Source organism: Acartia tonsa, chromosome 7 (genome assembly GCF_053477335.1).
Source record: "Acartia tonsa isolate MP-2025a chromosome 7, ASM5347733v1, whole genome shotgun sequence".
NCBI classification, from domain to species: Eukaryota; Metazoa; Arthropoda; class Copepoda; order Calanoida; family Acartiidae; genus Acartia; species Acartia tonsa.
Window position 1 is genome coordinate 37165767 of NC_137266.1, and position 67274 is coordinate 37233040.

A 67274-nucleotide genomic window follows, 5' to 3' on the forward strand; every position below is an offset into this window, starting at 1 on the left:
TGCTCTTATTTAAGAACACAGCAACAGTATACATTGTGATATGCCACAATTTCACCCATCAATGATTTTATTTAAAAATCTAGTAATTAAGCAAAAACCATTGCCTACCCTCAAAGAAAATTTCAATCAAACAAGATTAAGTTTTCTTTCTTGCATATTGTACTCAGACTTCTTTAAAACTTTAAACTTCAGAACTCTTTAAACTTCAGAACTATAATATAACCCAAATACCAATGCATCTTGTCAACAAATGATTAACAGGTATATTACAGTTCTAACCAAATTAGATTTGAACTGCTACAACAACAACACAACTAATAATGATGCCATAAAATATTTAAGTTATAAACCATATGAACTAATTATAGCTCATACTATAAGAAGGGAACACTATTGCTCTTTTTTCCTTACGCAATATTATATGCTGTACGCAATTTTTGATGAAACAGGGATATTTAAAAGTTTAAATAATAAAACTCCCCTATATCTATTTTAAAAGATGCCAAAACCTGTTTTAATTGCTAATTAAAGATAAGATTACAACTAAAAATCACATAAAAAAAAAAAAAATATAAAGGTAAACTTACAGAAAATTCATGGAATTAACTAAATACTTTCCACGTGAGACCAATCCTAATATCACACATACCCTCTCACAGTATTAATAAATTGCAAGTTTTCAAAATAAACATGGTTGAAAGGAGATCTGATATAAATACAGACAAGTTAAATACCCTTTCAAAATCAAAGAGTTTCAAACCAATTGGCTAATATTTTGACACTTTCATAGAGAATACAAAAGAGTAATTATAAAGTCTTACAATAAAGTCATGGACTAAAAGATAATTAACTAAACGAGACGCTTCCGCTTATAAGTTTGGCCAAAGCAAAATCTGCGACTAATAATATGTGCACAGTCATCCCTTTATGCACAAATAAGCAACATAATGACTATCATTATAACAAAATGCAAATTTAATTAATACAAAGCCTATAATTCTGCACACGTACAGAATTCATATCTATAAAACATTAAACATAAATTATAATATCAAACTTCGAGAGATATAAATCAAATCCAATAACAATCACTTGCATTTCCGTTTACCCTGTAAACTCGGGAACAATATAATAGTATGTTATTCTAATCTGATAACAGAGATATCATAATTTATGTAGAATTTTCCCACTCAAGGTTATATATCCAGTGGTAAAATTTACGTCTTCTCTCTTGACAGGGGGAGACCAACCATATACAATACATGTCGACTAAATAAGTCGATCCCTTCAAAAATATTTATACACAAAAATATATAAAAAGAAAATTGTATATGTATAAGTTTTGAATCTGTATAATCTAAACAGAGTCAAACGAGTAATACAAACTGTACAAATATACGCATGTCACTGCGTAACCCAATATATACAAAATTGAGTTAAAAGTTAAAATATCTAATACTTCTATGTAAATCACACAAGCATAAAAATATTATTAGACAACCTATATATAAATGCCTTGAATTGAGATGAACTTGATTAGTTATTAAACTTATAACCAATCTACATACAAAAAAAATATGTCAAAAACTTTAATTATAGTTAGAAACCGGAAACGCCCACTCAGGATCTAGCAGTAGCGAAAGTGGGATAATAAATAGATTTTGGAAAAATAAGTTAGTTTATCATAGAACTCCAAGCAGTGAAGACCTTAACTATTAGTGTAAGTGTACCAGTCAGAAAAGTAACTTTTGATTGTGGATATAAGCATCTATTAAATAAACTTAACTGTTTAACAATGTATTCTAAGATAATATTAATAATACTAAGTACGTACTACTATAGTACAACAGCAGACACAATGACAGACTTGATACCCACTCACTATCAAAGTGGAGAATATATAGGCTACACGGCTGTAGCAATTCGATCCATTCAAGTTGATATATCTGTAGACAATACAGCGCCTGAAATAGCAATCTATGATGGCCTGAAGACTCAATTAGACATTAGCTACGATGGACGCACATTCACTTCAGCACAAACTAAACTTATAGGCAAGTTATATACCAAAAAGATTAAGGACTTGCTTAATGAAGTAATAAAACTTATCCGCAAAATCAAGGAAGCTATTGAAACAGTAACTCCTTTAATAAGTTCTAACCGCATTGAAGTGACTAATAACGTAAATAAACTTTCTTATAAGCTAGATCATGATAAGTTTGACTTTACACAGTTATTGCTTGCGGAGATAGTACCACAAATTGTAAGTGGTATAATCCTTCATGCCAAAGCAGCTAACTTTGTGCAAACAGCAGAATACTCTTATGTTGATAGCTTGAGCAACTTAGCCATCACGAACTTAGAAGATCTTAAAGCAGACTTGAACTTCAGACTTACTCTAATTCAAGATCTTGCAAAGACAGACATCACAGACTCTATTAAAACTTTTGTAAGGCAAGAACTTAACTTGGACTATACTCATAATCTTGGATTGGAAGTCCAAAGTCGTTTAAGTGGTGGTACCACATCATTCACCACTATCCTATCCATGGAATTAAGTTCTGAGCCAATAAAAATCTACAGATACGCACCAATTCCTTTTGATGAGTGCTATATCGATTCCATTTATTACTTGGATAAAACCAAAAGAGTTTACAGACAATCTTATTATAACGCTTATCTACCGGTTGAAGCTGACCAGTGCCTTAAGGGACTACTTAGCGTTAATGAAACATTGATAACCAAGCACTGCCCTTTGGCAAAACAGACTTATCCCTACGCTCATGTGCAAGATGGAATTGTCTTTACTAGCTTGAGCGAAAATACTAATCGCAGTTTAGAGAATGCATCAATAACTATTACATCCACTCCTTTTATTATAACAGGAGGATCATATAATCTCACATTGGGAGATACGATCGCACAGTTCGCATTAGGATATGACCGACAGACCACGGCACGAACTTTACCATTTGCGTCAGAAGCACTGTGCCCACCAAAACCTAAAGAACCATTGACCATTAGAACTATCTTCGCTCATATAGAAGAAATAGCTATATACGTGTCAATAACAATTATCATGGTCATAATATTAGACAGGATCACTACATTCCTAGTCAGACTCTTGAAAAGAATATTAAGAGTATTTCAGAGGAGCTTGCGTATACGCGGTAGAACGCTTGTCCCTCAACGACCAGATGCACATCATCATAACCTAACGGTAATCTACGGCAGGAGAGGTCACCCCGCCGCGACTACCGCTAGTTATCGACCTAGAAACTCAAACAGAATAGTTAGATAAATATACAAGTTAACATGATTCCTATGACTTAACTTCTAATGCATCCAGATGGAAAGACTTACGAACATTCCCAATGATATAAAAGACTTTGCCAAACGGAAAATATAATACTCTCGTACTTACCTATACAATATTGTACTTATATTCTTACACGTTCTTATAAAAATCTCCACGTTATTATTATATGAGTTATCTAAAAGGGTAATGATAGAAACGGTAAGAAAATGAACCACATATATAGTAACTATGATACTAAAAGAACATAGTAGGTAATGTTATTACTCATTTAATCGTTATAAAATAAGCGAACTTTAAAACTAGGTTAAACGCTTCATAAAGGTAACAATTTAATTATTATCACTACTAACGTGACAAACAAACAAGTAACGCTTATAGAGTAGCTACGTAATTTTACATAACATATGTTAAACCAGTAATTAACAAAATGTGTATGTTACTTAAGAATCTCTATATTTATTTTAACAAAAGTAGATAATCTTTAGAAAAAGGTATAAAAATTTGATAAATATTTCTCTTTGGTGAAAATTATAAAGTTAAGACAATTTCGAAAACAGAATATAAACTTTCATTTACCAAAATTTTTGGAAAACAAAATTGTGATAATAAGAAAGATTTCTGACAAGTTTTAACAAATTTAGTTAATATTTTTTTTTTGGACTTAAGCTGTATACTGGCACATAAGAAAAATTCCGAGATCATTAAAAATAATTGAGCAATAAATGCAAAAACTTATATATATATAGGCACACAGCCTATCAACGACTCTACTTGAATCAGTAAAATTCTATTTGGTGGAAATAAAAATTTAGATTTAACTTTAATGACAGGCCTAAGAAAATTTTACCCCGAAACTTAAGTTTTACGGCTATTGTAGTAAGAATTAAAGGGATGTAAAGTTCTATAGTTTTGAAGAGGAATGATATATATTCTAAACCTTAATAAGTTAAATAATCTTCCTTAATAAAATTATCCGATCAATGAAACTACTCTAATTGCTCAAATATTAAAATTTACAAACAGTCTTTACATATCTCTCTTATAAGTACTTGAATAAGCATATTTGAATAGCTTTGTCTAACGTCAGTCCTTCAGTCTACTTAGATATTGGTTACAAAAAAATATACGCTATTTACAGGTCCTCTATATATATCACAGCACAATTAAAATTCACGATTAATGCACAGGGATGGATATAAATGAAATTTAGAGAAAAGGTACTGAGGCGCAAGCTCGATTAAATATCTATATACATAACCCTTAAAAGCTAACAAGAATGAATAAATTGTGATATAAGGCTGAAAATTAAAATTGTTAATATAATATTGAGAAAAGAAATTTAGTTCAACTATGACGAAAGTAATTGAGATTACACGAAGTTTTAAATTAGGGGAAAAGAAAATACAACCTTATACCATTATTTCCTTACATACTAAGTTCCTTACAAGCTAACATGTAATGATATAACAAAATAACAATGGTGTAAATTATTTAGTCTTGTACAGTATGAAAGTCATAACGTCTAATATTTTACTGAATAGTAATCACTATTTTGACTAGTTACATAGATTAAGAATTTTGTCACACGTGTCTGAGCAGTCTTTGTCTAATAAAATTTACAATGTCTATGACCAAGCTAACATTCGCCACTTCAACGCGTACGCTTAGGGCCGGCAGAACCCCGTCGCCGAGGGACACCTTCAGCATCGGACTCCTCCCTGCTGTTATCCGACGAACGCGCAACTGAGGTCAGGCTAGCAGTCTCTGAGGCAGTCTCTGGTGGAAGAGATGGGGTGGGAGTCTCGACTGTAAGACGCAGCCGCTCTAAACCTCCAACCATTCTCTCTGGCAATGGGAACCGAATCTCACTACCCATGGAACCGAACTGGCTGGATGGTATATCGATTTCGAACACGTTCACCAGAGGAAGGGTATTTTCCGCTTCCTAAAATAGGGAAGTAAATATTAGTTAAAATAGAAAATCTTAACAAGTAATCAGGGAGAAATATAATAATGCTCACCCATATAGATAATTGAGCAGCCTTGATACTTTTAGAAAATTTTTATTAACTCCGCTAAAGTCATGGTGCTAACCAATGGAACGGGAATAGCACCATGATTAAAATAACTTATTGTATATACGCATAGCTAAAGTCACCAAATTCTTTACCTCAAGTCACGTAGTTTTGGCGACTATTAGTATTAAACGAATGTAGCAAACTTACCGCTGAAAGGTCCGCTGCAGATGGGGAATCAATTCGACTCAAGCATAGGGATGAACTATAGCTGGATCCTTCTGCAGACCCTCCAGAACTGGGTGGGCTAAACCTTAGCATGTTTGTATAGTGTTCCTCCAGATTGACTGAGTTGGTCGCCTAAAATATAATAAATCTTATTAGTTTAATCCCAACGCCAACAACGAGTCTAGGAAAATCAGGAAATGAGAATGCCTAAAATCCTGTAAAGCTATATGATTAGGTAGCAATTCAACCCACTTTATACTAGAATTAAAATCTTAGATCGGTTCAAAAATGCTTATGCAACCATACATTTTAAGATTAATATTCTACCAATAAAAGAATTTTAGTTGCAAATACCGCTAGATACGTGTACAAATGTACAGCCTCTTTCTGAAAATTAATAGAAAACTAAAGCATGGATACTTACATGTAAACGCTCTGTTTGATCAACGATCAACGGACGGAAGCCAGGACTTCCCGTCGAGGTTTCCAAGCCCGCAGGCACATTTCTTCCAGTAACCCGATCCTCAGTGGCAGACAAACAGTGTACGGCAAACAGGCCAATTCTGGACCTTACTTCTGCTGGAGTCGATGGACTAGCAGAGGGAGCCTAAAACAAAAGGAAAACATTAAAGTCTTGATCTAACATTTAAACCCCCAATGAGAAACGTACGGCACGAGCAAACTCTTAACCTTCCCAGAGGGAAATAATATTAGGTTGCTACTTAAGATTTTAGTAAATGTTAACTGGTATCTCAACTTAATTGCGGTAACCGAGCGGATTTCTCTGGCGACATAAAACGACGACAAACGGTGAGCGATATATATGGAAGAGCCGAAAGTCAACGTTGAGGAAGTGAGAATAGGACAGAACAACCCTGCAACAACATGATGCTTTATTAGACAAAACGGGTGGCTAGAAAAAAAATTATACAAAACAAAAAAAAGAAATATACAACAGAAGAAAACTCACCTGTGTATCCGACAGAATATCATCAATCTCAGAGGACGCGGCTTCATACATGGTGTCCGACGGCTCCGCAGTTGGCGACATAGCCCCAGATCTAGTCCTGTTGGTCCTGTTACTGCAGTGAAGAAGCTCAATGGTCCTGACGCCTATGTTTCGGAGGCGCGTACATACATCTCTTATCCAGCGAGCCAGCGACCTGTCTGAGGTGTTGTCAATACGTGTTAGAGTCTCAAGCCATACAGCACCGAAGAAGACCACTATGAGAGCACATGAAAACAAGCCTAAACCCAACAACATGTTAATTAAGCCATCCATGTTGAATGTGTCCAGACTCGTCTTCTGGTCTCTCCCCAACTCGGCAGACCCAGAATCACTTCCGGCAACATCGTCACCAATGTCACCGCAGGAGTTCTGCATCACCGAATTGGGGAGAGACCAGATGATTTGTATCGTTCTACTAAGCATCAGTGAGAGATGCTCGTTGCCAAACATCTCCCCTTGATCCCTTTCGGACTCTACAGTACTTGTACTCCCATAGTCATCGACATCAGCAAGGCTTGGCATCCCAGACTGGTCGCTGTACACTGAACTCGAGTCGTCTAAGGAGTTTTCAAGAAACGAGGAATTGGCAAGAGTGGCCGCAGCCGCCCTCATTGATTCCTCGAATCTTTCCTTAATATTCTGATGCGCGTCCAGGCTGTCAGGCACATACATTATGAGCGAATGTAAATTTAAAATAGAGGACTAGTGATTCTGAAAAGCAATATAGTAAAGTTGATTTTATGAAAAAGACTGTACACACGAATGTTTTTTTTTTGTATTTTAAGCAACTATGGTTGAACCTCCTAACCATTAAATTTTGATTTATCATCTAAAAGTAAAATTCTTTAAGTTAAAGAATATGTAATTAATCTTACATGATTCAACGCTTAAAAATAGCTATCGTTAAGCTATTCAAACATTAAAACTTTGTTTTATTAGATTCAATTAAGTTAAAGAATATGTAATTAATTTTACATGATTCAACGCTTAAAAATAGCTATCGCTGAGCTATCAAAAACATATTCATTATGATGTATCAAGCAATTAAAAACTTATGTACTAGCTAAATCTGAATATCTTCAATGATGTTTTAAAAAAAACACTTTAGATAAAGCTAGCTAAATATAATTTTTGCAAGCGACCATTTTAAAATAAATATGGTTGAGTTACTCGTAACGTAAATAACCTATCAATTAGCGTCATTATAATTGAATTAAGTAAAAAGAAAATCTTATTCTAAAACCTATAGTAGAATTGTTTTAGAAGATTTGAATCAGGACTCAATAAGTTTTGATTATAAAAAGGGGAACGCTGTAATCAAAAGTTAAAACGAATAGAATGATGGAACATATCTGTGTCAATATAGGTTTTGTTTACGATGAACGAATTTAACTTTTGCAGACGGAAAACGTAAACAAAACAAGGTACGTCAATTTACCTGATGACTCAGATATGTCCTATCAAAACTACAAATATTATATAAAACAAAATTGTCATATATCGAAGATGTACCCATATTGCTTCTAACCCACTTTCGTTTAAAAATACAGTGATAAAGGCCTTATCGACGAAGAAAATAAGAATCTTGAGTCTTAAATAGCGGCTAACGAATGCAATAATGGGCATATCAACGATCTATAACATAAAAACATTCATATAAAACAAACGGGTTACTATATTTTATCACTTTTATATAAATTCTCTTGGAATTTAGCGGTAAAATTAAACACTCGAACGCAAGCTCCGCTCGCAAAGACAATTATTATATAAATGAGCATAATTACTGGGCCGCCAGCTTTTTATAACCTCGCTCAAATCCAACCCCTATCACTTTTGACCGCCCAAACATAAACAAAGGGTTGACAACTTATTGTTACGTAAAATTTAATTACGGACGTCGAACGATATATTTTGTAGATATTAAGTCTATAAGGTACACTTGACAACGACGTAATGTAAGATATTAGTCTTTAAAATGATTAAAATTTATTCATGTTAAAAATAACATAAATACAGTTAATGCCAACAATGGTATAAACCATATGTACATATACAAAATATACAAACAAAGGGTTACCAACTATTGTTAGTAACATCTTATATTTTTACATACATACGAGTAATGTAACCAAAGAAAATAATACGATATGTAAATACTAATTGTACTTATACATTTTTATATAAAATATTGTTTATATTCAGGAAACAGTTATATTTAACAGAAATAGAGATAACTAACCAATCCATTATAGGTCTATCTGTAACGAAAGAATTTCTAGAATATCCCAGGGATAAAAGGATTAATAAAAGATTATTAAAACTTCTTTTGTTTAGATTACCATAGCCAGGATACCCCAAGGAACCGGTTGGAGCACGCGCACTAACTCTTTTTAGGATCTACCATGGACCAGCCTGGAGATAACCTAGATGATCATGGAGTATTGGAGCCCTACCACCACCCTACCTTGGACGGATTGCGGTTGTGTTCCTGTCAACACCTTGACACTATAGACGAGAACAACAACATCATCACCACACCAGAGTACGATGGATTCTCAGAGAACCTGTCCATCACCATCAGGAATTTCTTGTTAAATACAGCCCTGACTACCAGAGAAGATAGTAGAGTGGAGACCGATAGTGACACTAGCTCCAGCAGCACACTGTCCCTCTCTACCAATGACCTCAACCAACTCTACTATGACCTGGAAAATCACTCAATCACCTTGGACGAGAATGGAAACGAGGTAGCACAAGTGGACGCCCTTGGCTACATATCTACCTCACCCCCAACCTCAACCTACACTTCGAACGAGAGCACTTCACCACCTAGTTCATCATCAGAAGAAGCTGAACTATCCAGAACAACCAACGCAAAAACATTTATTGATGTGACAATGTTAGATAAAACTAAAACCCTCAAGAAAAGAATGTATTCTATTTGGGAGGTTTATCATCTTGTATACCCAGCTATGAAAATACGCAAAGCATACTTTCTTAATGGAAAGCGTATTTAACTTAGCTTGGAATACATTATAGTTTATTATATATGCCTATATACTGGGACTACTAAACTTTTTCTTTTTCTCTTTTTTCTTTTTTAACAACTTACCCCCATTGGAGATGCGATCCTCAATTTTCAAATTCTTTGAACGTACATATGAGACTTTTACAGAAATGCTTCGCATCCACAACTATCTATCTATGCTTGATATAAAATCAACACTTTATAGATCATATTATGAACCTTTGATTGACACGTGCCCTGCAATTAACTAGTAGCACTCAGGGGCAAGACACAATTACTTTAGCTAGGCCCAAGGCATTATTTGTATCAATTTATGCATTCATAGGCCTGTCTCTACCTATATGACACCATATACAGGTAACGACAGCCTATTCATGGTAATCTGTATGTGATTTGCTAATAGTATATGTTTATTAAAGATATTATGTTTATAGTTAATGTAATCATATAAACAACCAGTACATATATGTATGCCTACAACCATGCCTGATTTACGTCACATATTAACACACAGATATTTAATTGCACAGACAAACACTAAAATCCTGGTCCAGAGCTAATGTTATAGCATGTACCTCTTGAATTTATTCAGTTATTTACTAACTCTCCTACCATCAACTTCTCTTTCTGGCTTAAAAGGTAATGACTTAGTTGTTTGGCATGCATTGTAGTTTAAATTTAGGCCCCTTAGTACTTAGCATGAATTGAGCTCAGGCCTTATGTTAGAACTCTAACACTTAGCACAATTCACTGCTTGGGACTTAGGGCATATTTCTGTCCTACTCTACTTATAATTTTAACACTTATCCTGTAAATATTTCAATACTTAACTTATGCACTTGTGATATAAATACACTTTATAAAAACGTTTTCCTTCCTTAATCCTTAATATACTTATATGATTCTGATCGAATATCAAAACCAACCATTTATTCTTAGGTTAAAGCAACATAATACTTCGCGTGGGTCTTTTGTTGAGCTTCCACCAGCTCAACCAAATTCGTATTATACTTGTGGGAATAGAGGGTTAAGCATTCTAAGCAAGCGAACCGACGATGAGAATGTCTATGTGTATTGCATTAAAATTAGGTTTTAGTAGTACTCATAGAAGAGCGGTCTCCATACCTAATTATGGACAAACGCCCCATTCGCACACACAATGTAATATTGAAGAATGTAATGAATGTACTTAAAATATATTGATTTGCCTGGATTTATTAAAAACCTTACATTATTAATTACAGAAATGGTTTTAAAATTTAAGAAAAACTAGCCTTAAAATTTGTTGTAACCCTTCTTTCCTTCTCTTTTTCCCCTGTCCATTTAATTTTACCTACATTTATTTTGACATTATTATTTCTTATTTTTCTTATTATTTTAATGCCAACCTAAAAAAGGCAATGCAAACATCTCGGATACGCATATTCCTACTTTTAGGGAAGCCTAATCAGTGCCACACATAACATCTAGTGTTAGTCATGCAATTTAAATTTATAAATATTATGAAAAATTGTAAAGTACACCTGGTACTAAGCAGTAGCTTGGTGTACTATTGTATGTACTGCTTCGTAAGACGGGGCGTAATCTGTCACTGAATAAATGTTTTTTATGTTTTATATATTTAAGTGGACATTGCACCCTCTTCAGTCTAAATGACATAAATCATATTAATTTAATTTATATATTAAAAGATAAGTAAAAATAAATTTGTAGAACTATAATGGCAGAAAATGTTGCTAAAGAAAGAAATAATATGATTAACCTTGTAGTTTAACTGGGTGTTAAAAGTAAACTGAACAGGATTTTTTAACAAGAGACAAAATTGAATTTTGTAGTAAAGAATCATTGACATATCTAAGAAAAATGAATCCGGATTGTAAAGTGTAAAATTTCCTTAAGAAGTTTAGGTTGTCCAGGGATGTTAAACTGATGATTCTCATTGTCCAGGCTGTAGCTTCCTTCTCCACCCTTCCGTGTTAGACTTAGGTAGTGCCATTGTCCGTCGTCTACTCGGTTACCTAGGATAGAAAGGTACTAGATAAAGGATATATTGATAGATAATCCCAGATAACTAGATACATTAAGAAAAAGGGCTATAAATCCTAAAAAAATATTTTTCTATGGATCATGCTTTAGATATTTGGATAAATATATAGATAGATAGATAGATTCCTGACATTCTAAGTATAACATGTCCTGTCCCCAGAAATGTAACTATATATGTTAGAAATATACATTGATAGATAGATTGAAAGATAGTCAGATACCTGGCATTCTTAATTTTACATGCCCAGTTCCCAGATTATAATGTAACAATAGATGATTGTTAAATACATAAATAGATAGATTGATAGATAGATTTATAGATAGATAGATAGAAAAATGGATAGATAGATACCTGACATTCTTAGTTTAACATGCCCAGTGCCCAGATTATAATGTAACCACAGATGGCTGTCATAAAGTTCTATTCCAAAGAAATGTCCTCCCTAAAAAAAATAATGCAAGATTTAACAAGAGTATCTTTATCAGTAAATAGCGCAGTAATGACAGTAAATTAGGAAAGACTTTTTCAAAAAGGTCTTGTAAATAAATTATTGATAATTATATAAATAACTTTTAGACAAACAGATGGATCTATAGGTATACAGAGAGATAGATAGTTAAATGTATGACTGTCCAGCAGAATAGAGGATAACTTTATCAGGCTTTAGAGTTCTTATTCTTATGCATAACTGACAGACAGATGCATTATAAAGATGGACAGATATACATATCAATATACAGATAGATCCAGCAGAATAGAGGATAAGTACATCAGACTCCAGTGTTCTTATCCTCAATGATAACTGACTGACAGACAGATATTTAGACAGATAGATAGATAGGTATATCAATAGACAGATAGATGTATACGTACCTGTCCAGCAGAGTAGAGGATAAGTCCATCAGGCTCCAGTGTTCTTATCCTCAGTGATAACTGACTCACGCGTTCATCTCCAAAGCCGGGAACAGACTGAACATAATTCATTTATACTATTCATACTTATTATTACGTCAAGAATTGTTTTAGATGGTTGAATCTATAATAGTTTTAAGTTATCTTCTAAAGGGATATCCCTTATACATATGAAATAAGAACTGAAAGCTAACTTTAAAAAGGGAATTAGGAGAACCCCACATGGATATTGCCCGTAGGGGATAGAATATGTTTCTTCAATAATTTGGAATAAAGGTAGGTGGGTTTCAGTGATCCATTTATAGGCATAAGTTAAAGCATCCGAAATAGACACTACAAAACTTGTAGATTATATTATATTGTTATAATAGTTTCATATTTGGGAATGGAAATTTGGATTTTAAAACTTTATACTAAGTTATCAAATTACTGTTTGCTACTAATTTCCTTAATATAGCCACAAAACAAGAAATAATAAACCTAAACCAAAGCTTACCAAGAATGCTTGGGGTCTTGTAAAAGTAACAGCTCCGCTGGTTGTATCCTCATATACTTGTCCCTAAAAATTTATTTCTCGAATCCGGTGGATAGAAACCGGTTCTCATCCATACGAAAAAACTATGTCTAGCACCGAATTATATCAAGCTCTCTACGAAAATAAAAATGTACGATCATAAGATTAAAACCAGTTTTTTAGCCGGTTCCTTCGGCACCTCGGGGCTAAAAAACTAGTTTTAATCTTATAACTGTATATTCTATATCCGCGGAAAGCCGTTTATAATATTAGGTAATATAGAGTACTGGAATACCCCCCCCCCCCTTATTCTAAACTTATTAGTTTATGAATAGCAGTTTCGCTGTAAATGTTTGATTGTATAAAATCCTCTGATAAAACAGAATAACGTCCAAAACAAGGATGACAACATCCATAAGTAGCGAAGCACAAAATTTCGTGGATGGGACTGACGGTCATTGTTGTTTTCTAAAAACGACGGGAAATTTAATTTTGATATCTTTAACTGAAAAAAATTTGAAAATCGATTAATAAACACCAAAGATATGGGGGAAAATGTGAAAAATATAAAAATAGCCAAAAACCTGCAAAAAGGCAGTCTGACCGTCATTGTTGATTTCTTTAATTGAGCGGAAATTTAATTTTTATATCTTTAACTGAAAAAATTTTGAAAATCGGTCTATAAACACCAAAGATATGGGGGAAAATGTAAAAAAATATAAAAATAGCCAAAAACCTGCAAAAAGGCAGTCTGACCGTCATTGCTGTTTTCTTCAAACGAAGGGAAATTTAATTTTGATATCTTTAACTGAAAAAAGTTTACAAATCGGACCATAAACACCAAAGATATGGGGGAAAATGTAAAAAATATAAAAATAGCCAAAAACCTGCAAAAAGGCAGTCTGACCGTCATTGTTGTTTTCTTTAAACGACGGAAAATTTAATTTTTAAATATATCTAACTGAAAAAATTTTGAAAATCGCATCAAAGATATGAGGAAAAATGTGGAAAATAAAGAAATAGCCTAAAACCTGCTAAAAAGCCGTCCGACCGCCATTGATGTTTTATAGTTAATTGTGCTCCTTAATGATGGGAATGTTGTCAATAAATTTCAGCTTTCTATCTTTTATAGGAGCTGAGTAAATCCCATTTCCCCCATAGCGTTACGGACTGACGGACTGACGGACGGACGGACAAAATGAATTATAGAGTAGCTTCGCTACTAAAAATCATTAAGTATCTTAAGTATCTTTAGTGCTGTGCTAACCTAACACACCCTGCCTTAACAAAATAAAGGATAAACAAAAATTACCATGAAAACGGACAATGCAGCGTTCAAATAGGACATTGAGACAAGTAGAATCCACTGAGAATGAAATCCTAGCTGTTCCTTCTTGCCAGATATTTCAATTTTAAGATTTAAGTTGAAAATCATAAAATTCGCCAAATATACAAGGCAAATCTACTTTTAATACAGGAAGATAAGATACTTTTTTTTTATAAATCATACCTGTGAGGACTCTTTTTAAATCAAATAAAATCTTAACCATGTAAAATTCATGAAGCAGTTGTGATTTGACTTGAATCTGGTTAACTTGTCTTTGTGTTTTACTTGTTTTCTTAACCATCTCAAACATTAGGGCATAGAATTCTTAGAATAGAGATGTCTAGAGACACCCTCTATAAATTAGCCAATAGAATGACACTGGAAGAATAATCTGACTTTTTTTAGTGGTAAAAAAAGGAAAAGATTTTAGCTCAAAAGGGCAAATTGTTTTCATTTATAATGAGTCAGCTATAAATAGATGCATTCCTTAGGATAATGCTTTGCTTGGGTAAATCATATCCTGTAAAAATGTATTCCCGCATATAATGTGAAATACATAAAACAATTTCCTTATACTAACGTAACAGGATGTTTGTCTGTGTGTTTGTACTGAAGAATCTCGCTAACTGCTGAACTGATCAGGTTCTCCTTAACAGGGTAGCTTCTCATAAGTCCCAGTAAGGTTTATAACTATTTACGGGGAGGGTACCACCACCCTCCCATGAGAAATCATGAAAAATCTAAATTTTTAAAAAGTATTTGAGAGACTTGAATGAAACATTGGTAGGTATCATAGAGACTTAAAGAGAGACTTGAATGCAACATTGGTAGGTACGGTAGAGACTGGAACAAAAAAACTATTTAAAGTGGCACTAGAGGCCTCTAGGGGCGTCGCCGCTAGTATAATAATAAGTCAACTATGAATATTGTATTATTGTTGTATTTCTTAGGAAAGAGTTAGCATTGTATAAATCAGATTATGGGTTCAGTTTGACTATCTAGATATACTACACTGTTTGTCCTAGTCCTAGCATATAGGGTAGCCTAAGATTCGGCACTATGTTTAGCAAGCTTGAGATCTTCAGTGAACTTGATGTAACAGACCAAAAAATCTTGACTTATATTCATCAACCAGAAGGAGTTAATCTTCTAAATCTCTGATTGGTACCAAACAGTTAGATCAGGGAAATGGAGTTTTGGATGTCTTGAGAACTAAAGTAAGAAGAATCCCTCTCCTCCATCTATTGTTATGATCATATTCCCACTCAGCACAGACTTTAGGTTCCACCAAGGCAGCAAGTTTTTATTAAGTTTAAAGCTATACAACAACTTAAAGCAGAAGAGACCACGAAAGAAGAAACAATAACTTGAAGGAAACCTTAGAGAAACAGAGCAATAGACATACTTTAATTCATAATGACCAAAGGTACATTTGTTACAATCATAATTATTCTTTCATTATGTTAAACAAATTTAATTTAGAAAAGCCTCTAAAGGAAACAGATTGATTTTAGATTATTACTTAGCATATTTATATTATAGAAATACTTGAAAACACAATATCAAATATATGAAGCCTGGATAATCATTATACAGTCAAGGAACCAAATGACCTGTATAATAATATCTAATATATGGTCAAACTGGACACCAAATGTGTCAAACTTAAAAAAAATTCTAGCATACAAACACCTTTGTTTCTTTTATTTGTTATATACAATCCATTAAAATAATGCAGATTGAACATAAGCAGGTTTTTTTCTAGGGAAGGATTGTTAGCCCCACCCAAACCCATGGACTGGGGGAAGTTTCAGCCCTTAATTAGTTCAAAATATTTCCACATAATTTTACTTACTATATGTTTTATCATATGTTTCATATTATATGAGAGAATAGATATGATTTACTCAAGCAAAGTTTTAAACTAAGAAATGCTTATATTTATAGGTGACTCATTATGCAAACAAAATGAAACATTTTACACCTTTGAGCCAAAATCTGTACACATCTCTAGCAATAGCATAGCCAGATTGTTCTTCCAGTGTCATCCTATTGGCTGATTTACAGAGGGTGTTTCTAGACATCTCTATTCTAATTGTATACACATTGTGTAAAGAGTTCTATTCCCTGATGTTTGTTATGATTAAGAAAACAAGTAAAACACAAAGACAAGTTAACAAGATTCAAGTCAAATCACAACTGCTTCATTGATTTTACATAACTAAGATTATATTTGATTTAAAAAGTGTATCAGAAGCATGATTAACAAAAAAAATGGATCTCATCTTTCTGTATTAAAAGTAGATTTGCCTTGTATATTTGGCGAATTTTGTGATTTTTCAGCTTAAATCTTAAAATTGAAATATCTGGCAAGAAGGAACAGCTAGGATTTCATTCTCAATGGATTCTACTTGTCTCTGGGTCCTATTTGAACGCTGCATTGTCCGTTTTCATGGTAATTTTTGTTTATCCTTTATTTGGTTAAGGCAGGGTGTGCTAATTTAAAGAAATCTTTGGATTGAAAAAATCTATTCTTACCAGTATAACATCTCTTTGAATATTGTTGTTTGAATGGTCAGCACATCTAAAAGTAAATATAATCTAGTTTATTCTTTCATTGCAGATATTGTCAATAAATCCCTGAAAAGGACTTTTGAGTGTGTATTCATTTAAATTGTGATTTAGTATAAATAAGACGTTTTTACATTTAATTTGTGAGTGTAATGTGGGCCCTTGGTAGGTTTTAAGCTATCTACTTCAGAAGTGGAATGAACGCCCCAGTCAAAATCAACCAACTCATTAAACCCACGAATCCACTCTTAATAATATGGTAAGTTTTTTTGGGGTATAGTCCCTTTCGTAACATCGCACCTTATGGGACGATTCTTCGTATTTTTCACAGTAGCTTTTCTCCTATTTCTAGCCACTGCGGGGATCTCTAACCCTGCAGGGCCAATTACCTAACCCTGTGGGACAACAACCTAACCCAATATAACCTAACCTAACCTAAAATAACCTATAAAAAAGCCATTTTAAAAATACAACGAACGTTACGAAAGGGACTATTCCCGTTTTTTTTTGTTTGATGCAAAAGATCTGTAAACTGTCTCGAGAATAGTAATATATCATTTTTGCAAAGGCTTTAAATACATTTAGTGCTAATTACCGTTTTTTTCTTGCCTAACATAGATAGAGGTTTAAAGTTACTCGATTAAAACAAAACGTACGGACAGACCTTAGCTGCAAAAAAAAAATAAAAAAGTCAATGGAATCTAAATATTATTATATAAATTTGTGTTATTGTATTAGTAAGAATAAGTAATAACAATTATTTATTTTCTCAGAAATAAAGTAGACATTTTTTGTGACAGTAATAAAAATGTATTTTTGACTTGGTGTTTTTAAATACATTATATAATCTTTACCATTAAAATTTTAGAACACCCTTTTTTCCCTTTTTTGTAGTTATACATTACAATTTTTTCCTCTATCATTTTTCCTTTCTTTTTCCCTTTTAAAGTTTTTTCCCTCTATTCTTCTTTTTAACTCATATTGTCTTTCTCTTATTCTCTCTCCTCTTCTGCTTTAAAATTATATTTTGTATTTACTTATTTACTTTTGTATTTTACTTATCCGGTATCCTTAACTCCTGTGGATAAAGGTTGCGCAACCAAAAGTGCTGTATCATCTAGAATTCTCAGAACACCAGAGTAGGCCACAACAATGGAAAAAATATTTGTGGATATATTGACACAGGAAAATGTGTCGTTAAGTTAGGTTGCTAGAATGAGCCATATTTATTGGTCAGTTCTTTCACTCAGTAGAAGGGAAGGGTTCATTGGGTGGATGGGATTTAACTTAGCCAGCTACAAGTACCACTTTACTAGAATACATGAGAATCTGGTGTGACATCCAAGTAATGATATATCAATTGTCAAAACATATACATTGTTGTGATAGCGTATATACTCTATAGCTATGAATTATATGTCTAATAAGGATAGCTATTCTATGGTAAACATAGCAGACAAAAGTTTTAATATTACAATTTATAATGCTATCTATATGTTTTATTGTGTCCATAGAAAAATAGCCTAAAGCCAATCATAGAGGAAAGAGGACATTTAATCCTTATATGAAGGTATCATGATGTCTCTCTGTGTGTCTGTCTTTCTTTTTATATGTGTATCAAAGGATCTCACAAACTACTGAACCTATATGGTTCTTCTTTGAAGTGGGGCTTCTCTAAGATCCAAGGAAGGGTAAGAGTACCTCAACCATCCCAAGAAAAAAAAGTCCTATAATAATAACCTCCATTTTTTACTTTTAGTTTTTTTGAATTAGATAGACGAATATCAAATAAGTTTATTTAATCAAAAAAAAGGCTTAATTAGGTTTATTAGAAAATTAGGCAGTATTAGCAATCTGTAAATTGTTGACAAAAACTAAATATGTATATAATAAAATACTTGACTTACGGGCGTTCGTACATACCATAGTTATAGAGAAGCTGTGCTATTAAAGATAGAAAGATAGATTTTCATTTTAGCAGGTCAACTCCAGTCAAAGTTAATTGGATAAACTTTTTACATACATACACACACACACACACACTCACACACACACACACAAACACACACACACACACACATTCCTACTCACAATAACATATCAAAAGTATAATATTGTTACATAGTAGATATAGGTTTCTAATATTAAGGATTACCTGTACTCAAACTTTCCATGGGCAGACACTAGAGCACTTTCTTCTTTAGCCAGCTTGATTAAAAATAATCTTATGCCATCCGCTTGTAGTACAGCCTAAATAGAAATTATTTTCCGGTATGGCTTATATCTTGTTTTCTACGAATATAAAAATGGACAATTAATACTGGTTTTAATCTTATAATTTTACATTTTCATATCCGCAGACATCTGTTTATAATACGATAAATAATTATTCTTATTGTCATTATTTGAGCGTGATTAGGATTAATTTTAATTACTTTAGACTAAAACTGTAGGGTATTTAATGTAAATTTTGTAGTATAGCTTAAACAACCAGATATATTGATAGTAAAATAAACTAGATGTCCTGGGGGCGTAGCCGCTAACAACAGATAAATTGATGAGAAAAAAACATATATAAACAGACAAACATATTCATATGAATAGTCACCATAGGACTTTTAAAATTCTTGGAATCCTGATTTGAAAAGTTGAATTTATAAAAACTATTTCACAGGAAAACTAAATTAATTTATTTCCTCAATAGAATACAAAATATATTTATATAAAAGAGAAAGAAACTATTTTAGATAAAAGTTTTAGGTATGTATTTTATTCTCATATCTTTTTTAGAAATAACAAAGACATATTTTTACTTACATTATAATTAGCGGTACAAAAGTTTTATTGTGATAAAACATCCCTTCCTAACTGTAGTTCAACAAACAGACAGACTGGCGGATAGACTAGCAGGGTAATTTTCCATAAAGTGCCTGTCGAACACTGAAATCCACACCCGCCTTTAATTCTAAAACTATTTCTAAAAAAACTTTGCGGGGCGCATACCTACCCAATGTCTTATATGCCATAACATAACCTGACCTTAACAAACAACAAACCTAAAACAAGGCCCCCTTTTAATTTTTTTAAAAAATAATAGTTCAGTGCTCATTAAGGCACTATGAGGGACAGCTTGTTAACATGAGTGTGGTGGCGTCCGGGGATCTAAGGGATATGACGATGGCCGATAAATAAATGTATATCCACAATCATGATACACAAAATTACCCCTTCAGTAGAATGCAATTAGAGGTTGAGACTTTTGGACACTCAACTTAATGAACCTACCAATCAAAATTCATTACAAGTCTCTAAAGTTGTTAATCCAACGAATAAGAAAAACCCTATTATAAAACTTTGGGGACTAGTGTAGTCTAATGTCCCTCCTCCCCTTTCTTGGTAGCGTCGCTTTTCCAAAAAATAACTTACATTCTTGAAGCATCCAATAAAGTTAGAATTCTTGGATATTTCAGGATACTGAAAAATTTTGTTTATCTCAACAAATTTTGTGCTCACACCTCCAAGGAAAACCTACAAAATATTAAAAGTAGCTTTCTCGTATTCATTCGAATCCGGTGGATAGGAACCGGTTCTCATCCATACGAAAAAACTATGTCTAGCATCGTATTATATCCAGCTTTCTACGAATATAGAAATGTACAATAATAAGATTAAAACTAGTTTTTTTAGCCGGTGACTTCGTCACCTCGGGGCTAAAAAAACTAGTTTTAATCTCATAATTGTACATTCTATATCCGCGGAAAGCCGTTTATAATACGATGCGAGAAATAACTATTATCTGATTCTGGTCTATTTCTGAAATAATTATCAGTTATTTGTCTCTATTGTGAGATAGCCTGAAGACAGTTAAAGACTTTGTCATAGCAAACATTTTTAAGAATAACGTGTCTAACATGGTATAAGTAAAGGTAAGCGAGTTATGGCTTCAAAACCTTCTAATATCTGCTGGATTAGAACTGGTATTGAAAAATCATATAGACAATCATTTATAAAAAATTAATACTAGTCTTAAAACCGAAATTAATGTCATATTTTTTCTTTCTGCGGAATGCTGTCTATAATACTATGCGATAAAAAAAACAAAACATTATTCTATAATATAAATTTAGTAAGATTTATTTGTCTGACGATTTTAGATAATACTGGTTCATTTTTGGTTGTACTTTTTATTGATACTTTATAACTAACTTGGGGCGGTTTTAGGCTATATTTCCCCTTAGAATGTAGAGACAAAGCAACTAGTAACTTACATATGAGGAGGCTAGCAGACTGTAAACCCCAGGACTTGTCCATCTCTCTCTGTGCACTGCATCTACTTCCAAAGTTACCTAGCAAAAAAATCATAAGATTGACATTTACAGAAGAGTTGATAATTTTAAGTCCATGCTATTTTGGGGTCTTGGAAAATTTTCTTTTAATATTAAGAAAAAAACCTAAATATTTATCAATTTATTGATACTTTTTTTGGGGGGGAGGGAGTTTGTGCATAAACATGGGTATTTTTTTTTGTTTTCTGGATTGGTTTAATTTAATAATCTTTAATACAATTTCGGACAAAATTAATGGATAAACATGGTCGGACATATGAATGAATGACAATATATCACTGGAAAAAAGACATTTAATTTTGGACTTACATTTCTATTGAAATTTGGTTTCCACTATACAACTTTTATTTAATCAAAATAAAACTGGAAACAAAATTGGTAGATTATACATGAATTATATAAAAATTATTGTAAAAATAAGACATAACAAATGGACTTATAATTGCGATATTTATTACAGAAACATATGTGACAGTACCAATTCCCAGCCATAGTAAAACATTATGTATAACATCGTATTACAAACAATTTTCCACCAATAATAAAATAAAAATCTCAAAATTTATACCAGTACAATTAGCCCGGGCCTTGGGCCCCTCGGGCTTGACAAAACTGGGTTTAATTAATTTTTCTTCTTATTATCCGCGGAAATCTGTCTATGATACGATGCAATAAATAATTATGTGCTGATATAAAACAAGTACGAAAAGGTGCAGATATTGAGTGCGGAGACACGTACAGCAGGTGCTAGATTTTGTGCAAATATATGTTTAGTGCGTGGAGCTAAAGTCATATAATCAAATCTAAGTTTTTAAAGCAAAACTTTTTATCATAATTGATTATTCATATAAGCTTAATGGATGTAAAATATACCTGGATATTATGACAGGAGAAAAATCGTCCTCAATTTAGGATGCAATATCCCCTCGCATTTATCCAGAAGGAGGGGATGGGGTAAAGGAGAGGGATGTGGGAGATTGTTATTTTAGACCGCTACAGAGTTCACTTTGTTATAGAACATGAAAATCTGTTGTAATATCCGAGTAATAATAAATCCATTATTAGCTTTGACTTTCAAGCTATTGTTTTTTAAATATAATTTGATTCACATGACTTTAGCAACAAAATATAAAAGGTGCATAAAGTGATTTGTGCATATTAATACAAAGAAAAGTAATAAGCATTCTAAAAAAAGTTGTCAAAAAAAGTTAAGGGTTCTTTTACTTATCAAATCAAATTTAATAAAATAATATTTCTAAAAAAAACTATCGGTTACTTCATCTACTAAAATAAACAATTCATTTTTTAGATTACCTTTACTTTTCAAATCAAATCATAAAAAGGTTATTCAAGAATTGTATCATATTTTTAAGTAAACAATTTTAGAGTTAGGAGAGAAAATCCCACGTAACACGTTAGGTCTGGTGAGGTTTTATCATATTGGGTACTGAGCTGGATCTTTAAATCATTTTAGTGGTGAGCCAGATCGGGGTGAGCTAACTTTCCACCAATGAGAGCACAGCATTTTATGAAATGCCGCGCTGTGATTGGCTGAAATTCGGCTCATCCCGATCTGGCTCACCACTTAAATGATTTAAAGATCCAGCTCTGAATAGCCCCGCAACGTTTTGGTAGCCCAGGCATAAAACCAACAGGGTTTCTCTCCCAACATGGGCTAGGAATTTAAAAAGAAGAAAAACTACCTAATCCCTAATTTTCACTTTTTATAAAAAATAAGGAGGGTGGGGGGGAGGGGGTTAGGGAAAACATAAAGTAATACTTTTGTTTTAAAATACCCTTGTTATATTAGGTTAGATTAACAGCCACGCAAGCAAAGACGGGGCTCTTACATATTAAAGGAAATTATATATATGTTATTTTTACTGTTCTAAACTACTTAACCTTAATTTCTGAAATCAAATTGTATAATTTAAGAAATTAAATTCAAAATCATTCTTGAATAACTTTTTAAATACTGGTGCAAATACAGAATATAAAATATTTTAAATCTTTAATTAATTTTATTTGAATTTATTTTCAATTGTTGAAAGTGTTTTAAATTTGATTTATGTTTTAAATTAATTGATTTTTTTTATTAAAATAGGTTTTTTATTGTTTTTATAAAGTAATATAGAAAAGCAATACAATTTCAAAGTGCGAGTCAGATTTCTAGGCTTAAAAAGTAAAAATTATGACAATTGTTCAATGATTAAATAATGTATAAGCCTAAAAATGTTAAAATGATAAAAAAGATGCTTAAACCACTTATTTTATCATTTTTGTGCAAAATAGGACAAAAAAATCACAAAACATTATATGTGTCAGAAAAGTCTTAGAATTTGTTGTATTTTTTTTAAAATAAAAAAGTCAAGATATTTAAATAAATAAGTATTGAGATTAATATTTATTTTAATTTTTGTTTTATAATTTTCAATATATATTAGTTTAATTTGTTTTAAATTTACTTTTACAGATTCAAGATATATAATCAGGGTTCGGCAGACGCAGCCACTCAGTGACTGAATAGTTGCCAAGCCCTGCAAAAGTTTATAAGATATATATGATACTGGTTAATTCTACTTACTTTACACACAAAAACTGAAGAGTCCTGTAGCTAAACACGAATATTTATTTAGATGGGTGGAAAAACCACCTTGATTTGCCCTTCCAAAAACTTCCCTTTCCTCCCACACCTTACTTTTCATTTCAAAGTTAAGTAAAACTTTTTTGGGTTTCTATTGGACGTCCTTAGAAGTTATGTACTTTTTTTACCTCCATGGCAAAAATCTCTTTTTTTTTTATCAATTTTTGTAAAATATAAAATCTTGACAAACTGTGAAATATACTATACACGTCCTGTTGTCAGTAGGTCATTATTTCTGTTAGTTAATTAATGTTAAAAAATCAAAGTAACTGTCTGTTAAAAACTCACACTCAAAGTTAAAAAGCTAAAAACTGTTTAAATAGTAAGATGTTACCAAAATAAAATAAATTGATTTATCTTTGCTATTTGAACAAAACCTTTTTTTAAATCTTATTATTCAAGACTTACACAAGTTTTAAAATACCTAAATAATACTAGTGTCAATGCTTTCAAATTACAAATGTCACATAACAAAACTGTGTTTAAAGCATGTTGAGTTTTCAGCCAAATTGTGTTTCTTTAACCTCATTATTTGCATAATAATTTAAATCAATTTAAAAGATATATTTTCAATACTATAATGTGATAATTAGGTTAAAATATTTGATTATTATAATGGAATATTAGGCCAAACATAACTTTAGGGACCTATGGACCAATATGAAGTTTTATCTTTCAAAAAAAGCCAACTTTTTTAATGTAAATGTATGTATAAAAAAAAATATGCTTCAATTGGACATATGCATATATTAAAATAAGAAAAGTCAAATTTAGAGCTAATAGGACATATTACATCATACACATTTTTAAATTCAGGGATGATATGCCATAGCAGAAAAGTATTTTTTTGTAGTGACAAGATTATTTCATTATTTGACATGGAAAACTATGACGGCAAAATTTTTAAAACCAAAAAAAGTCCGGATTTCAAAAGACGTTATCCCAAATTATGAATTTACAAAAAGTAATTACAAAGTAAGGACTTTCAGCAATTTTGAAGGCAATTAACAACCAAACAAAATGCCTAACTTTGTTCGTATACCATACATCCCTTATCTAAATTATAAAATAAGGTGTAAAAGAATAATTCAAATATGTAAATTTAATTCTCCTAAAAATCTTATCAAAGTATTGAAAATATATATTTCTGATAAATTCAAATTTTATATTTGTCAAAAGTAAAAAAAAGGTGAAATTCAAACTTTTGATTAAAATTGTAAAAAATTAGTTTGAGATAAAGGTTATTAAGATGCACAGGTAGGGAAATGTTTTCTGAAGAAAAATGATCATTCAATCGCCCCCACCCTTCCTAAAGAAATGAGGGGGAGTAAAGTATATTTTTAGCTTGGTTTAGACATACCCAAAAGAAAATATAACATCTATTCAAAGTTTTAAAATATATTCTTTAGAATACATTTCCCTGTCCTGTATGATGCAAAGCAATTGGTTACAAAATCTTCAATGTGTCTTTTTTTCTTTCAAAAATTTCAGTTGCAAAAATTACTTTTTCGACAAGTACTTAAAACCTACCTTTTCACTTTTTCTTAATATTCTTACGGAATGCCATTCGTTGTCGTTAAACCTAAACAAACAAATAATTGTTAAAAAAAAAGTAAAATTATATGCAAAACAGTTATTAGGGTGAAAATATTTTTTTAAAAAGCAGAAATGTAATCTATGATTACGGTTTTGTCCCTCTTAAAAAGGTAATGTATGATTCCATTTTCCCCTCTCTTCGTAATGATATCTTGTTGGCCGATATGAATTTTATAATCCCCCAAAAAATCATATTAGTCAAGAAAGAGAAAATGGAAACATTTTTAGATGAAAAAACCCGTAGATTTTATTTCTGCTTTTATAAAAAAGTTTTACTCTCCTAACTGTTTCAGTAGCACAACAATTACAAGCTAAAAAATCAATAGATTGACAACAAGAAAAAATCACTGAAAATGAAGATAATTAGTATTTTAAAGACAAAAAGACGGACTTACGTATTTTTTCCAACTGATATAAAATAGCTACGCTGATTCAAAGTACACCATTACAATACAAAATAAACTTATAGCATAGCATCAATACAAAAATTAAATATTAATGTATTTATGTCATTATCTAACATTTACTATAAAGAATAAATAAGAATCACAATTCTAGAATGACATAACTGTTAAATTGGGGCGTTTGATTAGATTAAGTGATTTTTCCGCGGTTTTATCATATTACAAATAGACTATTATTTTTTTTATTATAAAAACTTATTTTAGGTTAGGTTACATATCTCGTGGGGATAGTACACCAATAGGAAAAAACTAACTTATTTTGTTTTTTTTCTAATGAAATAAAATAACAAATCTAAATCATAAATATACTTGTAAAAGTGGTTGATGAAAGACAATAATAGATTAAGTAAATGGCAATCCCATCAAATTCTTAACTATAAAAGGATAAATAAGAAATGTAATTGTAAAGAGTGACAGAACTATTATATACATAAATAACACTTTTATATTATATTCTTTTATTTTTCTAGTCTTTTCCACAAGTGAAGGGTGGAAGACTGATACCCCCCCCCCCCCCTATTAATAAATTGAAAATATGTAGGGGTTTAGCTTTTTTTTCCTGTGCTTAACCCCTGTGGGGCCACCAATTACTCAATATAACCTAACAAATGAAAAACTACCCCACATTTGTATTTTTTCTCAAAAAAGGTAGGGGGGGGGGAGGGCTGAAAAAGGTTGCTTTGTGTTGTCGTGCCTATTTTCATCGAAATAAATATATCTTTACATTCTTTATATTGAGGATCAAATGTAAAAAAAAACAATGAAGACCATTTGATTTTATAGCAGTGAAGCATTTTAGCAGGCGCACGTTTTGGGCTGATAATGCTCGATCAAGTGTTTAAATGCTTTAAAAGACAGAAGACAACATGGTCGACTACTCCCCCCCACCCCTCCCTAAATAAATTTGTAAAACCTTTTTAAAAATCTAAAATTTTGCCAAAAAGTAATATAGGGGCGAAGCCGCTAGTGTTACCTAAACTAAAAGTTAGAATATCCTAACTCTGGTAAGTGCAGAAATTACTCTTCTTTTATCACTTATCTCTAATAGTAACTTTTTGGTAGAATCCATTATTTTCATATAGGAGACTTCCTTTTAGACTTTTTCTCCTTGTATCAATGTATATTAACTAACATGAACGCCTCTAGAGACACTTGAAAGAGGGGTTGGGGTGGACCAACCACCTTCAAGTTTAGTTTTTTTTAAAGTTTAAATAAATTTGGGTAATGTTTTTTCTTCCCACATAAAGAAGAGCCATATCGGTCCAGTGGTTAGCAAAATCATTCTGTGGATATAAAGATTAACAAACATTCTGTTAACATTAGACTTTATATGACTTTAGAGGCCTCCTAAAAAGTAGTTGTTTCATCCCACCCTCCTTAGAATAAATTTAACAAATATGAAGTTTATTTTTAAAGAAAAAAATATTTTTAAATCGATTCTTAACTTTTTTTTTCACTGCCCCCCCCCCAAAAAAAAAAAAAATCTCTCATCTATTTGAAGCTTCCCCATAAAAAAAATGTCATCCATTGGTTAACAAAATCTGTCAAATAAAATGTGGGGGGGGGGGGGGGATAGCTCCTTTTCAAGAAAAGGATTTGATACTATTTCTTATGTAAATGGACAACAAGAGACATAGTTTACACAAAAGCACAACCCAAAGGCTCAGATTTGCATCTTTATAAATGTTTTTTATTCCTTTTTTACGTTATAATTTGCTGTCATTATTTAACTTAGTTCTGTACAACACTATTGGATTAAGTAACACCAAACAGACAATTAACTCTTTGATTGCAAGAACTATGTCTTGAAGATCTAACTGTGCTTTGTAATGAGTTGCACCTGTTTAGGTGAAAAAACATTCCTCCTACTCTAACAATTAAAGTCTTTGATTATGACGCGGTATCAAGTCAAGATTCAAAGCTATTGACGAGCCAGTGCGCTACTTATTAAGCCATGGGGTGTCCCATAGAGTATCAGTTAGCGCACTACACTGTGGTTGGGAAAATCTTAGTTCAAGTCCCCTCATAGATATTGCACTTGAATGACAAATGCTGTTGCAATTTGTCAGAATATAATCACGCAACCTTACATTGTAAGGAGGAAGATTTGTAGAATACACTCAGCTGTGCGCGAAGCTTACCAATCTCAAAGGTCAAAGGATTCTCACCTCTAATCTCCTCCTGCATCTGAATCCTAACTTCAGAGAATCAAGGCAACAAACTTACTTACTTATAAAGCCACAGTCTTGGATATGTTGATAGAAATAATTTTTCTTATAAATTTCTCAGCTAATGGAAAATATCACCCTTGTTCTATGTTATAAAACTGTAACAAAAGAAAAAAAAAAGAATACTTGTAATTATTTTTTCATTATTTCTCTTGACTGAACATCCTTTTTATATATTTATATTTATCCTTCTTTTATTATAAAGATAATAAGCTTCTCATTTTTGTTATGTTTAACTATAATTTTATCTTGTTTTATTATTTTCTTTTTATCTTTCTTACATTTTTTGATATTTCTTATTATATAAAAGTTATCTGTTTATTAATCTATTATTTTTTCATTATTTTGTAAGTAGGAATTTAATATTAATATCATAAATAATTAATAAGAAAATATTTTCCAAGAAGAGAAACATTTTAGTTTCCATCATGTTTTCTTTAACCCGCCTTTATTTAAGAAAATCTACTCAATAATTTTAAGCATTTTCTACTAGATTTATTTTTTCAAATTTTGATATATCGTAATTATTTAAGAATAGGGTAAGCTTAAATACTTTAGTGAATGCAAGCAGCAATTCTCTTAAAGGCCTCTATGGGTACTTTAGAGAAAAAAAGGGTTGCCTCCTCCCATCTTATATTAAAAAGGATAAAGGGGGAGTCTTTTTTTCTAGTTGTGGTTTCTCTTGGGAGGAAAGTGATACACTTCCTAAATAGTTATAAACCTTCCCAGTACCTATGCAGAGTTTTACTGTATAGGTTCAGCTGTTGACAAGATCCAGCGGTACATATAGATTAGACAGACTCAACTTTTATATGAAATATTTTTTTATAAATGGGGGTTGGGGGGGAGGTAAAGGATCAGATGAAAAACAAGATATATTACCAAATTTCTTTCCCTCCTTTTTCTGGTTGAGATGTAATCAAATGGACAAATTAAATGATTATTTATTTATTAAAACTTACTTATTCATAAATAATATATTTATATATTTTATTTGTAGATTGTTAGATATAGTTAATTTTGTATTTAAAATATATTAATACTGTATAATCTACGTGTCATTTTTAACAGAAAACTTACTCTATAAATAACTATTTTTTATTACGTTTGTTTGATAATTTACTTTATACATGCATGATTGTTATTTGTGCTTTGTTAATTATGGATTTTATCATCCTTGTTAAAATTTGAATTATTTGCAAGAGTTAGAATGAACCAGGAAAAGAAAGAACTTTGGACTGTAAATAACTTTGGTGGTACCCAAAGTTTTATATTAGTTGGCTTAAAAACTCTGGGTATTCCTAAGTAAATCTGATTGGTTGGTTAAAACTAAAAGTGTACACACTTATAAACCAATAATTTTAATGAAAGGGGAAATTTTTAGGAAAAGTACATCAATTTTAGAATTGATTGTCTTATCAGAATCTACTACAAGAGTTTGACTTGTATAAAATCTTTACAACTATGTAGAAAGAAAAAGAAAGAAAGAAAGAAAAAAGAAAGTGAGAATGTTTTCTAGAAAAGATTGAGATTAATTAATTCTTTATCTGACTCAGCAGTATCCCTTTACACATTTATATAAATAGATAGATAGATAGTTGAATAGATAGATAGTCAGTTAGATAGATAGATAGATTCTTATCTAACTCAGTACTGCCTCTTTACACAAATAAGTAGATAGATATATAGAAATAGATAGTTAGATAGATAGCTAGATAGAGATATAAATAGATGATATAGAGCTGTACTTTTTTTTACGGTTAAGAGCAAAATTTATTCACATAAACTTCCTTACTACCCTTTTTTTATAAATATAAATTCAGATAGTAAATAGATGTATAGAAAAAATAGATAGATAAAGAATGTATTTACCTTGCTTTGCTAACACCAGTTTTCAATCTTCCTGTTCCAATTCTTAGGTCCAGCTTTAGTTCTCCATTCAATAAACTTAAGGCCATGTAGTTTCCCTCGTATGCTAAAATAAGAAAATATAAGATTAATTTAGCCCATTCCTCTGGCCTTTCAGGGCCAACAAAACAGTGATTATTTCTATAACTATGATTTTACAATAAAATTTAGAGATATGAAACGGGTCCAAAGCCTACTGGAATGATACTTATATTATTTGGTTATTGAATCAAACACTTTGATTAGTTCAAACTAACATTAATTAAACACTAGACTATAAAAGTTGGAAAGATTTTTAATCAATATAATAGATTTGAAATCTGCATAAAATTTTAAGGATTTTTTATAAAATTAGTTTTTTTATATAATTCTTTATTTAAAGGCGCAAATACAAATTAAGTTAAATAATTTTGAGATCTGTGATTGGTGGATTGAAAACTATCTGCGCTCTGATTGGAGAAGCTAGAGTGACGTACATCATTCAACCAATTAGAGCGTAGGTAGTTTCCAATCCAGCTATCCTATTGGTCAAAATTTATTAACTTAAATCGTATTTGCGCCTTTAAATAAAGAATTATATAAAAAACGAATTTTATAAAAAAATCCTTAAAATTTTATGCAGATTTCAAATCTATTATATTGATCTTTAAAAACTTTTATAGTCTATTAAACACAAAAAAATCAATATAATATTGTTTTAGGGATCAACAATGGAGATACATTTATGAATACTGATGAACAATAAATGATAATAAACAAAATTATACCTGCGGTAAATTATAATCATTATCGTAGAGGTTTGGACACTGATGGTGTGAACCAACCAATCAAGAAAATAATAGAGGTATCCAAATTTTAAACGCCGACAAAATAAAACTTTAGGTAACAGTAAAGTTCACAGCTCAATGTCTCCTACCTCTGTAAACATATAAAAACTTATAATCGGACGTAAGTTTGAACACACCCTAACTATAGAGTAGCTGCGCAATTAAAAAACAATTACCAGAAAAATAAAGAAGTCCATTGCTTGCATCAGTCCTGAAAAATAAATAGAAATATAATTAAGATAAGTTCAAAAAAACTTACGTTTTAAATGAAATAATTTATCATCAATTAACTAACATAAACATATAGAAGAACAAATTGCAAAGGACAATCGAAAATTAAATTATTAGCAACAGACGGAAAATAGAAAATCTGTAACGAAAAGTTAACAAAAATACATATAAACAAAATTTGGAGATCACTGTTTTAGAGGTTCTGAAAACTTCATAGTTACCTCCAGGGGCAATTGAATTAAAGAAGGGTGGGTTGACCCTCCATTTTACGTTTTATTTTTATAAAGAAAAAGTAAATACATTTTTTTGGGGGTAAGGGGAAGGGCATTTTTTTAGATGGACGGTTTCTCTTTAAAAAAGGGGAGGTACTCCCTCAAAAAATAACTATCAACATTCCATGTTACTTTCATCAGCGGTTTTAGAGATCCTTTAGTACAAACACAAAGACACATAGACACCATGTTAGTTTCAAACAAGGATGAGTAATAAATACATATTTTTTTTCATTCTTATGAAGGCAAAAGCAAACAATTTTCTTTTCCTAAGGCGTGAAATATAAAATAAACTTAATAAAAAATTGCAACAAGAAAAATTACTTTATATACCTAGATCCATTTGATATTAAACAATAATGTCAAATTCCAAAAGCATTTGTTAACAAAAAAAATGAAATAGTTTTAAGTAGAAACAAAGCTTTTATATGATTATAGATTGTAGTCAAAGGGAAACTTTTTTTTTCATGTGTATGGCTATCTATCTATAATACAAAGTAGAACACTATATATCCCTCTGAAGCTAAAGATCTCACTAACTGCTGGACCGATTAGGCTCTTTATTTCATAAATATATGTACTGGTCATATTATGTTTTAATTAATTTTTTGGGAAGGAGCAGGGGTAGGGGATTACCCCAATCTTGTAAAAATAAAAACAGTAGCATTGCGTCTTTAAGATAAGTACATGTTTCCTTTTTAATAGAATCCCTTTTAGGATGATACCATCCTTGTTTTAGTAAACTCTACAAAAATGTTTTGTGATTTGATTTTCTGTTTTTTTTTTAATTGCAGATGCCAATTACCAAATTGGAAACTAGTCTGTTTATTATCTTAATTATCTATTAACCCATTTCTAACATAATCAATTTGGGTCAGTTTTACCACAAAAATCTACAATTTAATTCAGAAATAAAGTACGCGAGTCAAAGATATCTAGAACGACTGGGCCTATATGAGAGCATTTATTTTATTTAGGTTTAAGACAACTTTTTTGTTAACCAACATTTTTGTTTATATTAATATCATCGCTATGCTTTCAAGATCAACTGAAATCCCCTCCCCAAAAAATGGAGTGGTTAAAAAACAACAAAATATTTTTACTTTTTTCTTTTAATTATTATTATGGGCTATGTTAGGTTAGATTAAAGTTAGAAGTTTTATCTAAAGGGAATGATGTAACGCCGGAATAGGGCAACACAGAGTGAATACCCGATAAGGATAGGACCCCGTATGGTTAGAGCCCCCCCGCAGAGGCTAGAAATAAGTTTTACAAAAATTTGAATAAGCGAGTAGGGGTTCAGTGGTAAACGAACAGCACCATTTATGATTCCCCATTTTTAAACTTTTATTTGAAAGATTGTTATTGTGTTGTTTTGTATGAACTTATGTAATTAGTTAATATTATGTAAATCTAATTACCAAAATTAGCAAGGTTGTTAACATTCAGATACATAGATAGATAGATAAATTAAGAGAGAGAGAGAGAGAAAGAGAGATAGATAGATAGATCTATGATACCTGCAATCAGATAGATAGATATATTTATATGCAGATAAATGGATGGAGAGGAAAAAAAGAGAGAAAAAAGAGAAAAAGAAAGATGAAGAAAGAAATAAAGAGAGAGAGAGAGGCAGAGATGGATAGAAAGATATGAAGATTAGCAAGGTTGTTAGAATTTAGATATATAGATAGATATATAAACAAAGAAAGAAATAAATAGATAGATAATATTTAGATAAATGGATAGAGTATGATAGGATATAGAAAAGAGAGAGAGATAAAATAAATAGAAAGATATGAAGTAGACTAAAAAATGATAAAAAGAGACAAATAAAGAGAAAAATATCAGAAATCAGAAGTTTAATTGGCAAATTAAATAACTGAAAGTAAATATAAAAAGAATAATACATTATGAAAGTATAAAATAATTAACCATAATTTTAGCCAACTTTCCCTAATTTCCCAACTAATTATCAAAACTTGGAATTTCAAGGTCATATGTGGGCACAGTCACGGATTTAAAGGAATAAGATAATGGCAGATAAATTAATCATTGTACAGCACCAATGATTATAAACAAAAATTTCACCTTCTGTAGATTAAAATAAGTGATTAAAACATTTGAATACTTAGATTAATGAACCAAACAATCAAAATCAAAAGTCCCCTCTCTTTCTCTCAGGCGCAGTCCTGTTAGACAAGTAAGTATTTTGTTGACATACAATTTTAATAGTTCACGTCGACACCAGTTGTTTAACAACAGTATATTAGTTATTTACCGCATCGCATTATAAAGTTTTAAACAGCTTTCCGCGGATATAAATACGTTAAAATTGTACATTTTTATATTTATAGAAAACTGTATACAATACGATATGTTACCTGATTTTTCAGTATGGCTTAGAATTGGTTTTAATCTAACTGATATTAATCGGTTTTAAAGCCATACTGGAAATATAATTGCACTTACTTGAAATAGAAAGAAATTGTATCCAATTCAGCTAGTAGGGGGGCTGACTTGGGCCCAGCCTTGGCAATATCCACAGAGAGATAACTTGAACCCCAAAATCGCACAACTTCGTCTTGCAGCTCTGAAATAATAACAAGGGTGATTAGATTAGATAGTAACTAATAGATTTGTTAAATGCGTGCGAGAGGGGTTAGTAATCATTCCAAATATTCTATTTCTTCCCCCTTTGTTAAAAACCAGTCCAAATATCTCAGCACATGTCTGTAAAGCAAAATAAGTTAAACTGCAAATTAAACAAATCCCTAAAGATTTTATTTACGTTCTACCATCGTTGAAAAATCGCCCAATGTCCCATCACTTAAGATTCCTGACGACTGGTCGAAATTTATTGTTCTGCTTCTTGAAGATTTTTATTGCAAGCTATTATACGATAAAGTGCTATCCTTATAGAACACGCTATGCACGTTAAAAATGCACGATCTTATTAAAAGCTTAACAAACGAGGTTAATAGACAAACAATGAAAAATGCAACCAATTACAATTCAAAATTATTAATCAGACCCTATAAATTATACATAATTAGTTTAATTATGCTTTGATTAAAAACTTTTAATTATGCGTAGCTATTCTATGGCTATAAGTCACTCTTTAAAAGTATTTTAGCTGTAAACTTTCCTTTTAGTCCCTTCCTATACTTTCTCTTTCATGCATGATTTTACTTTAAAAATACAACGTAATTAACGAATATTTTTCTAAAACTTTAGTCCTTTTTTTTCTAAAAAACATTTTTGTTTTAAATTTGTTGTTCTACTTATGGACAATGACATAACTGTCCTTGTTTAAGAAACTAAATAATAATCAGAGATTTAAGGAATAAGGCAATGGACAATAAAATTGTGTACATCCCCAATGATAAACAAAATTAATCTGATGTTGATTTAAGTTATTGATTGAATAGTCTGAACTAGTTTGGAACCAAAAATTCACAATTCAATGAAAGAACTTAAAGTTTTTGAGCCAACAAATAATAAACCGTGGATACCAGAATAACTTACAGTCCAATGACCCCTCAATTCCTGACAATACTAACTATATTTTTATCATTTTTCCTTCTTAAGTATTTTTCTAACAGTAATGCATGAGTAAAACTGTCAGTAAGTTTTAGCTTCTTATTGCTGAGTACATAGCATCCAGTGGCTCTGCATTTAAAGGTAAGGGAGGGTTTAGAAAATATCCGTAAGGCTTGAACTTGAAATTGAAATACCCTGAAACAACAAGGATCTATATGAGGCTACCATAAAATAGAGAAGCCAAATGTTTGTGTGGTATGCTATTTCGGAAAGGTAAAAATCACCTTATTACTTATTGCGCTACGTACAGAAAAAAATCATCCTAATCCTATCAATATAGCATAATACCTTGCTGGCACCTAGCACCGGTAAACCTTGTGGCAGAACAGTCGCACTCTGCCCCATGATCTAGGCTGACACACAGACCATTGTGTTGGCAAGGGTTCTCATGTAGGCAGTGGTCAGCCTGGGTCAATCTTACATCCTAGGATAGATAGATAGATAGATATGTAGATAGATAGATACACACTCTGCCCCATGATCCAGGCTGACACACAGACCATTGTGCTGGCAAGGATTCTCATGCAGACAGTGGTCAGCCTGGGTCAATCTAACATCCTAGGATAGATAGATAGATAGATATGTAGATAGATAGATACACACTCTGCCCCATGATCCAGGCTGACACACAGACCATTGTGCTGGCAAGGATTCTCATGCAGACAGTGGTCAGCCTGGGTCAATCTTACATCCTAGGATAGATAGACAGATAAATAGAGAGATATATAGATACACACTCAGCCCCGTGATCCAGGCTGACACACAGTCCATTGTGCTGGCAAGTATTCTCATGCAGACAGTGGTCAGCCTGGGTCAATCTTACATCCTAGGATAGATAGACAGATAAATAGAGAGATATATAGATAGATAGATACACACTCAGCCCCGTGATCCAGGCTGACACACAGACCATTGTGCTGGCAAGGATTCTCATGCAGACAGTGGTCAGCCTGGGTCAATCTTACATCCTAAGATACATAGATAATAGAAAACTTTGACTTTCAAAATAATTTACTTTTAATGTCCTATCCCTCTCAGAAAATAAGAGATATAGATAACTAGATAGATAAACATATAGAAGCAAGCTGCTTCTTTTTATATACTAAAGTAACAGGATGTCTGTTTGTCTGTCTGTGTGTTTGTACCAAAGGATCTCGCTAACCGCTGAACCGATCGGGTTATCCTTAACAGGGTAACTATACATAGGTCCCGGGAAGGTTTATAACTATTTTGGGGAAAGTTACCACCAACCCCCAACTAAGAGAAATCGCACCAAAAAGAATTCCCCCCCCAAAAAAAAATTTTTTTTTTACTTTTTCTTTTAAAATCTAAAAAAATAAATTGGGTTATCAAATTCGACTATCCCCTCCTCAAGTGCCCCTAGAGGCCTCTAGGGGGCGTAACCGCTAGTATATAAATAAAGAAAAACATTATAAATACAAAATAGAGTGTAAAAATAAATACATTAAGATATACATATAAATATTTGTTCTATTTATATATTGAAAACATTTAAGATATTGAAAAATACATATCCTTATTAGGTGTTCCTTCATTTTCGCCATTTGTTTTAGCCAAAAAAATTATTTTCAAAAAAAAACTTATGAACAGAATTTCTGATTTAGGAGATATAATGCCCAATTCTTTTTTCGAAGGTATGTCCAACTTCTAAAATAAAAAAGTTAAAAGGTAAACAAATTCGTTCTTAGGTTAGCGAGGTCCTTCGGCACAGACACTTAAAAATCCTATTACTTTTGATAAAGAGTCAAATATGTAGAAAAACACCCTAATATCTTCGCCTAAACACTCAGAAATATGATTATTATAATTATTCTTTTATTCATACTGTTACAAAGTTGCCAATATCCATAAAAGCGAAGCTCCGAAACTGTAGAGTTTAAGAAAAATAATCTTGATATGGTTAAGTAAAATTGATTGTTTCCAGATATATAAAATTTTAAATTTAATATCGACGGTCAAACGACTTATTTTAAAAATGACACCGAGTCATAACTAAATACGTTAAAACTACATAGGTCCTACTACTTCTATGTCAGGTGTTTGAAATAGATTGTTAGTGAAATTGAATTGCCTTGGCTAAAACAGACATAAGTAAATTTTAAGAACATTTAGGACTTCCAAGCAATTAATGCAATTAAAGGATTCGTTGTCTGATGGGTATTTTACCGTATAAACTTCATAACATAGCAAAATTTTATTTAGAGATACACCAAATTAAGATCGCATTCAATTTGGATATCCAGGTTACTTTGAAAATAGCTGCACTACCAATTATTGCCCATTGACCTACCCCTTCTTTCCTGGATAAAAATAAATAAATACTTATGATAACTTTTATTCATATTGCAAAAGGGCAGCCATACTTTATTGACAGATCAATAATCATAATCTGATAAATATTTATTGGTGTTTTATCACTTACACTAAATGTATTTGAATTTTATTTACTAGTAAGTTATTCTCAGGGAGGAAGCGGACATTAGACTGTAAACTGTTAAAGGTACCCTAAGATATTAATTATACACTCTCACTCATTTGCTGGCCTTAATCTTTGGTTAATTTTATTAGTACTTGATTGGCTTTTTAAAACTAGCAATATCCAACCTTTTCAACCAATAGTTTTTATCTATAGAGCTTATGATTTTTTCAATGCAATCAAAAATAATATTTTTTTAGTTTATCAAGGTAACATTTGATACTGGGTTCCAACGCAGGATTAGGACACCAAAAAGTGGTTAGGCAAACAAATTACACCCGTATTATTTTCCATTTATTTCAAAAGTAAACGCGGGATTTCTAATTTTTAGCATCAAATTGCAAATCTGATAAGTAAAGGAAAATAAAAAAAAATAAGGATATATGCTAAAAATAGACATAATTTACACAAATACATTATTTCGCCAGTTGAAAACCAATTATCATTATATCTAAGTTTAGTATATATATAATGCTTTTTAGGTAAGGATATGATATGTAATATCCCAATTAGGTATAATAAAAAATAACTTTTTAAGAAATACAATAAAGGGGTAATCCGTGATTTACTGACAAGATTAATTTACGTTTACCAATACTCATAGTGTGCATACACTTCTGCAAAATGTATTATATTATCAAATATTGACAATAGCAAATTATTACTACAGCATAGATTACCCTCTTATTGATACTTTATGCAAAAATATTAGAGGCTACGCCCCTAGATGCATCAAGGGGCAATCAAGTTATTTAGAAGTCGGCCCGCTCCACAATTTACATTTTAAAAGTTTTTAAAAGTCACAGTTAAAACAAAATGTTTTTGGGAGGGTTGTAATTTTTTTAGGGGAAATTTCTCTTAGGTGGATGAAGTTACCATCTTCATAATAGTTATAAACCTTCCCTGGATCCAAAAGAATCTTTACTGTAAAGGAGAACCATATCTGTCCGGCGATTAGCGAGATATTTCGCTACAGACAAAAAAAGCTTACTACTTTATTTTGTGGGATAAAACACTTTGCGTCTATAACAATATGCGCTTGTGCTAGTACTAGGGCACACTGATACTAATGTAATCAGGGATCTTAAGGGATAAGTCAATAAGTGATAAATTGATATACATCCCAAATAATAATAATCAAATTATTTGTAGATTAATATTATTGGATGAAAAGTTTTGAACATCCAATAAAAATTCAACAAGTAAAACTAAAAATAACGTGGTTATAAAACTTTGGGTACCAGTGAAATTTTCATTTCTATATTCCCTCCATTCCTGAATGTATTTGAGACCCTGATCTATAATCTGTAGATTAGATAAATATATTTAGGATTTATATTATTATGTTATTATCATATATTTTTGTGCATTCATATATTTATTTTTTCCTTACAAAGTACATCCCTCATAAGAATCCAGTTTTTTTTTTAAATTTTGCAATAAATTATGTACAATTTTGTGTATACTTTTAAACTGATATTATGCTTAGTTTTTACACTCTACAAGTGTTGATGTTCGTTTTTCCTACTGTCTGAGTAAAAGCGAAGCTTTTCTACAATTAGGGTCTATACGTCAGTACGTGGATGGTAACTATCCTTCAAGCAGCGATTATTCTTGGAAGGTTAAAGAGCCATTTCCAAAAGTAGTTAAAAGCCTTCCATTAATGTAGGGAGAATCATATCGGTTCAGAGGCTGGTAAGATTCTAAGCTGTAGACAGACTGTCATTATGACAACTCGACTGAACACCGATTTAGAAGGGAAAGGGCAAATATAAGAAGGAAGTTGGTATGTAGTGGGGGGATGGGGGTCAAAACTGATATTTGTATAAGCCTAAATACTAAATATCTTCTGCAAACATGCTCTATACACTCTATATATAAAATATTAGGCTTAGATTAATACCAAAATCTAAATTTTTTTAGATAAACTGGTGATTGTTTGTTGTTAAGATACCCATTATAAAAGAACATAAAGTATACAATTTACTTTATCCGTTAGTATGTCACTCATGCTAAAAAATCATTTATATATTTATTGATTTACCCTATCATAATCTTTTTATTCTTTTTATATAATTCACTTTGTACTTTTGTTCGGCAGACTTCAAGTCTGTACGTGGAGGATTTTCTAAGATGCTATCAAAGAGAGACAGCTCAAATTTTTAGTAAAGATTCCTATGACATATGCGCAAGATTTGTATTTTTTGCATATTCAATCTCTTTCTTTTCTTTGTTATGAAAACTGGACATCTGCTCTATAACTCACTTTGTCCGTTTGTCGCTCAATCATTTTTTTGTCATTTCTGTTTCTGAACTAAGCCTAGTTCCATCCTGTGGCTTCGGGCAAATATAGTTAGCAAACACTACATGTGTAAAAAGACATCAAATATAGAAAGATAGATAGTTATGCAGATAGATAGTTAGATACCTAATGAATTAAACAAACAGAAGATGCTAAAGGGGCATTAAGATAGAAAGATATGTCGTTTGCAGAAATCTTATGAGATAAGACAATGATAAATTGGTATACGTCCATAATGATGATAAACAAAATTACTCCTTTTACATACGTAAATTATTGGTTAAAAAGTAGAGAACCAACCAATCATAATTCAACACAATTAAGTACCCAAAGTTTTTAAGCTCATAAATAACATAAATTTTGCAGTACCAATGAAATTTACAGACCAATGTTCCCTTTTCTATGGACATTTGATATTTATGTAGTAAGCAAATAACAGCTGTTATAAGATATTATAAATATAGTTAGATTTCAAATTTTCAGTATTGTTCTACAAAACAAATTTTAAGGAAGTTGTTTAAAAGTCAATGAAATATGCCTGTTTATGGTTAAGCTATACTCCTTATATATTCTTTTGCAAAGTCTTTAGTTTAGATATAAATATTTATCTATCTATCTATCTAAATATCCAACAGTATAATAGATAGATAGAGCCATCCAATAATTGTAAGCAAACACAGATTTGTAAAAAGACATTATCTGCAATATAGGTACAAACACAGATCAACTAGAAAACACTGAGTGAGAAAAAGAAAATAGAGAAAAAATAGATAGAAGGAGAACAAGCATGACATCATCCATAAAGCGAAGCTCTGAAATGGAAGGACAACGAACATTAACACTTGTAGATTGTCAGAACTGAATCAACAGAATATTAATGCATCATTACAAACAAAATTGTAAGTAAATTTGTTGCAAAACTGCATAAATAGATGATACTGTTCAAGGATATACTTACATTTTTTAGACTTGCTTATAGAGATGCTTCGCTTATAACATTGTACCTTGTTGTAATAGAAATCAGTTTTCAAAAAATCATAAGAATCGGATAATTTTAACATACAAAAATGTGTTGTCAAAAAAGTTAAAAATCGACATGTTTAAAATTGACGTAGTGACATTCTGGTGTTGATTATAGAGTTACTACGCTTTCTAAATTGTACCTAACTACTACAGGAATCATCATGCAAAGTTTGGAATCGATAGGACAATTCTAATCTGTTTAAATTAACGAAAAGAGCTAACTGGCGTACGGACAGACCCACCCTAATTATAGAAAAGCTTCGCTTTTAAAAAGAGAGATATTTAAATTAAATGAGGTTGGAATAAAGGGAGAAAATAACAATTTATTTTAGAAAATTTGGGTATAGTCCTTTTCACGACATCCCTCCATAAGGAGCGATTCTTCGTATTTTTCACAGTAGCTTTTCTCCTATTTCTAGCCCCTGCGGGGGGCTCTAACCCTGCGGGGCCAATTACCTAACCCTGTGGGGCAATCACCTAACACAATATAACCTAACCTAAAATAACCTATTAAAAGCCATTTTAAAAATACGAAGAATCGCTCCTTATGGAGGGATGTCGTGAAAAGGACTATACCCGAAAATTTATATTAGGTAGAATAAGAAAATGTTATATTAAAGCCCTAAAACTAAGACTAAAACCCTATTAATAGGGACACAGATACTATTAGTTACTCGGAGGTTACCAAATCTTCCCACTTTGGATAAAACCCATGGTGTTAGGCAGGTACGTCTACGGTTTTTATTTTATTTTGAAAGGGGTAATATAAGGACTAAAGGTTTAAGGGCAAAATTTTGAGAAGGGTAAAATAAGGGGTTTTTAAAGGTTTGAAGGGAGTAATCTAATGCATTTTAAAAATTTGAAGGGGTCAAATGAGGGGTTTCAAAGTTTGTGGGAGGTATTCACCGTTTTACCCTTCTCCCCCCCCCCTCCCCCCCATTCCTTGGATATCTAGGGACGCAGTCACTATTAAATAAAATAATGCTAGAGAAACTGAGGAGAAGATTACATAACAAGGTTAGAACTTGTTTTATAATCTAAACTAGAAAGATCAAGGCTAAAAGTTACTTTCAACTTGAAAAGGGATTGTAGAAGAAAAGATTAACCCTTTACCAAAATACTCTATTTGGTATACAGGCGGCTTCTTCAAAAGCCTATATGGAAAACTTTAAATAAAACCCACTAAGAACAAATTTGAAGAACTCGTTCAGTGGTTAGTCAGATCTTAACGAAGAAATAAAACAGTGGGACTCAAATCAACGCCTTATAACACACAGGGAAAATTACTTATTCCCAATAAAGTTCTTTTTTGGTTTATGATTATTGGTCTGGGGATTTATCGTTTATTATCTTCTCCCTGCACTCCTGGTTAAGTGTTATAAAAAAAGATTGATTAAAGGACAGAATGTAAAAAGGCAGTGAAGTTGAAATCTGCATACTAAGGTCAAGGATTTCTGTGGACAACTAAGGATAATGTTAGATTTATTTTGGAGTAATGTTTAATTTCAACCCCCTTCCCCCTTACGTAAAAATTTTGCAAAGTATGAAATATATAAAGGTCCCCAATAGAACAAATTAGAAATGGTCATTAAAAGTCTTTTAGAAAAAAATGTAAAAAAGTCTTTCAAAAAAAGGGCCCAGATATAAAATGATAATAATAACAAGTATGACAAAACCCATATAATAATATTTTTAAAACAATTTTTTTTAAATCTATGTTATTAACGTCTGTACCATTGTAATTGTATAATTAAATTTTTTTTGCAATATCTATTATAATTCTAAAATATTTATTAACATTTTAGGAATTTTTTAGGCTAGAACCCGAAAATTCTTTATAAGTAAAGTTGAAGCCTTTCACATTAAACAGCTATTAATTACCGTTTTCTTTATAGATTTATTTAGGAACATAGTGATAGCCTGACGAAGAAGTAACTAGAGTAGAGAAATCTACACGAGACATTTCAGAAGACTTCCATTTTCCAATTATTTTACCAAATTGACGGACGGATAGAGAAAGTAAATTGCAGAAAAGCTTTGTATTTCATAAAACGGCCAATCCAATCAAAGACTTGACCATAATACCTTTTAAGTTAATACTGTATAGGATTATAAAAGGATTATCATTAACAGACATATGCATACAATCACACATACACACACACACAATCACACACACAAACACCACACACAATATAATCTACACACACACACAAATACTTGTTCTTATCAGAGTAAAGACAGAAACATGTATTACTTTGGTTTTTCCCCTTTTACTTCTTATGACTATATTATTACTTCTTCTCTCTCTTACACAAACACACACACACACACATACGCACACACACATACACACACACACACACACACACACACACACACACACACACACACACACACACACACACACACACACACACTTAAATATTACTGGATAATCTGGTAAGCCCTGTCCTAATTTGGCTGACCTCTAGACTTATTCACTTACAACAATTTTTAACCACAAGTTTTTTCTTCCTAGATTCACTGGTTCACATATCAGAAACACTTTTTGAAACAGCGGTTTACAAATTTTGGCCCTAACTATACAGGTTGCTTCAAATAACTCCCAAAGATTTTGGTAACAAAAATATCTATCTGATTTGAACACTTGACCATCTTATCCAAAAATTTCAGAATATGCTTATCCAAATGAGTTGCACTTTTCAGAGAAGCTTTGTAAATGTCTTGGGGTGGTTTCAGGCTTTTTCCATACCTACCTGCCCATAAGCTTGGTAGAAGAAACAAGTGTATGTTAAAAAAAAACTGATATGTTGTTTGGAATTTCCAAATTTATAATTATTTTGCTGAAATGTACTAATTATGTGTCAAATTATTATATTTATTTAGTAAAATTTCAAATAATATATAATGTTTTTGGAAAATTTATCATATATCATGAAAGCAAAAATCTTTTATTTAGTTTTTTACATAAAGGATTCTAAAGTTTTAAGCTAGCTGCTGAAAATAATAATCAAGTTAATTATTTCTATAAGATCAAATATTACTTTTATTCAGGAATTTTTAATTCTTTTTAATGTTTCAAAAGAATTAAATGAGATTAAGGATTTCCAATTTTCAAATTTCTGCTATGTAATCTCAATGTGATTTCTTATAATCCTTTTGTTTAACTTTGCTGAAAAATATGTTAACAATAGAATTTATAATTCTATTCATTTATAAAATTGTAATGTCAACTAAAATTTCACATTTACAATATACATTTAATCCTAAAATAATCCTTATATAAGAAGAATAGGATGTTTGGGTGTGTTTTTATACATAAAGATCTTACTAAACTCTTGACTGAAATAGTTCACCTTTACAGTGAAGCTTTATATAGGTCAAGGAAGATGTATAACTATTTTGGTAGTGGGTCTCTGTACTGTCTGACTGTAAATTATGATTAGGAAAAATTATACCTTAATTTTTTTCTTTTCTTTTTTAAACAAAAAAAAAGTGAATTGTTGGCATAGTTGCTAGTATTAAATGAATGTTAAATCAAGCCTTGGAAAATTAAATAAGATCTTGATAAACACAAAATCTTTACAAAAAATGGTTCACATTAAATAATCAACTTAAAATATAAAAAGCAAAAAGTTGTTTTGATTATAATTCTATTAATTCTCTTTTCCATGAAACTGGAAGATATTTATTTCAATGTGAGGTAAGAAGATGGAACTGAAATATATTGCACTGGAGAAAAAAATGGAAATCCAAAATAAATGTGCAATTTATCTTGCTGCACTTTTCTTCTGAATCAGATGAAATTAGCATCTCATGTTTTTTCATTTCCCTCTTTCTCTCCTTCCAGTTATGTGTTTTTCAAAATTTTATTTTCAGATCCAAAGTTTTTACATTTTTTTATTTAAGTATGAAGACCTTTTCAAAAACATAAATCCGTGTAAACTATAAATAAATATTTAAATTATAAATAATCTAAAATTAATATATTTGCCCTGATTATCTAATTTCAAATAAATATTTATTTACAAATGAAATTTGATACCATTAAGATATTATTTATCAGAAGTTGCTATTCTATTTGTGATATTTCTATTTCAATTTTGCAAGATATCAATTTGCCTGCAAAGGTTTGCAGAAAGATGTGCGACAACATTCAATATTCTCTTTATTCCACAAATATACATTTAGAGTTTTTGAGTGTTTCCATATCTTTTCAATATATTTCTTATTAGATTCCATATGTTTTCAAATGATAACTTTATTGATAGAATATGATATAAGCTTATTTTTTTGTTGATAATGAATCAAAAAACATTACATCTTCAAAGATTGATTATTGATTCTGAAAGTTTTTAACGGATACTTGAAAAAGTCAAGGGGGATGTTAAGGTTTAAAGGATGTAAATACCTCAGGGGTTTTATCAAATCCCCTCTATTTTGACAAAAGGGTTATACATCCACTTACTGCATGCTTTTGTTTCAAAACCCAGATCCAAATTATAATACCAAAGTCTAAGGCACTATTAATTTTGATCATTAAAAACTTCTATCACTTTAACTGTATAAGCTTTTTCTTTTTACATTTGATTAACATTTCATAATAATGTGTTATAAATGTGTACAAGCTAAAGCATTTTTTTCAATTTTTTACTCAAAATGTCTCATGTCTACCATGTCACCAATTTACCTTTTAAGATATCAAAACTTGAACAGTTTGATAAATGTGGAAATACTTCATATTTTTCAAGTATAATCTTCATTTTTTTAGGTTTTTTTTGGATGGATATAAATCTAAGTTTAGAATAAAGTCTCCAGCTCATTAAAATAGCTGAAACCATGTCCCTGCACAGTTCCATTGAAATGCATTTTTAAGGTAGTTTCTTTGCTTCTGTTAGTATTTATTTAGGGAAAAGGATTTATATGGTGTGGGTTAATGGAATTGAGATTGGTCTCTAAATAAAGGGAGTAAGAGGGATGACAATACCACATTATCACAGATCAACAAACACAAACAAATATACACTCACACATGACACACACAATAACACACACACACACACACACAAACTACACAAAATAATCATTTGCACGCTATCATTATCATCATATTGAGTTATATACACAAATATACACATACATCATACTATTAGTCAAATACACTAATACATAACATATTCATAAAAGATAAGTATAAAAGTATATAAAATAAATACACAATATATTTATATTCTTTTACAAATTAAATATTTTGAAGGCAACATTAATTTTGGAAATCTTAGATTTTAGCAGGGATTTATAGGAATAAGACAATGAACAATAAATTGATTTATACCTATTCTATATAGATTAAAGTTATTGGTGGAAAAGTTTAACCACAATTAGTTTGTACCAACCAATCAAGATTTCACTCAAGTCAACGAATGACAGAGTAAAACTTTGGGTACCAGTATAATCTCCTTTTAAGGTTATTTCAGGGTGGAGAAAATATCTTTAAAACTGAAAAAAAATCTAGGTAAAATATGGGGGTTTTCAAGTATAAAAAGAGCGTTACACTTACATAGAATAGTATAAAACCTGCCCTGAAATAACTAAAGCTTTAATGAATATTATACTAACTTATTTAGTTTTAAGATGTTTTGAATATAAATTTGTTATACATAGAAAACTTACCTTATAAGCCATCATATTTTGATTGGTAGGTTGGGCGAATTCGTCTACTGCATAGATCAGATTCTTAATCTCACCAGAAAACCTAAAATTTATTTATTTTTATTCTTAAAAGCGAAGCTTTTCTATAATTAGAGTTGGTCCGTCCTTCCGTAAAGGTTAGGTAACGGTCATCTCTTTTCGTTAATTTTACTAAAGTTAGAGTTGTCCTCTCGATTTAAAACTTTGCATAAGGATTCCTATAACAGTTAGGTATAATTTAGAAAGCCTAACAACTCTAAAATCGTTAAAAGAGTTCAAGTTCGTTTGTCCTACCGCTTCAGAGCTTCGCTTTTATGGATATCATAATGATGGAAAATAATCAATCAAATGATAAGTCGATAATATGTAACCAAAAATAATGTCAGGCTTAATAAAACTTTCAGACAAAGGTCGTGTACGTAATGATATGTTATCAAAAATAAATATTGTACCTTGGCTCGAATACTACAGAGGGTAGGGCTAGGGTGGCCATCTTACTGGTGTACCACAGGGGTAGCCCTCCTATGTACAGGTACGAGTTTGTTGTGTAGTTACCTAGCTGCTTGTCTTCTCCCTAGATAGATAGATAGATAGATGGATAGATAGATAGATAGATAGATAGATAGATAGGTAGATAGATAGGTAGATAGATAGATAGATAGATAGATAGATAGATAGATAGATAGATACGAGTTAGGTACAGGTACGAGTTTGTTGTGTAGTTACCTAGCTGCTTGTCTTCTCCCTAGATAGATAGATAGATAGATGGATAGATAGATAGATAGATAGATAGATAGATAGGTAGATAGATAGATAGATAGATAGATAGATAGATAGATAGATAGATAGATAGATAGATAGATAGATAGATAGATAGATAGATAGATAGATAGATAGATAGATAGATAGATAGATAGATAGATAGATAGATAGATAGATAGATAGATAGATAGATAGATAGATAGATAGATAGATAGATAGATAGATAGATAGATAGATAGATAGATAGATAGATAGATAGATAGAAAGATAGATAGATAGATAGATAGATAGATATAATCGGGAAGCTAAACTTAAAGTGCCATTTAGAAAGTTAGATTGTTCCCAAATATAAATCTTTACATATACAGGCTTTAAATACCATTTATTTAAATTTAATACTTAGAATTAGCATATTATGTAAAGAAAGGGTTTGTTTAGTATATGAATTTATTTAAAATTCTAGACACAATGCGAAACAATGAATAAAATATATGTATACAAAATAAACAGGGTGATAGAAAAATGTTGTGGCAATAAATGTACAATATAGATGTATAGACCTGGCCCAATTAGAAGACCCTTTTCGTCTGCTTTTTGTGTTTATATTTCCTACTCTATTAGCTGATTACATAGAATTAATGCAAAATCGAGTCAGGGTCTCCGTCTGTGGGCAGAGTTACATATAGCTTATGCCCTCTCTATTATTTTACTTTAATGTTTACAGTAAAGCACAAGCCTTCCTTCTTATAAATAGTAAATGAGTGCTTTGATTAAAGTAATTTAAGTATTTCAAATAGATCACGGGGTGGTTTTTTAACTATTTTACTTGTAGCAAGCTTGTTAAGGTTTAAGGTTATTTTTCTACTCTTCCCTACTCTTCTACAGAGCTTATTTTGTTGATTGTCAACACTGAACCAATTTAAATTACTGTTTTTTTTCTCCATTTCTTGTCACTTTTTCAATTTAAGTACCCGTTACAAATGTGAATCTTTAGAAAACCACCCTGTAAATCTTTTAAGATATTCATGTAACATCTATGTATTTGTTTTATGAATAAATTAACACATCATTTAAATTATATAATTTCACCTTTATTTTCTAAAATTTTAATATAATGTTTTCCTAAATTGTCTATCCCTTATGTTTGTCTGTTAAAATCTCTTTAACCACTGAACCGTTTAAATCATTTATTTAAGGAAAGCTTCACAAAGGTCAATGGTTTTAGGCTGTTTGATTTTAAAAATTAAGGCATGGGAGGTTTCAGGCTATTTTACTAACATATGTTACATCATCTATATAAACGGGAGTATTTCTATAAATTATTCTATAATATTTTTCAATTTAATAAATTTGTACGTTATAAAAAGCGCAGCAATTTTATAGTTCTTATAGTCAGTGCGTCTATTTTAGCTTATTGTAAATCAAATTTTGATATTTAATTAATTAAAGCATCAAAAGATTAATTCTTAAAATCATAGTTGACGAACGACCAAAATTTCATTATACCTTTTCTCTCCTTTATGTAAAATTGTTTTGGGCTCTTTATATCTATGTATTACTATATTTCTACATCAATTACCCAAAATTTACCAGTCTTTCTATCTATATTTCTTCAAAAATACCTATTTTTATCACCGCAGCTGCTCTATAAATAGTTTAACTTACATTTGATGTTTTTGAAGACGTAGCAGCGTCAACTTGCAAACTCACCCGCCCACCAAACATACTGATTCGAACCTAAATATATAAGAATAGTTATTTATCGCAGAGTATTATAAACAGCTTTCCACGGATATAAAAATGTACAATTCTAACATTAAAAGTAGTGTTTTTAGCCCCGGGTAACAAAACTGGTTTTTAATATCATGATTGTACATTTTAATATTCGTACAAACTGGATATAATACGATAAGGTACATGATTTTTCAGTTTGCTTTAGAACCGGTTTGAATCCAGCTAATATTAATCGGTTTCGAAGCCATACTGGAAATGAAAAACTAAAAAAGATAATTCTTGTTGCTAATCATTCAAATAGCAAAAATATGAATTAATGCATCTTTGACTTTAAAATCACATTTGATAATATAATAGGTATATTATATATTGTTTCTAAAGGTGAAAGTTGATAAACATTTTGTTTTTTTAACTGCAGAAAGGTTTAATGCTAAAAACAATGTCAAATATCATCATAGGATGTCTATCTGTCCGTCTGTATGTCCGTTTTTGTCAGGGTCATACAAACCCCTTTTAAGGTTTGCTTTAGAACGGTAGCGAAGGACATTGCTAACTGCCTGACCGATTTGGTTCTCCTTTTTAGTAAACCTTCGAAAAAGTCCAGGGAAAGATCATAAATATTCCTTTCACCCCAGAATAAAACGCCCCAGAAAGTAATGACCCCCATAACTTTGTTTTTACTTTTTCATTTTAAAACTAAATTAATATTGGAGGGGGGGGGGGGGTCGGTTTCCTCCCTCTCTACCCTCTAAATAATCTTATATACTGTGCACATAATATATACATTTTAATGATCGCTCAGGGAGATTAGTTTTATTATCGTGTAAACTTGAAATTGTTTTAAAATAGTTTCGTGAGTGGTTCACACTGCGGTGGACTTTAGCGCTAGCATACAGGGATACGTGTATGCAAGAATAATTTTATTTTTAAAAGCAATAGATGTGTAAGTATAGAAGTATAGACAACTACTTGGCATATTCTAGCATAGTGCTTTCTGCCCTGCAGCGACTTTGTTGTGTTTATATTTCTGACGCTGTTGAATTATATTCGAAGACTCAATTATTGAAAGTCGGCATTGGGTCTCCACCCCGTGGGTAAAGTTACAAATAGATCATTCTTCATCTATTCTTTTATTAAGGCATAAGGCAATTAAGAAAATATCATACACTTTATTTTGATTAGGGGGAAGGGTATTGAAAAATTAAAATAGGAAAAATAAACATCCGTTCTTTCTTATTTTTATCTTTAAAAAGAATTTTTTGAGCTCCTTGCTTGAATGTAAAGAAAACTATTTGACAATACTAACATCCGTGGGTTTTAGCGGCAAAATCCAAACTTTTTTAAAAATCAAAAACTGGATCTATTGTAATTTAAATTAAGCATGTAAATACATTCAATGCCTGATAGATTTTAGCAGTAATAGCAATTGTTGGATCATCATTTTAAACAGTCAATCTGAGGAAAGGCTAAAAAAGATGCATTGACTCCAAAAACCAACAAAATCAAATCAACCAGCACTTTAAAAATTGTTTTAAATCTTTTTATAAAACCTCAAGAATTATTTTTGCAAATATGAAAATGTTCTGTGTTCAAGCAGGCATGGAAATGGGTTCATATACTTCTTATTCTGCAATCCAGGTCATCATACAGTCAATTTACTTTTTTGTAATAAAATTAGATTGTACATTTTTAAGAAAAAAGAATTTTTTGCCCGCCCTGAAATGAGTTATTTCCTTTTATGAGAATTTTTTTTTAGTTTTCCTATATATTGCACTGCTTTGTGGACAAAAAAGTAAGACTTGCTTAATCACAGTTTATCAAAGCCCGATGGAATAGAACCCCGTTAGGATAGGATTAGCAGGATTAGACCAGCTTGCAGTGGACAGAAATATGTTTTCAAAAATATATATGAGAAGGTGGCCGGTAGTTTGATGGACATGAAATATGATTAGGTGAAAGCAGCAAAATGTGTAGATTAAGCTTTTTTAAACTAGTAATACCTATTTTTTTTACAAATATTTCATTTTTTAAATGCCTCACAAATAAATTCATTATCTCTGTTAACAATATTCAAAATTTGTAAGGAATCTTAAGGGACAAGACTATGGATAATATATAGATGTAAATCACCAGTACTTAAAAACAAAATTGGCTCTTCTGTAAAATAAATTTATTGGTTTCAAAGTTTACAGTGATCGTACTCAAAGTATTTTTTCAATGAATGAAAAATGATGTTTAAAAAACTTTGATTACTAGTATAATATACAGTTCAATGACCCCTCCCTCCATGCATGTTTGTACATTTTAGTAAATTAATTGTGTTTATAATTTGCTATCCACAGCACACACCAGTAAATAACATTTGGCAAGTACTTACTCACTACTTTTAGGGTATACCAAGCTTTTAAATTAAAGGGAGGCATGTAATTTTAAAAACTACAATTGTAATCAAAATAAATTAGATATATTATTATAGAAATATTTAAAACAAGGGATTGGTCTCCATTTTGGCATTGAAAAATAGGTTTCATAATAAAATACAAGTGCTATGATTTTCATGTATTGGCAATTTTAAGCCTTTTTAGTCTTCGGACAAAATTTTTCTGTTTATACAGTACACTGCTCCTATTAGAGAGAATATATTATCTATATATTAATTAGTCAATGTTAATAGAAGCCAAACATAGGTTTACGCACACAAATGTGCACGCTAATTCTCTTTTTATCCCCTGACGGTCAACCCACCAATGATAAGTCTACATCATATGTGTATTAATTCACCTGAGTGAAGCATATGTGTGTTTTCCCCTTTCCCACAGGACTCACAAAGCTCCCTAACAAAAAAATTAAGACTAACATCCAGACATTGGCTTGTATAAGTTTCCGTGGTTTGAATTGTAAGAAGTTTTGAAAAAATATCTAATTATGTAATACATTTCATAATCTTAATTAAAAGATAAAATCTAAAAAAATAGACTGCTAAAAGGATAACAAAATCCATTACAGTATAGATGATACAAAACATTTAACTGTTATTTGACTTTCATTTGTCATTCACATGAGAAAAAACAAATAAATAAGACCTATACTGACAAATGCAATATTTGTTTTATTTATTTTGTAAGGACCCAATCCATAGGGTTTGAAGTAGAAATACAATTGTTATTTACTTTGTTTCATTCATCTAATAAGCCTACTTGAAATATTATTCTATTATAGAATAGGTTTGCTCTCCAAAATGTCTTGGCCATTATGCAGTATTTTTCCTTTGAAATACTTTATTTAACCCTCTTTTCACACATACATTTAAAAAGCATTTTATACACAATTTCGCACACACCTACACATACAGAAGGATAAAATGCCACATTTAAACAAAATAAATTATACCTTAGGAAAATTTATATGTATAAAATTGATGAAAAACAGTGAATTGGATTTACTTAAAGATTTACTTGACTAAAAAGCTAATTTATTAGACAATTGTACAGCTAAAAATGTATATATTAAAAACAAAATTATTAGAAATTAATAGCATGGAATAAAAAATAGGAAAATACAAACATCAACAACATGCTTTCATTTAAAAACATGATCATAATATTGTTTGTAATACGGATCATGGAATGTACAATGAACATTCCAAAAATTTTGTCCAAGAAGGTGGAAATAATAATAAAAAATACTGTTATTGATACAGTTCCATTTTAAATATGATAATAGTTATTTATCACATCATTTATAAACAGCTTTCCGCAGAAAAAAATGTGCAGGCTATAAAAACTGGTTTAAATCTTATGATTGTACATTTTTATATTCATAGCAAACTGGATATAATATGGAACACATAATTTTTCAGTATGACTGATAACCTGTTCTAATCCAATGGATATAAAACGGTATCAAAGCGATACGGGAAAATATAAAAAACAAAAAAGTAAATTCTGACCATATCAACCTTTAAACGTCGAGAGAAAACAAATTTGCTTTGAGGATTTATTAATTATTTTCTTTAACATCTTTCTTATGTGAAAACTTAAATGAAGGTTTAGTGAAAAAGTTATTTCGCAAACTTTCAGTTACCTTAACTTTTTTTATGTTTTACCTGTTTTTTTTTAGGTTTGTTTATTCTACTATATAAAGTAGTATAATTTTTTTATTTGTAGCCTGAGATTTTAATAACTACTGAACCTATTAAGTTCTCCATTAAAATAAAGCTTTACATCGGTCCCGTGATTGTTTTGGACTTTATTATGTATAGATTAAGTCTTAAACTAGTTTTAGGCTATTTTTCTGTCCTTCACTTTCGCTTCAAACTTAGTGTCTCAAGATGCTAGGGGTGCAACCGCAAGTTACTTCATTTAAGCTATACTTAAATGTACAACTTGTACAATTTTCAGCAGGTAAGTCTATCTGTAAATAACGCTTTCACAGAACTAGTTATTGATTTAAGCATCTGTTATAAATGTTCTTGAAATCACAATAATATATGCCAAAACTATTAAATGGTTGTGCAAGAGAGTCTGTATGACAGTAAATAATACCCTAACTTTAGGAAAACCTCGCTACTATAAATAAAATATTAAAAACACATAAAATTATTAAATATGATGTTATTTTAAATAACATATTGAAAATACATATCAAAAATCTATTTGTTTAATAGTAAAGTATTCTTTTTTATTCAAAATGTTGCTATTCTACTTACTCTAATGTTAAAATAAATATTTTATCTGCCATAACTAAAGTAAAAATGAAAATGTTGAAAATGAATATAAATTCTTATTGAATTACATGTCTGTATATTATAGTAGAGGGAATATTATGTCAATCAACCATTCAATACTCACACACACACACACACACACACACATACAAACACAATAACATTTCAAATGAAATTACACCAAACTCCGCTGATTTTTATATATTATTAAAAGAGAATATTATCTATAATTTACCAATACTGGTCAGTAGTCGTTCTATTTTGCTTTACAAATATTTTAATTTTTCTGTATCTTTATTTACAATTTATTTAAAACCCATTTTTATAGGTTTTTAAAACATAAATAAGTCATTTAACAAGGATGACAACATCAATATGTAGCGAAGCAAAGAAAAATCAAGGATAACAATACTGATAGGAAATTTGAAAAGCATACTTGATGCTTTGAAAAACAGGTAATATAATTTTAATACAGTCATCCAAGAAAATGTTAAAATCGGACCTAAAAATATCTGCAAAAAAGCAGCCCGACTGCCATTGGATGTTTTTAAAGTTGATTATGCTACCTAATGGTGGGAATGCTGAGAAGAAGTCTATCTTTTATAGGAGCCGAATAAATCACGTTTCCCCCAAACGTATCTTCGCTACTCAAAATATCTATCTATCTACTAACCGTATGCCAGGCCAAATCAGATAGATTTAGTCCTATGCTAAGAATCTCAAGCTCTGATGGTATGTCTGTCTGTCTCTCTCTGTATATCTATCTATCTATCTCTATACTAACCTTATGCCAGGCTGAATCAGATAGATTTTGTCCTATGCTAAGAATCTCAAGCTCTGATGGTATGTCTGTCTGTATGTCTCTTTCTCTGTCTATCTAACTTTCTATCTCTATACTAACCTTATGCCAGGCTGAATCAGATAAATTTTGTCCTATGCTAAGAATCTCAGGCTCGTTACCTACATGCCATCTTAATAAAACAATTTATACTAATAATAGCTGTTTTAGATCTTACTAAACATACACATACAAAAGATTAAGACTTTAAGGTAGATTAATATTTAGGAAAGATCATTTAACTTTTCATTTTTTTCAATTGAGAATTAATTGAAGACTTCTCTTTTTAAAAGCGAAGCTTTTCTATAATTAGGGTCGGTCCGTCCGTCCGTACGTCCGTCCGTCCGTACGTCCGTCCGTCCGTCCGAGATAGATAGCTTTTATTCGTTAATTTAGGCATGTTAGAATTGTCCTATCGATTTCAAACTTTGCATGATGATTCCTGTAGTAGTTGGGTACGATTTAGAAAGCGTAGCAACTCTATAATCATTACAAGAATGTCCGTACGTCCATTTTAAACATGTTGATTTTTCTACTTTTTTAACAACAAATTTTCAAGTGTTTTAATTATCCGTTTGATCTGATTTTTGGTATATTGATTCCTGGGACAACAAAGAACAATATTATAAGCGAAGCAACTCTATAATCAAGTCCAAAAATGTAAGTATGTCCATAAACATTATCCTGTTTTTAAGCAGTTTTTCAACAAATTTACCTACAATTTTGATTCGACATTTATACATTTATGTTCCGATTTTTCAGTTCAGATACTATACAAGTGTTAATGTCCGTTTGTCCTACCGTTTCAGTGCTTCGCTTTTATGGATGTTGTCATCCTTGTTAGAGTTGTGAAGGGGGGTGAACACCTAGGGTTGTATACCCAAACCTCTTAATATTGCCATGGCGGGAACCCGGTATTAGTGTCGGACTGATTATGACGTAACAAAAAAAATTAGCCAATGAGAGGCTACTATGAATTTTACCATTGGTCAATAATGTCCTCTCATTGGCTATTTTTTTTTGTTACGTCATAATCAGTCCGACACTAATACCGGGTTCCCATGGCGGGTTTATAATTCCTGCTACACCTTCCTCAAGTATATCTGGTTTCTACAAAATTTTAAAAAATCTGAGGCTATCTATAGTGCCTATAAAAAACGACATAATTTAATACAAATGACCAATGATATGCCACTACTCTACAATGGCAGTACAGTATACATTTTATTTGAATAATAGTAGGTCAGTATGACGTCATTTTTTATAGGTATTACAAAAGCTTCCAAATATCCACCTGGAAAACTTTTGAACTAAACAACTTACCTAAATCTAAGATTTGATTGTACAAGCTTGACTTCTAGAAAGTCATAGTAACCACCATCATCCATGTAAACTAACAGACCATTAGGATTCTGGGTCCGAAATTCAAATTCTGGAAAAAATAATAATATTGCATTATGGCTTAAAAATCTAATAATATCCACTTAAATAGAACTGGTTCCGAGCCATACTCAAAAGTAAAGCATCGAATTATATTACAGACAATTTTCTACAAATGATATAATGAAAAGCATAATATTTATACCACTTTTATTTTACTATCTGCGAAAAGCTGCCTATAATACGATGTTAGCCCGGGCCTTCACCACTGTGCATGCGTGAGGCGAACTAAACTTGTATTGATCTTTTTTATATTTTTTTTATCCGCGGAAAGCTATATATAAACATATTGGGTAAAATATCACACAAAAAATTTAGGTTAGCCTAGAGGTAAGAGTTTTTTAGGATTTATATATTTTTTATATCCATCCAATGCTAGGAAATTCTTTAACTCCGAGGTTAGCCTTATTAATATAATTTTACCATTGTCCCAGAAGAAAATAAAATAGTTACCTAACGTTGAATTTATTGAGATGAACCACTTTTGGAATTGAGCGTAGGACTGAGGGCTCCCGGACAGGTACAGGCCTGGCGGTCAGTAGGATTCATTTCATATCATATTGACTATCTACCAATGGCTATCTATCTACTTTATTTAATAAAATAAGTCCATAGGTTCTTTCCCTCAAAGTGCTAGAGAGCATAGAAACCCTCATTCTCATTTTAAAATTAAGAATAAGGGAGGTTATTTTTTTCTATAAGTAAATCCTGAAAGGGGCCTAACCCTGCAGGAGATTATACCTGCAGGACTAACCTATACCCAAAATAAATAACCTAATATTAACGCAAACATAAGAAAAACTACCCTCCTTGTAATTTCCATTTAATTTAATTTTAGGAAAACTGCTAGTTCATGATTATAGTTTTGATTGAATAGCAAAAGGTTTTATAATATAAATATTTATTCTATACTTTGTATATTTTTAGAGATTTCTTATCATTTTGAATAATTGTAATCTATCTATCTATCTATTTGGCAATCTAACAAACCCGATAAATAAAAGGTTGATTCGTCTTATCAGACAAAAGTGTATTAAAACTTTTTTCCTTCGGATTCTTAAATAAATCAGATAAACAGAAACAATGATAGAGAGAATACGGATCTTATAGACTAAAGTAACTGGATGTATGCTTGTATATGTGATATATATTCTATTATATAAAGTAGTACGGTTTTTTGTCTTTAGCTTAAGTTCCGATAAATACTGAACCGAATCAGTTGTCAATTTTTGGGAAAGTTTACGTAGGCTAGGGTGGTTTTCTGATATTTTGATTTTAGATTTTAGTGTTTGGTTGGTTTTATACTTTTTATTGCACTTCCTTCCCCTAAAAATTCAGAGCCCCTAGATGCTAGAGTCGCATATATATTTGAATGTTTTCTTTTATATCATTGATCCTTCCCTGAATTAACAAAACTATGTATAAAATCTAAAGCTAAAAGAAGAAAAAAGTTCGGCACAACGGAAGAAAATACTTTTTCCATTTAGAGAAGCAAAATAATTACATTCTTAGAAACGCACCTACTCTATAGTTGCAATGTTTTCGTACGTTCGTTAAACATTTTCTTAAAGATAAATCAGAGAAAAACAAAAAAAATAATCAGATTTTAAACTTGAAACTCAGGGTTAAAAGGGATAAATGGCCGATAAATTGATGTATATCTCCAATGATGATACTCAAAATTACCCCTCAATAGATTACAATTAGAGGTTTAAACGTTTGGACACTCAATTTTGTGAACCAACCAATCAAAATTCAATAACAGTCCCCAAAGTTGTTAAGCCAGCTGTATAAGAAAACGTAATTATAAAATTTTGGGGACTAGTTTAAACAGCCCAAAAACTAACCCATCCCTGATGTTAAAGACCTAATTATCAAATGTTTTACTAAGGTCTAGCTGACTTTATTTCTACTAAACTAAACGATTAAAGTTTTTGATTAGTATAAAACGGGGGAAAAGGTCCTATAAAACATAGTTTTTATGGAATCTAGAGCAAAATTTGTACTATTATATTTTTTTGAAAATAGACATTTTATTCTTAGAATAACTAAATTATATTAAAGGAAGCCTTGCAAGAAATACCACGCTTTAACTGCTGAAAGACTGCCACAAGTAGACCAAATACCCCAAAGTTGAAGCCTTCAGCTTCTATAACAAAAAAGTTCTAGGCATTTTAAAATGACATTTTATGTACAATGAAAATTTTGAAAGAATTGCAATGCTCATGTTGACAACTTTGAAATTAAACTACGTGGCCTAGAAACAAAATTATAAGCTTATTTTTGTAATAAATTTAGGTTTCCAGTAACTACTTATATTTTTACAATAAAAATACCCATTTTTATAGTCAAAATCATTAAAAAAAATTAAGTTTTACTTGCGTTGTACCGAATGTACTGTAGCCAATCAGAAGGCTCAATCAGCTTAACAACCAATCACAGCTAAGCTTGTATTAGTTTACCCCTTTGTTTCCGCTATGATTTTCGTTTAAAAATGCAATTAAAATTGAATTTTTTTCATAGATTTTGACTATGAAATGTGGTGTTTTATTGTAAAAATGTAATCAGTAACAGGCAATCTAAGTTTCTGACAAAGATAAGGTTATAATTTTATGTCTAGGCAACGTAATTTAATATTATTTTTTCTTTTATGAGCATTGGAAATCTTTCAAAAATTCCATTGTACATAAAATGCTATTTTGAAATGCCTAGAACTTTTTTGTTATTGAAGCTGAAGGCTTTAGATTTGGGGTATTGGGTCTTCTTGTGGCAGTCTTTCAGCAGTTAAAGCGTGTTATTTCTTGCAGGCGTCCTTTAAACATTAGAATATAGTATAATAAAATTTAAACAAAATGAACCAGCCTATTACAAATAGAACCAAACAATTTGGACCAGGCTAATCTTTATGGCGAAATCCAATATTCCAATATTCAATTCAAATAATAATAAAAAAGATATCAGAATTTTCAGTGTTCAATGTAAGAACGAGAATAATTTTTATCCATAAGTAGCGCAGCTGTATCTCTTTATAATTATTTTATTCTGGTAAAATATATACTAGATAGGCTGTATTTTATATAAAACTAGTTGCTTTGCTTCTAGCCTAAATCTAAAGCTTAAGATTTCTTCCTTTTTTATGGAAGTTTCACATAGATCCAAGATGGTTTTAGTCTATTTAAAAAATAAGCCTTGGTATGGTTTTATGCAATTATTCTGCAAACTTCTAACCCCTTTGAATACAAATCCCCTAGATGCTAGGGGCGCAGCCGCTAATAATAGATATGAAATATTATTTTGGTACAAAAAGCTATTTCAGCAATTTATGTCTTAATAAAAGACAATATTAGGATAATTCAAAATTGTACCATGGGCATAGTTAATACAGAATTACTTTACAATTTAGTAAAAGAGTAGATATGCTACTAAAAAATTCGAGAGAGAAAAAGAAAGATAGAAAGAGGGGAAAGGGTAGAAAAATGAAATAGAGAAAAAGGAGAGACATAGCAAGTAAAGGAGAAAACTAATAGTTTTAAGAAATTGTGTCACTGATTTCTAAACTCTTTTTACTTTTTAAATATTTTCTTTATGCAAATTCTTTTTATTTTTATTTTTCAACATTACAAAGCTACTCTGTAAGTCAACTCATAATTCTTCTTGTGTAAATTATTATCTTTTTGTTTATCAATTAAGATCTTGCTAACCACTGAACAAATGAGTTATACATTTTATTGAAGCTTATTATTGGTTCCGGCATGGATTAAGGCTACCTATTTTACTAATTTTTGTTAAACAAAAAATACTTATACTCTAATAGAGTCTGTCAAACTTGTACTACTAGGACTTCCTACTGCTAATCCGATTCTTCTTTTTAGTGAAGCTTGTCATAAGTAAGAATTTTATAAAAATAAATTACCTATAAACGAACAATTATTGTGTCATAAGTTTTAAAACAATTGGACAATATCATAATAATGGAAAAGAATCAAATATACAAGTGCTTTTTAATAGTATTTTAATCATATTTCAGCCAATTTAACAGTTTGTATAAAATTGAACAATTATTATTCCATTATGTAAAATTAAGCATAGTTTATATGTTAATTAAACTCTGCGTCAAATCTCGTTAGTGTGAAATAAAATTTTCATCTTTATATTGAGATAACTTTAAACAGTAACATAATGTTTGTCTATATCTATCATTTGAATTATCAAGAAAAGGTGTCTATCATATATAGCAGCTGAGTAAATCGCATATCCTTTTATAGAAATATAATGTCTCATAGAAACTTTTACAAAAAATTAGCCGTCTATTTTAAATGGCAGCGAAGAAAAACCAAAAAAAAACTATAAAGAATAAATTTTCTATGAGTCTTATAAAAATATCTTTTCAGTAGATATTGTTACTCGAACAACAATTGGCTGTACTATCATAAAATAAAGAACAAAATAAGGACAATCAAATTCATAAAAAGGCAGATCTTTAAAAAAAATCGAGTTTAAAGTGGCTTTTTCAAAATAATGTTCAAAATTGACTAATTTTGAAAGCAAGATGTTTCTATTAGAACTAGTAAATAAAACAACATATAAATAAAAATTCTTTTGATAAAATGCTCAAGAAAGACTTTTAAAAATTGTATCAGGTCAACCTAGAAGTCCTCGAAGTTGATTTTTTATCCTTTGAGAAGGACATTTTTTGAATACCTTGGAAGTATTTTTTTTCTGAATATTTTATAGTTCGGTTTCTGTACTTCTAAATGACAAAATCTGTACTTGTAAGTTAATTACAGATTTTCCATTAATCGTCTAATTATATCTCTTTATCTATCAATTTAAGAACCTAGTAAAAGTGTCTGACTCTGATTATGACGTAAAACAAAAATTAGCCAATGGAAGGCCAGTATACACTGTAATTGACCAATGGTAAAATTTATAGTTGCCTCTCGTTGGCTTATTTTTTACGTCATAATCAGAGTCAGACACTTTTACTACGTTCTTAATTTAACTACCCATTGAGATATATAAGTTGGAAAGAATTTTATTGTTAGAGGGAGAATTGAAATCTGCATCAAATTTTAAGGATTTTTTTTTATAAAATTCGTTTTTTGTATAATTCTTTATCTAAAAGCGGAAATACAATTTAAGCTAATTAATTTTGACATCTGTGATTGGTGGATTGAAAATTATCTTCGCTCTGATAGGAGAAGTTTAAGTGTCGCACATCTTTCAACCAATTAGAGCGCAGGTAGTTTCCAATCCACCTATCCTATTAGTCAAAATTTATGAACTTTTATTGTATTTCCGCTTTTAGATATATAGTTATGCAAAAAACGAATTTTATAAAAAAAATCCTTAAAATTTGATGCAGATTTCAAATCTCCCTCTAACATTAAAATTCATTTCAACTTATATATCCTACTACCCATTGGATTATCTATCTATCTATCAATATAAAATGAATCTTATTCCTGCAGAAAAGCCAGGGAGTAGTAACAAAGCCAACAAAATCATTTTATCACTTTTTTTTATAAAATCACTTATTTTTAATATTCTATTTGTCTATAAATTCCATTGCTATTCTAAACAGCACTTTTATAACATCTTTATAACATATAAATAACAACCATTAATTACAAATTTTTTCACTTGAATCACAATTTTCTGGTTCATATTTTTTGGAAGATTTCTTTTTGAGAATACTTTTATTTTGACAGAGTCAAAACTTAAACTGGATCAAATCTCACACATTCCCTCTGTGGAAAAAGTTCGTCTATTTTCACTATTTTACACAGAAAAAGAGAGAAGGGGAGAGAGAGAGGTGTAAAGGGAATTTGTGTATCTCTGTGTGAGTAGTGGAACCAGATATATTGAAAAATACCTCGCATTCCACTATTGTGTTTTTTTCTCTACAAAGTTTTCTGATATCTTTTCTCTTTTATTACATTTCTCATTTAGTATCTGAAAAAGTGTTTTTTTATATAAAAATAATAATAGATTATATACATACATTATAGGGGCACTGTAATCGAATGGGTAAAGAGTGGTTAGAAAAATAGTTTAAAACTATCACAAGACTTCAATCTGAAAAAAATAAGCTAAAACCATTACAGGACCTATGTGGAGCTTACCAAATAAAAGAACCCAATAGATTCAGAAGATTTTGGGATCTTAAGCTTTATACAAAAATCTGTACTACTTTTCGAAGGGGCAGAGAGGGGCTAAAATAATACCTTAAAATTATCCTTAATCTCAAAAAATAGAATAACCTAAAACCATCACAGGAAAGTTTACCTTAAAAAAAACAACCAGTTCAATTGTTTTTTAGATCTTAAGTTGAAGACAAAAAAACGTTTTTCTTAGAAAAACATATGCTTTATGAAATAGTTTGATCTTCAAAATTGAACAAGATCGGAAAAACGAACATACTAACTGAATTATTACCTAAAATCCCTTGTGTTTATTCAGTATAGTAGCTTCGCTACTAAAAATATAAAAAAGAAAAAAAAACATTTTTAGGTATATTTAGAAGTGGGGTGGAAAAAAAGACTCAAACTAAACTGTATCAGCAGATTTGAACGCAAAGCTTTTATAAAATTAGTAAGATTTGATGAATATGAAAATAATAAGGAAGAATTGGACGTCCAAGCTTTTATTTGAGACATCTATGTTCGCTATAACATTTTGTTAATATTTGACTTTTGTTTGTTAGGGTCCTCGATGGATCTTGGACAAAATAGCTTCGGCCCCCATGCCCGCCTAGTCACGGGTGTTTGCCCTCTAGCCATATAACCTATCCTAACCCCCACAAAAATTTTTTAAAAATCTTCCAACAACTTTTTGTAAAATCCACGAAATTCTAAATAAGTAAGTGGATATTTTGTCAAAGATCCTCTGATGTAAATGTTAAATTAATATATATTATATGTATCTATCTATTAACCTCTATATATATGTGAGAGAAAATAGAATCTAAATCAGCAAGTTCTTAAGATTACATGTCTATACATAGAAAATTTGTAACAGAAAGTGATGGATGTCTGTCAGGCAAACTGAAGCTTAAGCTCTCGCTAACTGCTATTTTGCTTATACAGTGATATATTTTTTTCTCGTTCAAAACCCCCCAAGCCAATGAAGAAATTAAGATATTGCTTATTAATTTCTACCAATGGCAAATGAGTTTATTTCAACAATACTTTTGCTCCATTAAAAAAAAACACTATAAGCAGCGAATCATCTCAATAATGAAGCCTTTAGAAATGCACGTATGTCACTTTTAAATATTTGGTAATTTTTAGTTAGACATGAATTTTGATGTTGTCTTCCTTGTTTTATTACTTTTGCTTTTTACAGCGAAACATTCTATAATTAGGGTCGGTCAATCCGTTCGCCCGGAACGGTGAGGTCTTTTTGTTAATTTAGCATCTCTATAATCAAGTCCTAGAAATATAAGTATGTCCTTAAACAGTATCCCGTAAGTAAGCAGTTTGCAACAAATTTTCGTACAATTTTGTCAAAAAAATTCATATTTTATTTATTCAGTTCTGACATTCTACAGGAATAAATATTGGTTTGTCCTACCGTTCAGAGCTTCCCTTTTTTGGTGTTGTCATCCTTGTTTTATGCCTTTTGCTTATGTAAATCTCTTTTATCTATGAGCTTTTATTACAATGTTTGATCTAAAATTCTCTCTTTCCCTTTATGACAATGTATTTCGTTTTCTTTCAAAATAAAATAACTTTTCTTGTGCCTTGTTTTTCATGGCCTATGCTTTTTATAAAAATAATTAAATTATTTGTTTTTAAAAGTATCAATATTTTTAAGCAATTTGAATCATGGAAAGAAAACTAAGTAGCGGTTTCCGTCGTATTTTCACATTAGTTTTTCTCCTATTTCTAGCCCCTGCTTGGCAATCATTAACATTTACCTCTTCTAACCTAACCTAACCTAGCAACAGCTACTGTGAAAATGTGACAAACCCGCTACTACTTTTTCTTTCTACATGATCCAGCAATTTTTATACTTAATATGTTTTCTAAAAATTTTTTTAGATTTATTTGTATTCCTTTAATAAAACTAACATTAATATTAAGTATAAAACTGAAACTTTTTCCTAAATTCTAATTTGAATACATTTTAAATATTAATATATGTAGATAGATAATACATTTTGATTAGTTTTTAAAGAACTTTGTTAAAAAATACAACAAAATGAACAATTTTATGGATTTGCAGTGGATTGTTAATATACTTAATCCTTATATAAAAGTAAGAGGATGTTATCTATCTGTTTGTTTGTATCAAATTGTCTTGCTAACCCCTGAACCGATATGGTTCTCTTTTACAGTGTAATTTCTTATAGTTCCTAGGAAGTTTATAACTGTTTTGGGGGAGGGTGTCATCACCCTTTTTGGAATATAAAATATCTACCAACAATGTTTTTTCTTTCTTTTTGTTTGTTTGTTTATTTTTTTTTAAATTGTTGTAATAGCTGTGCTTGCTAAAGACATAATTGTTCTTTTTTAAGTTAGATGACAGCATTATGAAGGAAGGGGTTAGAAGGGGAGGGGGGGGGATATGTGACCAATTCTCAAATTGTGGGATATTGCTGAATATATAATTTTGCACCAAAGAGTTCTAAGTAGGACAGAATATAAAAACCATGCAAAATGGGAAAATATATCTGAAGGGATAAGACAATGGAAGATAATTTGATGTACATCCCTAATAAATATTTACAAAATTACCCCTTCTACAGATTAAAGATATTGGTTAGAATGTTTAGACACCACTAAATCAATATTTAACAATTACGTACCTAAAGTTTTTAAGCCAACATGTGAGAAAACGTGATTGTAAACATTAAGAACAAGTTTAATTTATAGTTCAATAACCCCTCCTTCCCTGAGTAAATGGGTCAACCAATCAATATTTTATTGGTATTTTTTATTGTTCACATATCCCTATACCATGAAAAAGTATGTAATATGTAGGTGAGGTATGAAACTAAAAGATTTTCATATACTTATGAAAGATTTTAAGTCTAGCTTTAGTAATAAAAATACTCATATTAAAGAGGTAGATGTTTTAAGATCTCGTAAACCACTGGACATACGAGGTTCTTTTTTTCTAGGAAAGCATGATATAGAGGTCAAAATTTGGGGACCTCTGTATCTATCTGTTTTCGCCCTGTTTAATTAAATATTCTTAAATGGAAAAAAACCAACAACCCTCATTAAAATACGCATTCTAATATATTCTTACCTATAACTTAGTGGTTAGGGGTTTGGTATTTGAGCCAAAATATGGTAGTCGTATTTATACCTACTATCGGCTACGCCCCTAGCATATAAAAATTAAAACCATCACAGGATATTAGTAAAGCTTCCCTAAAATTGAGAACTTAATTTGTTCTATATTTAGTGAGATCTTAATTAACAAACAAACAAAAAACCTTTCAACCGGTGTATTATGATATTCTAGGCCAGATAAATAATGGATTTTCAATAGGTGAGTAAATCTCATGCCAATAATTGCAATATGTTTATAATGTCATCGTAGTAGTCTCATGCCAATTGACATTGTTCACTTTACTATCTATCTATCCATTCATCCGTCTGTCTGTCAGTCTGTTTGTCTGTCAATATGTGTATAATGTCATCCTAGAAGTCTCATGCCAATTTACATTGTTCACTTTACTATCTATCTATCTATCTATCCTTCCGTCTGTCTGTTTGTCTGTCAATATGTTTATAATGTCATCCTAGAAGTCTCGTGCCAATTTACATTGTTCACTTTACTATCTATCTATCCATCCATCCGTCTGTCTATTTGTCTGTCAATATGTTCATAATGTCATTGTAGTAGTCTCATGCCAATTTACATTGTCCACTTTACTATCTATCTATCCATCCATCCTTTTGTCTGTCAATATGTTTATAATGTCATCCTAGTAGTCTCAGGCCAATTTACATTGTCCACTTTACTATCTATCTATCCATCCATCCTTTTGTCTGTCAATATGTTTATAATGTCATCATAGTAGTCTCAGGCCAAATGACAACTTGTACCTATTATCTATCCATTTTCTATCTATCTATTTTCTCTGATTGTCTGTCTGATTGAATAACTATTTGTCTGTCTGTCTGTCTATTCATCCAACTATTCATCCGTCTTTATATCTGTATATATGTCTGTCTTTCTGTCTGTCTGTCTATCTATTTATTTATATATCTATCTATCTATATGATTATATATTATATTTGCTCATTATGACATGAATATAAGATCTAAGTATAATGACTATTCCTACTGAATAATAATCTCAACTAGGGTTCAATCAAAATCAAAAGATTGTGTTTTTTTTAATAAATAAACCACATAGCCACTAGAGTTATTTTACAGACAACCAACCCTTTTAATCAGTTCTTTACAGTACATTACATCATCAATAAGACATGCAATCCAAGTATTTTACTTTATTTTGACATGTCATTATGTCACGCTCCTGACACAGCAGCAGTAAGCACATTTGTAGTGATGAAGCAAATTTGATATAGAAATAAGTATGTTTTCTTTTTTCTTAATACTTTTGATAATACCTATGAATATGTATGAGAAGCCTAAGCTTGTATAATATAAAGTGGTGATATCTATCTAAAGACCAGAGGGCCAATATTCAATATAAGTAAATATGGTGTTAATATAACCACAAAAAATATTCTTCAAACAGTACAAAAGTTCACTTATTTCTTAAAATAGGTCTAATAACAAGGAAAATTTTGTATATAAGTAACGCAACAGAAAGTTAAAATGTTATCAATGAAAGAAAAGGGGTGTAATTTTGTAATAATATAATTAAAAAGTAGTAAGCTTTATGTTTGTACTGAAGGATCTCGGTAACCGCTAAACCAATTACAATGGCACTTCTTATATGTCCCGGGATGTTTCTAGGGTGTTTTTATAATTAAGTCTGGGTATGGTTTTAAGCTATTTTTATTGGCCTCCATATAGCTTCCAATATAGAGCCTTTATATGTTAGGGGCGCAGCAGCTAGTAAGTGATAGAGTAGTTTTTCTAAAAAATGCCATAATTACGAACCCAAGCAGTTCAAATTAAGATACGATTTCGGTAAGACAGACAGTTCGAATGTCCTTAAATTTGCTGGGCTAACAA

The 67274-nt window shown here is 30.8% G+C and overlaps 2 protein-coding genes across 2 annotated transcripts; both read right to left on the reverse strand.

The window, feature by feature from the left end:
* Positions 1-5552: 5552 nt before the first annotated feature.
* LOC145324526 (uncharacterized) lies at positions 5553-6826 on the reverse strand. Its single transcript, XM_080167109.1, has 2 exons — positions 6533-6826; positions 5553-6169 (listed from the first exon to the last, which is right to left on the reverse strand). The coding sequence occupies exons 1-2, from the start codon at positions 6824-6826 to the stop codon at positions 5957-5959; spliced, it is 507 nt and encodes a 168-aa protein (XP_080023235.1). The 3' UTR covers positions 5553-5956.
* Positions 6827-11453: 4627 nt separating this feature from the next.
* On the reverse strand, positions 11454-56630 carry LOC145324527 (neurexin 1-like). The gene is made up of 20 exons (XM_080167110.1): positions 56559-56630; positions 55989-56097; positions 54729-54798; positions 49033-49104; positions 47058-47179; positions 46588-46669; positions 35378-35513; positions 33959-34079; positions 31160-31194; positions 30121-30223; positions 25491-25542; positions 23901-23930; positions 21239-21316; positions 20397-20498; positions 19126-19220; positions 16938-16983; positions 13055-13117; positions 12520-12615; positions 11998-12088; positions 11454-11617 (listed from the first exon to the last, which is right to left on the reverse strand). The coding sequence occupies exons 2-20, from the start codon at positions 56051-56053 to the stop codon at positions 11454-11456; spliced, it is 1623 nt and encodes a 540-aa protein (XP_080023236.1). The 5' UTR covers positions 56054-56097; positions 56559-56630.
* Positions 56631-67274: the final 10644 nt, after the last annotated feature.

What these genes read in the sequence shown, in the direction of transcription:
- LOC145324526 (XM_080167109.1), bottom strand. Translation starts at nt 6,826, where the DNA reads ATGTTGTTGGGTTTAGGCTTGTTTTCATGTGCTCTCATAGTGGTCTTC. An exon ending in ATATTCTGTCGGATACACAG is followed by an intron (nt 6,170 to 6,532) that starts GTGAGTTTTCTT and finishes CTTTTGTTTTAG; the next exon opens with GCTCCCTCTGCTAGTCCATC.
- LOC145324527 (XM_080167110.1), bottom strand. Translation starts at nt 56,053, where the DNA reads ATGGATGATGGTGGTTACTATGACTTTCTAGAAGTCAAGCTTGTACAA. An exon ending in CTGATTCAGCCTGGCATAAG is followed by an intron (nt 49,105 to 54,728) that starts GTTAGTATAGAG and finishes TTATATATTTAG; the next exon opens with GTTCGAATCAGTATGTTTGG. An exon ending in AAAATATGATGGCTTATAAG is followed by an intron (nt 35,514 to 46,587) that starts GTAAGTTTTCTA and finishes TATCTATCCTAG; the next exon opens with GATGTAAGATTGACCCAGGC.